The 72,089-nt window shown below is 41.1% G+C and overlaps 1 long non-coding RNA gene across 1 annotated transcript; it reads right to left on the bottom strand.

Moving 5' to 3' along the window:
• Window positions 1-46,091: 46,091 nt before the first annotated feature.
• Window positions 46,092-66,225, bottom strand: LOC140713976 (uncharacterized). Its single transcript, XR_012095792.1, has 4 exons — window positions 66,133-66,225; window positions 65,701-65,840; window positions 56,065-56,207; window positions 46,092-47,019 (listed from the first exon to the last, which is right to left on the bottom strand). It is a non-coding gene; the product is annotated as an uncharacterized lncRNA (long non-coding RNA).
• Window positions 66,226-72,089: the final 5,864 nt, after the last annotated feature.

Below are 72,089 nucleotides of genomic sequence, written 5' to 3'. Positions count from 1 at the left end.
TCACATTTCAGCAGTGTTAGATTAACCTTGAATCAAGAGGACCTCAAACATGGAAATGACCTTCAGCAGAGAGAACAAACCAATATTAGAATTAAAGTCATATAATACAAGGCAGCGGGAGTATGAAAGGACGCAGTAAATGCAAACATAGGCAATGCCATAAGTGTCAATTTAATTTATGTTTTACTAAGTTATAGAAAGTGAGCTAATTAAAGCTGCAGTCTCAATGGGAGTTTGTCTGCAAACAATGATTTATTCCATTTCACTGAGTATTTTCTGTCTTCTCAAAAATATCTGGTAGATCATTAAGCATTGTGACATTTGGCATGATCACCAGCTGACATGCCATATGAAATATTCTTATAAAATACTTTTGATGCTTTCTAAAAAAAAAGGAAGAACTGTACATGGAAAGCCTTGCAAAATCCCTGAAGTATGTTAATAAATGAAAGGAAGAAATGCTGTTCGCTAATGTGATTGAAATCGTTACATCAGTGAATAATCATATATAATTTTACAATAATATAACATTATCACGATGCTGTTTTACTGATTTTGTATTGCTGGGGAAAAGGGAACCAAAAGGTTTAACTCTGGAGTGGAAGTTGGGAAGATGATCTATGGAATTTACACTTTTCATAATAATAAAAGCTGAACAGAAGAGTTAAAAGTTATGAGATATCTCATAAAACAAGTATTTCTCTGGGACAGTGTTTTAAAACTTGTTCATTCTTCTAGGTCAGTTTGCACTTTTCAGACAACAATATCTGAAGCTTTCTAAATCAGCATTAAAAATGAAATATGTTGTTTCTTCATTTCTACATGTGAAATGGTACAACAACTATAAAACAAATGGAGCTATTCAAAGATGTGAAACGTGTAAAGCAAGAGTATAAAGATTACCAGGTTATTAAATAACTAACAGCTAACTCACTTGAAAACTTTAATATAAAACAAAGTAACTTCTTTACAGAAAGTCAACAATTGTTGAAAAGATTAATGTTTAAATCCTGATCTCAGGGAATTTTTGACTTATTACTCAAATTCCTTCACCCAGAACTAACCAATCAAGTTTAAGATGATAAACAAGAGAAAATCTGCAGATGCTGGAAATCTGAGTGACACACACAAAATGCTGGAGGAACTCAGCAGGCCGGGCAGCATCCATGGGAAAAAACACAGCCGACGTTTCAGGCTGAAACCTTTTGGCAGGACTGGCGAAAAAAAGCTGAGGATTAAATTTGAAAGGTGGGGGGAGGGGAGAGAGCAACACCAGGCAATAGGTGAAACTTGGAGGGGGAGGGATGAAGCAAAGAGCTCAGAATTTGATTGGTGAAAGAGACAGAAGGCCTTGGAAGGAAAAAGAAAGGGGGTAGGAGCACCAGAGGGAGGCGTTGGGCAGGCAAGGAGATATTATGAAAGAGGGACAAGGGGATGGGAAACAGTGAGGGGGAGGGACGTGAAAGCATTATCGGAAGTTTGAGGATTTGATGTTCATGCCATCAGGTTGGAGGCTACCTGAACGAAATATAAGGTGTTGTTCCTCCAACCTAAGTGTGGCCTTATCTCGACAGTAGAGGAGGCCATGGATGGATATCCCGGAATGGGAGTGGGAATGGGAAGTGGAATTAAAATGGGTGGCCACTGGGAGATCCTGCTTGTTCTTGCGGACGGAGCGTAAATGCTTGGGGAAACAGTCTTCCAATCTACGTCGGGTCTCACCAAGGCCACTCCAAGAGCACCAAACACAGTATATGACCCCAACAGACTCATCTGGAAGGACTGTCTGGGGCCCTGAATGGTAATGAGGGAGGAGGTGTAGGATCAGGTGAAGCACTTGTTCAGCTTGCAAAGATAAGTGCCGGGGGGAGATCAGTGGGGAGGGACGAATAGACAAGGGAGTTGCATAGGGAGCGGTCCCCACAGAAAGCAGGAAGTGGGGGGAGGGGAGGGAAAGATGTGTTTGGTGGTGGGACCCAGTTGGAAGTGGTGGAAGTTTCGGAGAATTATGAGCTGTATGCAGAGATTGGTGGGGTGGTAGGTGAGGACATGAGGAACCCTATCCCTGGCAGGAGGATGGGGTAAGAGCAGACATTCATGAAATGGAAGGGATGTGGTTGAGGGCAGCGCTGATGGTAGAGAAAGGGAAGCCCCTTTCTTTGAAAAAGGATGACACCTCCTTTGTTCTAGGAAGAAAAGCCTCATCTGAGAGCAGATGTGGTGGAGACAGAGGCATTGAGAGAAGGGGATGGCTTTTTTACAGTAGCTGGGTGGGACGAGGTACAGTCCAGGTAGCTGTGAGAGTCCGTTGGTTTAAAGATGATATTAAGACTCCTCACCTACAACTGATGAGCGATGAAGGGCTATCTGTAAAGTAATATGAGCCCAGAGATTCTTGGATTTAGGATGCCTACAGCATTTTGGAAGTAGGAATTCTTAAACAGCCTCTTTTCACCCCTGTACTTGCCCCTCCTGGCCTCCAGGCATAGATAGTTGAACTGCAGTCTAACAGCTCCAGAGCCTTGGGTTCAACCAGGACCTCTGCTGCTGTCAGAGTCCAGTTCACCCATTCTCCCAGTAACTGTGGAGAGGCTATTCTGGTTTTCTCCATCATCCCAAACCAAACGTGCAGCTTTTAGGTTAACCAGCAATGTAAATTGTCCCAAATGCGTAAATAGCATCTGGGGAGAGCTGAGGGAATGTGCAGAAGATAAAATTGTTTAATGCAGGATTAGTGGCAAAATGGGCACTTGATAGTCAGTGAATATTTGACAGGCCTGCTTCTGAGCTGTATCTCTCTGTAACTATCTGGAGGTTGTAGGTTTAAGATGAAGGGTACAATATTTCAGGGGACTCACAAGGTAAACTTTTTCACTCAGAGGGTGCTGTGAGGGTGGAACAAGCTTTCGTTGGAAGTAGTAGAAGTGGGTTCAATTGTAATATTTATGAGAAGTTTGGAAAGCTACCTGGATAGGAAGGGCTTGGAGAAATTGGTCCAAGTGCAGATAGATGGAACAAGGAACAAAATCAGGACAGACTGGAGGAGATGGGACAAAGAGCCTGCATCTGTTCTGTTGTACTCTATAACTCTAAAATATTAATAGGAAATTTAGAAGAGACAGAGACTTCTAATTTTCAGGACATCCTTTCACGTTTTCACCCTCGATCCAAATTTGGATTTAACTATTGCTGTTAGTACGAGCTTGAATAGAGGATGAAAGTCCTGGAAATTAAAGTGTTTGGCTTTTCTGCAGTTCACATTGATGTGGCCAGGCAAATTAACTCAATGAACACTCCCAGTAAAGGGATCGGGCAGGCAACTGTACTATAAAAGCAGCATTGTACTCTTCACACAGAAAGATAGCACTGCTTGCTATGAGGAACCAAGTGTGCTTTTAAAATGAACTTTGAACGATGGTCATGAGATGAACAAAATGCAGGAGTTATTCCTACAGAGACACGAACACACAACAATCAAGAGAATAAATAGAGTTATCTAAGTACAATGACATATGTTTGTTTAAATTTAACCATCTGTTATCTCCTCTGTACTCCCGTGGTTTGGCAATTCAAGCGATCTACTAATCCACAGAAAATTAGCAACCATGGTTCCACCTAGTTGGAAACTATCCCCAAAGCCTTTGGAAATGTTAATACCCAAATTATTGTAGGAGTGAAATTAAAATGCCAAAAAGCTGAAATATTTAATCAAAACACATTTGCAAGACAATGGCCAAAGTATCAAACTTGCCTTGAAATGATTAACTTACTGATATAGCAATGAGGAGGAATTATTTTATATAACAAATAGTTTTAAACAATTGTTGCTCCCTTGACCCATTAGTACTATCCTAATTGTAATCACTCTTTGTTGGATCAATGTTGTTTATGGTCTCCCTTTTATGGACAAGTGAGGGTATGATGTCCTTACGTGGTAGGTTTCCTACTACCTATTATGACCTATTTGTAATAAGCTGGCCTCCCTGGATTGACAGGACTGACATCTCAGGTACATCACTAAAAGTCTGGATGTGCAATGATTAAATAAGCCTGACCCTGGGATTTCAGACAACATCAAATTAAGGATAAGCTATAAATAGGTTTATTCTTTCTTATGCTTCTGGCTATAAAATAGAGCTTGTAGAAACTTGGGCCCATGCTGTTTACTATTGAATGCAGTTGTTTTTACCGGTCTTTTAATAGTGATATAGATCCAATAGTGGCAGATAACTGCACATTAAAATATCAATGTATTTTCCATTGTGGTTTGTAATCCTTAGCTCCGCTGTCTGGCCAAGAAGCAATTTGTCAAAATCCCTTTGACTGCTTACTGAGTAATAGGTTCAGTAAATGTCAGGGATACTGCATGAACTTACCTTTAAATAACATTTTGATTCCAACCCAGTACAATGTGATTCGAATTGATAAGCATTTTATCTTGTATCTTGAACAGGACACAGCACCGTAACAAGCTCAAATCAGAGATTTAAATAAATGAATTTGTTACTGTACCACACAAAGGAGCAACAGAATCAATGGTTAAAGTTTTTAAGAAGAAAGGGGATGCAGAAATGTGGAAAGCTCCGCAGGAAAAATGCCCAGGGCATTAGACATTGCCTGCTAATGGCTAATGATTCAGGACAGAGTGATTACCATTAGGATATTAGTATTTCATCAGAAAGAACAGCAGTCCCTTAAAACTGTTCCTCATGGATGAAAAGCTATGATTGTGGCTTACTGATCATTCAGCCTTGGCGTAATAACTAGGTTTCATTTTCATTTGGCCATTGTTTAAATATAATGCTTGGCTTTTAATTCATTTTTATCAGTATTTTTATGGAAAAAAAGTGGAAAGTGACAGGAATAAATTATTCCCAATTTCAGCCGCTTGTGGATTCCTGGCCTTCAATTATCTCTATTCTCATGGTCCACCCTTCAGTTAAAAAGATCCAATGCTCTGAATTCATCCTCAAATTAGACAGGAGTAAGACCATAAGACCATGAGATATAGGAGCAGAATTCAAACATTTGGCCCATCAAGTCTGTTTCATCATTTCATCATGGCTGATCCATTTCCCTCTCAGCCCCAATCTCTTGCCTTTTCCCTGTAACCCTTCATACTCTGACTAATCAGGAACCTATCAACCTCTACCTTAAGTATACCCAATGAATTGGCCTCCACAGGCACTGGTGGAAATGAATTCCCCAGATTCACCACTCGAAAGAAAATAAATTCTTCCTCATCTCCATTCTAAATGGCCATCCTTCTATTCTGAGGTCCTAGACTCCCGCACCATAGGAAACATTTTCTCCACATCCACTCTAATAAGGTCCTTCAATATTTGCTAGATTTCAATGAGATTCCCCCCTCATTCTTCTGAATTCCAGTGCGTACAAGCCTACAGCCATCAAAGGTTTGTCATATAAGTCTTTCAATCCCAGAATCATTTTTGTGAACCTCCTTTGAACTCTCTCCAATGTCAGGACATCCTTTCTTAGATAACAGGCTCAAAACTGTTCACAAGACTCAGAGTGAGGTCTCACTAGTGTTTTATAAAGCACTGTCAGGGAAGATTTTCCCTCAATCATTTGTTGGAAATATTGGGAGAATAGATAACAGGAAAAATTAATGGCTGACTTTGGTTGCTCTCGGAGTTGGCAGGCTATGTGCTGAAATGGTCTCCTTCTACTTTGTAAGGGTACATGGACAACTCTCTTCACATTACTATATCTCTTTTCCGCTGCTTCTATAACTATCAGTCTTGATAACTGACCAAATTTTGTTTAATATCTATTGTAAGTGCATTATCTTGGGATATTTTAGTGGGACACAATAATATAAGTCTTTTATAGACAGTATATGTTGAAAACTTTCAGCTGATCATTTTTAAAGAAAGGACCAGTTCTTTGAAATTATACAGATATTTTAAGGTTTACAAAACGTGTTTCATTTCGGCTGGTCACCATGAATTTAGAGAAATTAACCAGCATACTGGATAACCGGTTTCTCATACGTTAGGAACTGGAAATCAATTAATGAATAAATTAGATCATTGCAAATGATCCCTGGGGGAATGCAAATGTTGATAAGGTTCTGTGCAACAACAAGGGAGCTGCATCTCTCTTCAAATAAAATCAAACACCCCAAGGGTTGCTTACACATCTCAAGGGAAGCAGTAAAACGGTTGAGGGGGACAACAGCGCTGACACTGCTGAGTGTGGCAGAGATTTTATAAAGAACTCACTTTGAGCTGATAAACTAACAGATGCTTGGTAGATAGCGCAGGCGACCTCTGAAACTCATTTCCAGGTCCAAGATCGACAGCACCAATCATACAGTTGGAACATGAAATTTAAGCCAGTCATGGATCCATATAACAAAATAAGCAGCTGCCAATTCCTGTCTGGCTATTGATTAAAAGTTCACCGTTTTTGGAATGTGAGTTGTGAGTATCCTTGGCATAACACTGAAGCAGCCTGGAGCTTTTAAACAGAATGCAATTCGGAGGCCATCAAGTCTTGGAAAGATCGTTAAATGACTCTCAGCACTCAGATGGCCAAAAAGCAAAAATCTCTTACCAACATGCCAGCCTTCCATCAGCACTTTTGGTTGGAAGTTTTTGGAATAATTGCAAAGCAAATGAAAAACTTTAATAATGACACCCCACTCACCAGCTTTTAAGCTAACGTTAAAACTTACAACTTTGGTGGGGGTTTTGGACTTGATTCTTCTTTAGTCATCTCTTTGGGCCTAAGATGTTCATGTTCAAGACCTCAGATGGCACCATAAATGAAAATTATTGCTGTCGTTCCTGTTGACTGGACCCATGGCGTTTCCAGAGTGGACAAAGAAGGGTATGCAATCGCTGACGATCATGTATATTGGATGATCAACAGAAGCAAAAAAGGCAGTTTGCAACAAGCCGGCAACTGGGATGAAGATCAGCATGAAAGAAGAAGGGAAAAAGCCTGCTGGATTTGGTGGAAGGAGGGAAATCAAGATGTAGGGCAGAGCAGGGACTAGCAGCAAGCCACCTCAACACAGAGCTAGACAAGCCACCCTGATCCTGTCAGTTCTATTATGAAGTATTTTCTTATCTTTTTTCTTGTAGCACTCTTCTGCATAAATTTGGTTACTTTTTGCTCTTAGAAAAGTGGCCGCTACACATACACGGAGACAAGAAGGAGCTAATTTATCAAAGAAAGGTAAACAACTGATAATGCTCAGAGACTCAAGAAGGCAGAATCCATCAATAAAGGCCTTCACCATACAGGCCTGCCCCCTCCGTGTTATTGCCTTCGGAGAGGTACAAAAACCCGAAGAACCACACTCAATGTCTTAACAAGCTTCTTTTCCTCTGCCGTCAGATTTCTAAACAGTCCGTGAATTAATGATCACATTGTTATTCATCTTTTGCACTGTTTGTTTATTTGTAACAATATAATTTGTATGCCTTGCACTGTTCTGCAGGAACACAACAACAAATTTCACGACGTACTTCAGTGACAATAAACATGGTCCTGAGAACTCTGATTCTGATTCACACAACTGAGGTACCCGGGCACCCGGACCAAAGTGGGAGCTGGCATCCTTTCTAACTGCTAACAGTCTGTAGGTCCCACCAGAAAACAGGTTCACAACAATTCACGTTTACAAAGCCCCTTCAATTTCATTAAAGTCATACAAATGATCTAATCATCTAAAAGCGTCTCATTAAAATTAACTCTATTTCTGCCCTTCTGCAAGTCTGTGTGATGAAAGGTGTTGGAAAATCAAAACTGGTGAATTTCTGAAGGTCTTTGCGATCCCAAGTTGCAATGCTACCACATTGCAACAAACTGGCCCCTTTGGTATCAGTTTCAGGTCCACGAATGCACAAAAAGAATAAGGACTGCACTACATGTGAAGCATGTTGGTTAATGTTTGCATTGAGCTGTGATAATGTGGTAAAATGCTGCTGCTTATAATATGGCTCTCTCAGTGTAATCACAGGATGCAGCAAACATTAGTGTCAAAATGTTTAATGTGAAACTTCATTGAAAATGACCCCCAGAGCAAGTCAAACCACACAAGCAAATAATAAACGCTGGATTGAAACTGGTTATACAGCATGACTTAGGTTGCCAGTCCAATTGTACATATATCATCTTAAAATAAGACTTATTAAAACAGAATTTCAGTTCTTACAACATTAACACACAAGCTTGATTTTGTAAGCCTGTTAAATTGCACTTGAACTCAAGTTTTCCTACAGCTCCCACCAACAGGAAATGGAAAGTACATGCAGGCGCAATATAAAATAAAATGCTAACACATGGACAAAATCAAATGAAGTAAGATAGGAAAGTGAGGAGCGCAGGGGAGTAAGACAATGAGAAGGGGGAGGGAGAAGATGAGAGGGGATGTGTAAAGAAATTGTTTGAGAGAGGAAGATGAAGAGGGGAAGGAGTGAATGGAAGCATGAGTGGATTATGAAGGCAGTCAGTTCTGAGTCTAAAAATGTCATTATCAAATATTTTAATTATGGTGATACAGTATCTAAAAGACATTTCTAATTGTGAATTTGAGGTACTTTTTCTTATATAAACCAGAGATGGATATTTTTACATCAACCTAATGTTTTTCTGAAATCAGAGAATTGTCAAAGCTTATCTTTGTGATAAAGGATCCTAAAAAAGAATCCGGAAATCTCCAGTATGACCTGAATTGAGAATAGAAAATAACCCTTGGTGACTATAAACAAGCACTTTGTGAAAGATACGCAATAATTACAGATACAACCACTATCACATAAATGTCAGCTCGATAAACAAAAGGGCTTAAAATTAGAATGCCAAACCAAGATTTCTAAGTGCAGAATGGAACAGAAAAAGGAAACTAAAAGTGAGAACTGAAAGTCTCTGAGTTGGAGTTTATGTTATGCTGCAATTTAAAAAGCTAACATCAGTTCTATCAGTAACAAATGATGTAGGGCCCATAAGAATAAACTGAGCAATAATAAGAGCAGCAAACGTGAGCGAAGGTAAAGAATACTTCTAGCTGTTGACATATCGTTAGCTAGAGGCAATTGGGTTTCCTACTCTTTGGATGGTTACATCAATGAAAGTTTGAGATTGCAAATTCTTTCATTCATAGTTGCCTCATAAAACTGGTAGATTGGGTTCTGCAGCATTTCCAACATCCATGCAATATCAATCGGGGGAATCATACTGCAATTTAGTGAAAAGAAATCTGGATCGCACAGCTTGGCTCTCTGGTATGTTTAATGTCACTGCTGCTGCCAGCTTGATTGCATACGATGCCCAGTGCATGTGAGCACATTTGAGTAACAAGCTGTTCAGGCTCCCATATTGGTGTGCGCAGATAATGCACACTGGAAGAAATCAGAACGTTCATGGCTTCAATAAGTGCCTTCCTCTCTATGTTATTATCAGAGCCATGTCAGATGAACAATTCACAGACATAATATAACCTTAATAATACTTGGCATTCATGAAATCTGACACCACGCAAAACTAATAAACTTACAAGCAGTACAATTCTCCCCACCTGTCCATCACCTCCCTTTGACTCCCTTATTCCTTTCATTATTCCATAGTTCATTGTCCTCTCCAATTAGCCCATTATATCTTCCACCTATCCCCTCCTAGCTTCTTACACACCTCCCCCCATCATCTTCCCCTTCACCTAATCTTATCACATGCTGACTTGTACTTCTTCCCCTTCTACCCACTCCCCACACAGTCTTATTCTGGCTTCTGTGCACTTCTCTTCTGTCCTGATGAAGGATCGTGGCCTGAATAAAAGTTAATTGTATAATACCCTCCACAGGCGCCTCCAAACTTGCTGAGTTCCTCCAGCACTTTGTGTACATTGAGCAGTACAATTAGATCTGGATGCAAGCAACGATTGTGCTAAAGAGCAGGAAACATAAGGTTAGTGTTCTGCCTCTATCAGAAACAAAAGCCCTGTATTAGTCATGCATCTGTTTCTTCTTGAATTTTTTAGGACACATTTTCATCAGTATATAATTCAGTGAGGAAGAGCATTGTTTTTGCCTATCTACAGAAGATGCATAATACCTTTATTGTCACTTTGCAACAAAGAAAAACATATTAAAAAGTTTTTTAAAAAGAAATCTTAGAATCATTGATAATCAGGCCAGGCGGAACTGCTTTTACACATGACTGAGTGACCAAATCTGCTTTAATTTGTCTACCTTCACAAGAAGTCAACAGCAGATCCATTTTGCTTGATCTTCACTCAGTTCTGGAACAGTTGGGCAATGAAGATACATATGAGAGGATTTTCTTCATTAACCAGAGCTCAACATGCAAAACTATCATTCCCTAAAAACTCATCACTACGTTCCAAGACCTGGGCCTCAGTAGCTCTTTATGCAACTGGATCTTCATTTCCTCACTGGCAGGTACCAGTTAGTATGAATTGGCAACAAAATCTCCTTCACACTCACCATCAGCACAGATGCTCCAAAGGCTGAGTGCTTAGCCCCCCTACTCTACTCACATTTTATTTATGATGTGTGACTAAGTGTAGCTCCAACGTCGTATTTATGTTTGTTGACGGTACCACAATCATTGGCCGAATCAGCCATGGTGACAAATTGACAAATCTGCTGCAGTGGTGCACAACAATAACCTCTCAGCCAACACCAGAAACAGCAAAGTTCTGTTTATAGACTACAGGAGGAAGAAAATGGAGATCCATGAGCCAGTCCTCAAGTCAAGTCACTGCTTATTGTCATTTCGACCATAACTGTTGGTACAGTACACAGTAAAAATGAGACAACATTTTTCAGGATCATGTTGCTACATGAAACAATACAAAAACTACACTGAACTACATAAAACAACACAAAAAACTACACTAGACTACAGACCTACCCAGGACTGCATAAAGTGCACAAAACAGTGCAGGCATTACAATAAATAATAAACAAGACAATAGGCACGGTAGAGGGCAGTAAGATGGTGTCAGTCCAGGCTCTGGGTATTGAGGAGTCTAATGGCTTGGGGGAAGAAACTGTTACAATGTCTGGTCGTGACAGCCCGAATGCTTCGGTGCCTTTTCCCAGATGGCAGGAGGGAGAAGAGTTTGCATGAGGGGTGCAGGGGGGTCCTTCATAATGCTGATTGCTTTGTGGATGCAGCATGCGGTGTAAATGTCTGTAATGGCAGGAAGCGAGACCCCGATGATCTTCTCAGCTGACCTCACTATCCGCTGCAGGGTCTTGCGATCCGAGATGGTGCAATTTCCGAACCAGGCAGTGATGCAGCTGCTCAGGATGCTCTCAATACAACCCCTGTAGAATGTGATGAGGATGGGGGGGTGGGAGATGGACTTTCCTCTGCCTTCACAGAAATTAGAGACGTTGCTGGGCTTTCTTTGCTATGGAGCTGGTGTTGAGGGACCAGGTGAGATTCTCTGCCAGGTGAACACCAAGAAATTTGGTGCTCTTAACGATCTCTACCGAGGAGCCATCGATGTTCAGTGGAGAGTGGTCGCTCAATAGAGGAACAGAGGTGGGGGGGGGGGAGCGGTAGCTATAAATTCAATGGCATTAACATATTAGATTATCTGTCCTGGGACTAGCACAGAGGTGCAATCACAAAGAAGGTACAACAGCACATCTGCATTCTTAGAAGCTTGCATAGATTTGGCATATCACCAGAAACTTCAACAAACATATGTACACTCACAGCAGAATGTTTCTTAACTGGTTGCTTCAAGGCCTGATAGAGAAACACCTGAACTCAGGAATGGAAATTCTATTGTATTTTCTTTTCCCCCATCAATGTCTGCAAAAAATGCATCTTAAGGTAGTATGTGGTATATATTGATAAGTGTGAGGTGCTACATTTTGGTAGGAATAATCCAAATAGGACATACATGGTAAATGATAGGGCACTGAAGAATGCAGTAGATCAGAGTGATCTAGGAATAATGGTGCATAGTTCCCTAAAGGTGGAATCTCATGTGGATAGGGTGGTGAAGAAAGCTTTTGCTATGTTGGTCTTTATAAATCAGAGCATTGAGTATAGGAGTTGGGATGTAATGTTAAAATTGTACAAGGCATTGGTAAGGCCGAATTTGGAGTATTGTGTACAGTTCTGGTCACTGAATTATAGGAAAGATGTCAATAAAATAGAGAGAGTACAGAGAAGATTTACTAGAATGTTACCTGGGTTTCAGCATCTTAGTTACAGGGAAAGGTTGAACAGGTTAGGCCTTTATTCTTTGGAGCGTAGAAGGTTGAGGGGGGACTTGATAGAGGTATTTAAAATTATGAGGGGGATAGATAGAGTTGACATGGATAGGCTTTTTCCATTGAGAGTAGGGAAGATTCAAACAAGAGGACATGAGTTGAGAGTTAGGGGGCAAAAGTTTAAGGGTAACACGAGGGGGAACTTCTTTACTCAGAGAGTGGTAGCTGTGTGGAACGAGCTTCCAGTAGATGTGGTAGAGGCAGGTTTGGTATTGTCATTTAAAGTAAAATTGGATAGGTATATGGACAGGAAAGGAATGGAGGGTTATGGGCTGAGTGCAGGTCAGTGGGACTAGGTGAGAGTAAGTGTTCAGCAGGGACTAGAAGGGCCAAGATGGCCTGTTTCCGTGCTGTAATTGTTATCTGGTTATATGGTGGTAACATATACACATGTTGCTATTAAACTTACTTTGAACTTTAAGCATTAACTCCCACAAAGTTTAACTTGAATTGAATTAAATTGAATTGACTTTATTACTTTTATCCTTCATATACATGAGGAGGAAAAATCTTTACGTTATGTCTCCATCTAAATGTGCAATGTGCAATTTATAGTACTTCGTAATAAATAGTATGTACAACAGGACAGTCAATATAACATAGAAATAAATATAATTATATCAGCGTGAATTAATCAGTCTGATGGGAAGCTGTCCGGAAACCTGTTGGTCCTAGTTTTTATGCTGTGGTACCACTTCCCGGATGGTAGCAGCTGCAACAGTTTGTGGTTGGGGTGACTCGGGTCCCCAATGATCCTTTGGGCTCCTTTTACACATCTGTCTTTGTAAATGTCCTGAATAGTGGGACATTCACAACTACAGGTGAGCTAAGCTGTCCGCACCACCCTCTGCAGAGTCCTGCAATTGAGGGAAGTACAGTTCCCATACCAGGCAGTGATGCAGCCAGTCAGGATGCTCTCGATTGTGCCCCTGTAGGAAGTTCTTAGGATTTGGAAACCCATGCCGAACTTCTTCGACTGTCTGAGGTGAAAGAGGTGCTGTTGTGCCTTTCTCACCACACAGCCAGTGTGTACAGGCCACATGAGATCCTCGGTGATGTTTATGCTGAGGAACTTAAAGCTGTTCACCCTCTCAACCCCAAATCCAATGATGTCAATCGGAGCTAGCCTGTCTCCATTCCTCCTGTAGCTCTTTTGTTTTTGCGACATTGAGGGAGATTGTTTTCTTGACACCCCTGTGTCAGAGAGATGACTTCTTCCCTGTAGTCCACCTCGTTATTGTTTGAGATTAGGCCAATCAATGTAGTGTCACCAGCAAATTTAATAAGCAGTTTAGAGGTGTGGGTGGCTACACAGTCATGGGTATACAGAGAGTAAAGGAGGGGGCTTAAGACACAGCCCTGAGGGGCACCTGTGTTGAGGATCAGAGTGGCAGAGGTGAGAGAGTCCACTCTTACCACCTGCCGGCGATCTCACAGGAAGTCCAGGATCCAGCTGCACAAGGCAGGGTGAAGGCCGAGGTCTCTGAGCTTCTCGTTGAGCCTGGAGGGAATTATAGTGTTGAATGTTGAACTGTAGTCCAAGAACAGCATTCTCATATAAGCGTCCTTCTCCTGCAGATGTGTAAGGACAGTATGTAGAGCTATGGCTATTGTGTCATCTGTCAATCGGTTATGTCAGTAGGCGAATTGTAGGGGTGGCAGCATGCTGAAGATGTAGGCCTTGACCAGCCTCTCAAAGCATTTGCTTATCATTGAGGTGAGTGTGACAGGACGCCGGTCGTTCAGACATGTTACCATGGTCTTTTTAGGTACCAGAACAATGGTGGATGATTTGAAGCAGGAGGGCACTCTACACTGGAAGAGAGAGAAATTAAAAATTTACGTAAACACACCTGCCAGTTGTGCCGCGCACATCCTGAGTTCCCGCCCTGGGATGCCGTCTGGTCCCGCAGCCTTGCGGCTGTCCGCTCGTTGAAAACACCTGCGTACTTCGGCCTCAGTGATGACCAAGCTGCAGGCCACATCAGCGCCTCCCCTCGGAGGCTCAGTGTTGGCAACATCGGATCGAGGGTGGAAAAGATTTAGCTCGTCTGGAAGAGCGGCAGCGATGTTGATAAAGTGTGACAAATGTCAGGAAGACAAAATATCCCACAACAGCTGAAGAACAGAGAGCTTGGAAGTTAAATTTTCACATAATTTCTGTATTGGATAGCTCCTTAAATCTTGCGTGATTTGAGATATCAGTTGTACATCACTCGGTAACACTGTCACCAGTAAGGCAGAAAATTACAAATTGAAACCGCACTCCAGAGGTGAGAGTACGAAACTCTAACTTCAGTTCCCATTCTTTTCTGAAGGAGCATGGTACTAGCAGGTTTCTACATTAGATAAGACAATACAGATTGGGAGATTATTTTACAGTACACTCATGTTTATTGTACAGGAACACCACTGAATTTTCAACTGTATTCCATTTTAATTCTCGATCCCACTCCCAATCTGACCTAATAGTGTGCGACCTCTTACGTGCTTACAACAATCCTCATTGTAAGTTTGAGGAGCAGTGCCTCTTTTGGACACTTGTATGACACTATGGAATTCTCCAGCTTCAGGTAACTCACCCTTTTGTTTCTGTCTGCCATCCATCTGTAATTTTCACTTCATCTTTCCATCTCCTTTGTCTAGCTTACTGAACATGTCACACAGTCTTATTAACACAGACAGAGGAGCATCAGATCTTATTTTCACTGCTGTATTAACACCTTTAGTCTCACCATTTCCAAGCTATGCTCTCCATTCTACCCATCCCTCCCCAGTGTTCCCTGCAATTGAAGGCAAATATGTTTTCTCTCTTTGCAAGTTCTAATGTACCTGAAATGTTATCTCTGCTTCTCTTTACATAGGTGCTGCCTGGCTTCCTGAATGTTTTCTACATCTTCTGTTTTTATTAGAGTGATAAAGAGAAAAAAAACAAACGATGCCTCAGCTGATCTCTCATATGGGCATGGAAAATTCCAGTGCATTATCTTGATAAACAACAGGGTAATTTTCCCCAATGTCACACCCAATAATTATCACTCAACTAATTGATTAAAAAAATCACCTGCTCTTTATAACACTCTGTTATTTGAAAGCTTGCTGTGCCCAAGCTTACTGGTTTGTTTCCCTGATTGCAACAATGGCTCCATTTCAAAAGTTGCTACTTTATTGCAGTGCCTTTTGTAAAGTTCTGAAGTTGTGAAAGACGGTACTTCAAGTTGGCACTTTTTTCTCCTTGGTGAAATGAAGAATGCTTCAGTTAATTAAGTTGGGTATTGTAATAATTCTGGATATAATAATGTAATACTTAACGATACAGGGACATATCCTGGGGAGCGTACCACTGAATCTCTATTGAGTTCCAATACAACCACTGCAGCTGGTGAATTCAAATTCAGGTGATAAAATCTGGAATCAAAAATCTAACTTTTGTCACTGTGACTACAATAGTACCAGATTGTGAAAAATTCATCTGACTACCTAATGCCCTCCAGGGAAAGAAATCTGCCAACATCACTTCCTGCTCAGTATATGATTCCAAACCCACCAACGTGCTTCACTTACAACCATTTCCTGACTTTGGGATTAATTACAGATGAACAATAATACCAGCATTGCCAGCAATGTCTATATCCAGTGCAAAAACAAACAAAAGAGATGCCAAAGAAATATTCAAGGAATGCAAGATGCCAAATGCACTTGTAATGGTCAATAACAAAATGCAAATAATATTTGCTTTGTCAAGAATGTGCACCAAAATGCTAGAAGATATTTTTATGCAATAATGCCAAGAATTCAACATTTTGAAGAGGTAAATATGTTAGTGGATAAATTTGATTTTCTTGGAGCTTTGATATCACTGGAATACTGAGCACATTTTCTAGATGAATTATGCTTGTGAGAATAAAAATAATAATAAATTGCAAATGTCTTAAAACAAGTAATCACTGGAATTCCCAAGAGATCTGATCCAGACTCCAAGTTGCTAATAATGGGGAAGGATATAGAATTTCAGCTTTATTTAGACTGGTAGCATCATCTGTGTTCGGTTGCTTTGCAGCAGAACACTAGGCATGATTTTCATGCCTAATATTTAATCCACGTTTGAAATCTGTATGGAGTATTAATATTCTAAAGATGTACTCTCTTTATTAGTATTTAATATGAAAGTAAAATTCTGCAATTGTTTCTAAAAGAGCAGCATATCAGCAGGTAATTGATTTTCATATGCCTGTTCTGCATTAATCGAACATAACCATTTATTTTTATGAAACCCAATTAACTCAAATTAATTTGTTGCAAAAACAGAAGCAATGTCACTTAAGCATTCAAACAGTTCCAGGGCAAAGGACATAATCTAATTTATATAAAATTAGAAGGAAATATTGGGAGCTGCTTTGCTGTCAGTTCCAACAAATGCCTTGCATATTCTATGGGTTAATCTCTGGTGAGTTGAGGAACTAAAAGTGGGGAGGCAAAATTGTTGCCATGACAACAAAATCGACTGAGCAGATGCGAAGACTCCCCAGAGATGTTTTAAGAAGTACATTGGTTGGAGCAGGTGGCTGAAATGGAGCAGGCTTGTAGCTAGATTGTTGTAAATGATGAATAATAATTGCTTTTGTTTAAACATTCAACATTTAGGTTATTTTAATACAAAAACTTATGAGAAGGGGAAGTGGGTAAATGGATGTAGAACCCAGTGTAATATTTATTGGTTGCTCTGTAAGCAGGCAAATGCATTGTCTTTCATCCAACTACACACTGGAGAAATCAGTTTGACCCTTCCTTATTAATATCCAGTCGAAAGCCACAGAAAATGTGATTAGTGCCTTGTCACAGGGGAACCTCTCTTGAATATTAGCTGCATCTGCATCTCTTAAGCGCCTTTATTGCATTCACTCTTACAGAAAGTAATCAGAATATATGGTGTTAGATTAACATTTGCACATAGACCTGTCAAAAATCGAACAATTTTATAGAATTAAATGTTAGTGCATTGAAGTAGATCAACAATATTGGCTTATTACTTTAAAAGTGGCTCTTATTTCACACAGTATTATTTAAACAACAATTTGTCACACACATTAATAAATTGTGCCAAGTACATAGCTGCTGTTATTTTAAATCAGTGTCAGGTAAAAGAAAATCACTGCTGAACAACGACTTTCAATTGATGGAGCTGGTCAATATTTTGCTTGCAGCTCTATGATTAATCAATATCTTAATGCCAGTCTCTGTGACTCACACAGAAAAATCAATGAAATTATTTCACTTCTAAAATCTGAAAACACTTAGTTCAAATTCTTGTAGTTAAGTGTAAGTTGTTGAATGGGTTTTGGAAATTTTAGAGCCAGAATTGAGGATGTTTGTTACATCAGGTAAGTAAATGGTACACATCCTATTTTCAGCAGCTACAATATAGAAACATTATGACAAGCAGATACCTCTACAAATTTCTATCATCATTAAAAAACCTATCCTCACAACTTTTATATCATATGCATAGCTTTGTGATGGTATCTCCACTACTTTCTCAGCCAAGAATTTGATTTGTTTGTGTTTATGTTGTGAACAGCTTTCAATGTTCTTTGCAGTAAATCCACTATTATTGCTGTTTTTGCACTGCTATTTTTAATTTTATATATATATATATATATACACACACTTACTTATTTTTTTCTTTGTTTATCATGTATTGCATTGTAAGTTAACAAATTTCATGACATATGCCGGAGATATTGGACATAATTCTATTAACAGAATTGTTTACGTTGGTTAAAATAGATTGACACAGACTGAAGAGTAAGTAGTATTACTTTCTTATCCTTGGCACAGAGGTACAGATGGTAGAGCAGTTCAATGATGTGGGTTCAATCCAAATCTCTGGTACCGTCCATGCGAAGTTTGCACCTTCTTCCTGTAACCACGTGATATGGTTTCTTCCCACGTTTCAGTGGATTGTGGGTTGATATGTTAATTAGCCATGGTATCAACTGTACATTGTCCTTCGTGTATAGGTGATTGGTAGATCTGGAGAGGGAAGGGGAAGATTTGATGGAATATGAAGAAAATAGATTGCAAGAATTGAAAGTCCTCCTACAATACCATTAGGAAAGATGACAATCTGGAGAAAAAAATACAAAAGACTGATAGCTATTGGAACTGCCCATAATGACTTAAAATTAGCATGGTTTTTCACCTGGAGTCAATTGCAACTTTTACCTACTCATAGGCAAGAGAAGTCAGAGTGTATACATGTACTTGGAAAGCTGAAGTGCCGGCTCAAGTTTACCAACTTAAGTTTAGATTTCTTTTTAAGTGTAAACATTCATTGTTTCATTTAATCTTGGCTTTAAGTCAAAGGTATACTCTTCACTATACTCTTTAGTGACGGAATTAAATAGCTCTGAAAGTAAAGATCTAAACATCCTTTTTGAAAAACCTTTATTAACAAAACTGAGGAAAGAAAAGATATGATTCAGTAATTAGGAATAAAATACATTTTAGCTGGCTGTAATTATAATCCATAGGAATAAATAGTTCTAGGTGATAACTCTTCACATCACCGGACAGCAAAAGTTTTTGAATGTGTTGATTCCTCAGAATTTCTTTGTGATTATGATAGACTGCTTGAAACTGAACAGAAATATAACTTTGTCATACTTTAATCACATAGGGATTTTGAGAAACAATAAATTAACTTCTATTGAATATAATGCATTTAATTGCATAATAGCTTTGCAATAATTCATCTGAGCTAAAGATGTTTTATTGATGATTTTCATTGGTACTCAGTGTCTGAGGCTTCTCGCTCTAGTGCCCAACAATAATCAGCTTGAATTGATGGATTCCAGTTGCCCTGATTCTGTTTCTCCATGACTGCAAACTCCTGGTGAAACCTTTTCATCACACTCATCAATGACATCGCCAAGATTTGCAGGGAAGAAATCCAAATGAGAATACAGAAAATGAATCTTTACTGACATGGTGCACTTCATGGTTTTTTATGCTTGAAGCATGATGTCAACCAGCCGCATGTAGTTTGATGTTCTGCAGCTGGCAAGAAAATTGTCAACATCATTGTTGAATGCCTTCCATGTGATTTTCTCCAGTCCCACTTGAAGTTCATCAAATTCCCTGTCATTGATGCTGTGCGTGATGCTCTTCTAGCCTTTCTAAAACCTGTCCTGCCATTCAGCACCCGCCCTGCTTAATCATGCCCAGGCATGCCTGGACAAGATGGGAAACTTTTCAGCTACATTCGGCTTACATTTAATTGTCTTGAATTATGACCTGAAATAACAAATATAGATTATTTCAAAGAAATGGTGCTTGATGGGAAAATTTTGCAGTGATTTTCATAATCAACAGCCTGAAATCCAGAAGATACACCAAAAAGTATTCAGGAAGCAATATCTTTTTTGTCTAGAGTAGTTAGCTGTCTTGCTGTCTATAATGGTATTCAAATAATAGAATGTAAGTGTTTATTAAGATATATCACTACTTATGGCACAGAAACAACCCATCTACATTGAAGTGCTTATATACCATACAAACGTACTTCCTTATCTTTTCATCTATCTCTGTCAACATGTCAAATCAAGACTCACACGTGAGATTATCCAGTTTCCTCTTAATGCCATCTGTGCCATTTATCTTAACTTCTCCTTCTGATAGAAGTTCTACATTTCCTTTTGTTAAAGAATGTTCTCTCTCTTCTTCCATTAATTTAGTTATTGTATTCATAGTCTTTGCTTGACCCACTAACAAATACAACCATCTATTGTAACTTTTTAAAGTCATCCCCTTAGTTTCTTCTGACAAACAGAGATCCAATGCACTCAGTCTTTCCTGGAAAGTATCACACAATATCATTTTGTTGAATTCTTTCTGCATGTTCTCCAATATTCTCCTGTCAGTCAAAAAGCTGTCTTCAATGTTGGGGACTTGAGGAAACTTGATAACAAATCTATTGAATGGGGCCAGTAAAGAGTTACTTTCTGTGCAGACCTGGCATGTGGCCTTAAAGGATTGAGAGTGAGTCAAACTTCTAATGTGACCTTTATACACTCGACCTCAGTGCATGTCAGTAATGCTTGCAACACCATAAGGCACTCCGCAATATTTGGTAACACTAACACCTAAAGCAGTAATTTAAGGTTGGGCTGAAGACAGTACAAAGTAGAAGTGACAGAAGTGAGTTATCCATGCATAAGCACTGGAACAGTTGGCTCCAGGCATAACTGCTCAATGAATAGCTGTTAAACTTCCTTGGGATAAAAGCAACCACACACAAAGGCCTATGGGTAATGCTTGGTAGTGTGCACTGGAGATCGTTAGAGTTTTCCTTTGACTGTATAATAATCATTTCTCAAAAAGACAATTGTTGGCAATAAAAAGTGTAATTCTGACCTTTCGGTTCAAATGGCTTAAAGTATACAATGAAAATTAAATAACAAATGTTCACTGATAAATGATTTAATTTTCTGCAATATATCTAATGCTCACTTTAAGAAAATGTTGTATTGAATATTAACAACTTGGTTGATGAAAGTAAGACAGCACCATTTCATGGCATCATTCAGAATAAACACAAAAGGGTTTTTTTGTTGTAAGGTATTGTTTTAACACTTCGCTTCTGATTCTCACACTGACATTGTGTAATGAAATATAATTATTACTGTGAAATCAAGAAGTGATATAATGACAAAAAATATCCTCATAATATGATAGTCCTCATGTCATAAAGAGTTGCAATACAGATACAGGCCCTTCAGCACTTAGAATTTACATGGACCATCAGACATTTAATTTTACATTAATCCTGCCCTAACGTATTTTATTCTCTGCACATTCCCATCAAATATCCCTTAGATTCTACCGGACATCTGCACATTAAGGGCAATATAGAGTGGGCAATTAACTTAGCAACCCACATGTCTTAAGGGTGTTGAAGGAAACAAGGGGTTCTTGTGAAATCCGAAACAACCACAGACAGAATGTGCAACATCCACACAAGCAGCCCCAGAGGTCAGCATTCAACCTGGGTCCCTCAGTCTCTGAGCCAGCAGCTCTACTAACTGATTCACCATGTGTGCTGTTATACTGCATATCTGAATCTTTGTCTAGGATGTTCCCGTGAAATTGCAAGATTTTCCATTTATTAATTTAAAGCAAGTTACATTTTAAAATATAAAAGCATGGTTCAAATTAGATTATGAGATGAGCAAAAGAGAATAAATATTATTATACTTCTATTATCTTGGAACTTCCTGTGTTATGATTTTTATCTGTATTAGTCAGTAAAAATAATTAGTATTAACAGTACATAATGCAACTTCCAGAAATTAATCTGCTATGAGATCATAACTAATAATGCCTCATAACATTGCAATTGCTGAAGAATATTTGAAAAATTGTCCGATAATTCCTGAGCAAGTAACTTAAAGATGCATGGAAGTGCTTTTTGGAATCACCGCAAAGCTGAAATCAGAGTCATATTTAACAGCATTTGTTGTGAAATTTGTTAACTTAGCAGTAGCAGTACAATGAAATACATGCTAAAAATATAGAGAACAAAACTGAGTAACTTTAAGTATATATATATGTCTATTAAATAGTTAAGTTAAAACATGTAGTGTAAAATAACAGAAATAAAAAGTCGTGAGGAAGTGTTCATGGGTTCAATGTCCATTTAGGAATCGGATGGCAGAGGGGAAGCAGCTGTTCCTGAATCACTGAGTGTGTGCCTTCAGGCTTCTGTACTTCCTTCCTGACAGTAACAGTGTGAAGAGGTCATGTCCTGGGTGATGGGGATCCTTAATGCTGGACACTGCCTTCCTAAGCATCTCAGGAATTGCTTGATCGGTAATTTTAACTGTAGAACACAAACAAAAAGGCAGTGTTGTATATCATAGTAATATGGAGTCGCTACTCCAATGCCAGCTGATAACTATGGTTGCTTAAGGTTGTTATTGTTAGGGGTGGCAATGAGTTCAAGCTCTCACTACCTATTAGATGCTCCCACTGGTTTGTGCCTCAGGTAACCTCAGACAACCAAGACCAGCTCCTAGACTTCACGTGTGGCTTAGCTACTAAGCCCAGTGGAACCATTTCTACTGACAGAAGACTGGGAAAAGGAGGATTACTGGCTCCTTAAAACCAGTCGCTTTGGGCAGATGGGGCTTGTCAGTCATGGTTGGCAGCTCATCTAGAAGAAGAAAAACTCTAATCTCAAACCTCTGCTGCCTTGCAGCTATGCTCACTCATGGGAAATTTCCGGGAGTAAACCCCCAGGGAAGCATCGAGAGCTGGAGTCCCTAAGGCAATGCTACGTTGAATTCAGCGCTAACTGGCAGTTCCTGTGATGCAGCTGGTACAAAACTGCATTGGTCTCTGTCGTTCCTTTGGGTTCCTCAGATGCGTGGAGAGAGGGAGCTTGCTACATGGACAACAACTTGCTCTCCGTATTGTACTGCCCGGGTTTGCATACCTAGACAGCTAGGACATTGCATCCATGGTCGACCCTGACCGACAAAGTCCTCACTCACTCTTGATCACTATGACAGTTCATTTTTAAACAAAATTATTCAAGTGCCAAACTCCCCCAAATTTCATGACCAGTAGCTCAAAATTGATCATCAGTGAGATTTTTCACCACTTTTGTCTGAGAATGCTAGGTGTTGTACACTCACAGAAGAATGAGCTTTCAATAACATGGACTGTAATAGTGCCAACAATGCAACCAAACCTTTTGATAGACATTGGCTTTTTCTGAAACTGTTGCATTCTACAACAGAGATCGTTAAGGCAATTTTCAAATCAAGTCAAGTTTATTGTCATTTCGACCATAAACTGCTGGTACAGTACACAGTAAAAACTAAACAACGTTCCTCCAGGACCCTGGTGCTGCATGAAACAACACAAAACTACATGAGACTATGTGAGGCAATACAAGGCTACACTAGACTACGTAAAACAACATAAAAACTGCACTAGACTACAGACCTGCACAGGACTACATAAAGTGCACAAAACAGTGCAGGGCAGTACAATAATTAATAAACAAGACAATAGGCACAGTAGAGGACAAATTACAATATAATAATAAATGATGTAGATGTCAGTCTAGACTCTGAGTATTGAGGAGTCTGATGGCTTGGGGGAAGAAACTGTTGCACAGTCTTGTCATGAGAGCCCAAATGCTTCGGTACCTTTTGCCAGATGGCAGGAGAAAGAATAAGGAATTTTTTTTTAATTGTTCTTTTCAAAATGTTTGATAGTTTTAGAGCCTTTTAAAAAAATCAATAGAGAGACTTGCAATAATGTTTTAAACCCAAAGAGGATGTCACAGATTTTTAATGTAATTTGTCTGGAGAGTGGCTTGCTCTTGCTGCCTTAAAATATCACTGTGTATTGCATGAAAAGCAGAATAAATCCCCTTCAATGTATTCACAAGATTAGCCAAAATCAATAGTGAAACATTCTCAGTGTTTGCATCCATTGCCTTAATCTGACCTGTGCAATTCCTGATGCTATGCAGCAACCAGAAGAGGATATCAGCCCTTAAAGTCACATTTCCCATAGCAGGCAGGGCATCTGGGCACATACGTATTACAGCTGCGGATAGGAGCTAAGGGATTCAGGGGCAAGATAGAGAGCTCACACTTATGTTTAAAGAATCAGAAGTGTCTTGGCCAATATATGCCACAATGAAGGCCCTGTGAATCAGGGAGCCCACCTGGGAGGAGACTGCTACGGTTGTCTCCTCCAGGAGGAAGAATCTGTTCAAATGTTCAAAACAGGTTACATCAGGGTCATCCACTCACTAATGTTTATTCCTGCAAAATGGAGATCCTTACAGGGACATTTATTTGAAACAGATGTCTAGTTTCTTTAAGGAAGATGGCACTCAACAGGCAATACTAATATGTTGTAACAATGCATTTAAATAATTGGGGCAAGGACTTGTGGATTCATGTTGTATAATTAGTAAACAAGATGCAAGGAATTTTACATATCGTCTGGGCTCCCTTGCCTAGTCATTAGCACACTTCGTTGCTACTAGTCATTAGAGTACAGAAGATCACATGGATTGTATTGGGAAGTAGGGTTTTAGGAGACTGTTTTCCTACATCCTTTGTCAACACTGCTTCTCTTCTCTACCTGGGACGTGTGAACATTCCTACACTAGCATTCTTTACCTGCTCATTTCCTCTTGTTGCTGTAGAGAATTTGCTTCATTGCCTCATCTTCTTGCTGCTCTTCCTCTCACATCAGCCATTGTCTTTGCTTTACTAGAATAGCCACCATGCAGCCTGCAACAATGATAATGCATCTGATTGGACAGTTATACAATATGGGCCAGCAGTGACACAAGCAATAAAATCTCAGCATCAATGGACCATTATCATTTTCCACAACAATGCTGATCTCTGTGTGGCTCTTTCTGGATCAAGAGTGTGCTTTCCAGAACCATGCCATTCAACCATGACAAAATTCTTCTCTTAAACCTCAATAAACTGTATACTGAGCAATTTGAAGCCTTTCCTGCTGAGAAAAAAAAACTGTTCTGGTTATTAAAAGGAACCTCCTTGGGGATATGGGTGCAATCAATGACTGAAAGGGGCCGATAATGAGAGATGCTCAAAAAAATGCAAACTAAAAATGTTAAGAAATTGAATTTGAATATTCAGAATGGTTGAAGTTGGATTTTTTTATATGTCTTTGTGAAAGCCATGTCTTCACTAATAGATGTGTATTTTAATCCTTTATCAACATTCCAGACCAAATTCAAGCACTCATCCTTGGTCACAATGATGCCTCCAGTTATGGAATTGTGCCATTGGATCATTACTGAGGTACCCAAGGAAGATTATCTCGGAACCCATACTGGGAAAAAAACCACTTCTCTTAGTTTTAACAAAATCGATTGAGTTTGAAAAGTTTTGAAGCAGCCTGCAGGGAGTTCTGAAGCTGCTCAAATAGTCACTTGATAGCACAATGCATATTCATCAACAGAAGATCTACAATCCACAATCAGCTGTGCTGGATCCATTGTTATTTGTCATCTAGATAAATGACTTAGATCATAATGTGGTAGACTAGATCAGCAAATATGTGGATAATACCAAGATTAGGGACATAGTGACCTGTGAGGAAAGCTGTCAAAACTTACAGCATGATCTTGACCAGTTGGAAAAATAGGCCAAGAAATGACAAATGGAATTTAATGCAGACAAGTGTGAGGTGTTGCTCTGAAGAAGGACAGACCAGGGGAAGACTTACGCCATGAATGGTAGAGCTATGAAGTGTACAGATACATAAATCCTTGAAAGTGGATTCATAGGCAGATAGAATCAAAAAGAGAGCTTTATAGATCAGGGATTTCATTGGGATTTTATGCTGAAGTGGTACAAAACATTACAGAGGCCTAATTTAGATTACTGTGCACAGTTCTGATTACCTACATGCAAGAAAGATATCAATAAGATTGAAAGAGTGCAGGGAAAATTTACAATGAACTTGCCAGAACTTGAGGACCTGAGTAAAAGTGAAATGTTGAATGTGTTTGGATTTTACTCCCTGAAAGGTAAGAGAATGAGAGGAGATCTTACAGAGTTATACAACATTATGAGGCATTTGATACTGGGAATGCATGCAGGCTTTTTCCCTTCAGGTTGGGTGAGACTAGAACTAGAATTCATAGGTTTAGGCTGGAAGGTGAAATATTTAAGAGGAATCTGAGAGCAAACGTCTTCACTCAGAGGGAGGTACAAGTGTCGAATGAGATGCCAGTGAAAATGGTAGATGCAGCTGCGACTGTAACATTTAGGAGAAGTCTAGAGAGGTATATTGATATGAAGGATTTAGAGGGATATGGTATGGTGGAAATAGAAGGGATTAAGATGAAGATCAGGTCATTATGGACTAGATGGACCAAAGAACCTGTTTCTGTGCGGTAGTAGTGAATTTACTCAAATAGAGTAAGACATTCTCCTAAGGGGTTGTCTATTGGTGTGTCCTCAGGTGACAGTAGAGGTGGATTTGGGATCCTCATAGCCTGGTTCAGTGTTGACACAAGTAAGTAGTGGCCTTGGTTAACGGTTGGGTCTGATAGTTGTTCAGTGTCTCCTTTCACATCTGCCACTTGTTCTCTGTGGCACAATGGAGATCTCATGTAGCACAGCTCCTCTTGAACCAATTTCCTCCAGGTGCATCTACTGAGTGCAATGTTCTCCCAGTTTTTAGATGTAATGTTGAACTTCTTCCGGCTGGTTTTGATGTCATCTTTGAAGTGTTTCCTTTGACCACCAAGAGCTTGCTGACCTTCCTTCAAGTGGCAGTAAAGAATCTGTTTGGGTAGTCGTGAGTTAGGTATCAGAATGACATGACCTGGTGGTGTTAGCCCAGGTGGTCTGTCCTGAGAAACATGTTGGTGTGTCCATGTGTTCAGGATGTGTGTCCATCCTTCCAGCTGACCCTCAAATTTTTTTGTAAGTTCAGATCTTCAAAGAAGGTGGTACTGTTTCAGGACTTTCAGATGTCTACTGCAGCGGGTCCATAATTTAGCTCCATATAGAAATGCAGGAAGGGTGACCACTCTACAGATCTAAAGTTTTGTTTGGTCCTGTAGGTCATGGTCTTCAAAGATTATTTTCCTTAAATCTTGCACAGCTTCCACTAGCACCACTCAGGTAGTGGTTTATCTCTGAGTTGATGTCTACTTTTAAGGAGAGAATGCTGCCAAGTTAGGGAAAGTGGTCCACATTTTCAAGGGTGATATTGTCAACATTTATCGAGGCTGCATAAATGGCTGGTTGGGCAGTAGATGATATAGAACCTGCATCATTTTTTTATATTCAAAACAAGACCTAGGACTCTATATGCTGTGGCAAAGGCATTCAGGATACATTAGAGATCTTCTTCAGAGAGTTCTGCGATGACATTGTTGTTCACATACTGAAGCTCCCATGATATTGGTGGTGCTGACCTTGTTCTTTGTGTTGAAACAGTTGAGGTTGAAAAGCTTGCGCTCCATTCTATACATGATTGCGATTCCCTATGGCAGGCGTTGCCCAATGAGGTGAAGGATGGCAGTAATAAAGATGACAAATACGATGGACACAATGATACAATCCTGCTTGACTCGTCTCTGGACAATGAGGGGTTCTGATTCAGCCCTACTGTTGCTGAGTACGGTGGCTGACATACCACCATGCAGTTGCCTCAGTATCCATAGGTACTTGTCAGGGAAGCCATGTCTTGATAACATACACCAGAGAACTTAGTAGTCAACCATATCAAATGCCATTGTCAAGTCTATGAAAGCCCAGTACAAGGGTTGTCTTTGTTGACAGCATTTTTCATGTAATAGGCATGCTGTAAGATTATGTCTGCGGTACCACTACATGAGCAGAAACCACATGTGATTCAGGGAGTACATCTTCAGACAGCAAAAGTAGTCAGTTAACAAGGATACACACAAGTGGTTTGCCTAGAAGAAGGCACGTATGTTGTGTAAGAATGCTGGTCCACCTTCTTTGAAGATCCCTGCTGGGATCCTGTCAGGACCAGTGGCATTTTGTTTTTCAGGCTTCTCAAGACATCATGGACCTCTTTCATACAGCGAGGTTCTCCCATAGCCTCTCTCACAGGTCTCTGGAGGATTTGGTTAGTAACCTTTGGGTCAGCAGTGCTGTCACAGTCAAGAAGTTCTTGAAAGTGTTTTCTCCGTCAATCAATAATATCTCCTGATCCTTTAGAAAGTTCTTCCCATCCTTTTAGTGCAGGGGGTTTAATCCTAGGTAATTAGGACCACAGACTGCTTTGGTGACACTGTAGAAGCCTTTGGCTTCACCACAGTCTGCCAGTCTCTGGATTTGCAGGTCCTCCTCAATCCATCTAGGATTCTTTAGCTTCTTTACTCTATACTGGATCTTTGCCTTGGCTCTGGAGTAAGCTTCTCTGTGGGCCTTGCTGCCAATGTCATTCTGCCAGACATAAAAGGCTTTCCTTTTCTTGGAAATAAGTTGCTCCATCTCCATGTCAGTATCATAAAACTAGTCCTAATGTTTTCTGGACTGGTACCCAAGGATATTTTTTCAGGAATTGAGGATGGTGGATTGAAGCAGATGCCAGTGTTCTTTGATAACCTTCAGATATTCTTGTTGGAAGTTTCCCCAAATGAGGCCTAAAGATACTGTTGGGTGGCAGTGTCAAGCAGACTCTCAAGTTTTAGTCTTGGCCAGATCTGCTTCTTTTTCATGAGACTGATGGAAGAGATGTCACTGTTTAGATTGGACTGTTGCCAAGATGCCTCGGATGTATTTCTTTTGTGGAGGAGAGTGTTTGTGATGGGCTCAGTACATGTAGAGAGAAGTAGCACGCCATATGAGCTGATGCTGCCAATGTCTTCTTTTCCTGGGTTCAAAGGTTGTAGTCCCAGTTGACCCTGGCACTGAAGTCCCCTAAGAAAGTTACCTTATCCTCCTTAGGAATATATGATAGTGTCACATCTAGGCAAGCACAGAAGGCCTCTTTTTGATACTCATGTTAGTCCAGAGTTGGTGCATATACTCATAACAGTTACCCGTGATTGTTGGCAAGCCCCACATGGATCACCATGAGACATTCACTGATTCCCACAGGAAATTCAGAGACTATCTTCTCTGAGGATCATCACCTTTTCATGGTAGATAGGCTTGTGAATTCCTGAGATCTTGAGAGCAATACCATCTGGAGTTCAGCTCTTGGTTTGGTCACCCGTGGGTGATAAGGTCATTGGGGAGGTTCCAGACAAAGAAAAATCCAACCAAGACTTCAATAGTGACAGAAGATGATGAAACATCATAACATCAGGGATGGCAGAGGAAGGCTGCAGCAGTGAAAGATACCTAGTCATCTTGCACTCCAAGCGGCTGGACCCTGACCCTGATCGTATGGTGGCTGCCCGTGCATCAGCCTCCCCACGTTAAACAAAGTCACACACTGGCATCCTCTGTGAGGGGAATCCATAATATCCTGCAGTAAGCCATCTGGTGATCAAAAAGTGATGAAGGGGGCTGAAAGCAGCTATTCACGAGCTGGCAGATAGGGCAATGAGTGTTTAATCCAGTCACTGGGCTCTTGGACTGAGGCAGACAGGGCACTTAGGGAGCTGCCCTGTTCAGAATCCACTCTGCTCAACCTATTTGGGAAAGTTGCTGAAGAATAGCCTGCCTCAACCTGTCTTGACTGGATGACCATGTCAGAGGGATCACTGTATGTGGTCAGAAACAAAGGCACGTAACCACTGGAGCCTGGGACGTGCACATTCTGATAGATAGTGCAAACAGAGATCGACCGGAAAGGAAAACTGCAATCATCACCAGAGAACTGAGGAGATGCCAGACTGACCCAGCTGCTGTTTCTGAAACCAGTCTGGCAGACAAATGGCAATTGAGGGAGGAGAGTTGTGGTTACACTGTCTTCTGGAAAGAGAAAGCAGCTGACCAGCCCAGGATCCACAGTGCTGAGTCTGCAGTAAGCAACCAGCTTGTCAGTTAATTCCCTGAACTTCCCATAGGGATCAATTCTGTGCTGTAGTACAGTAGGACTCTGTAATCCAGCACAACGTGATCGAAATTCTACTGTGGTTTTTCAAGATAGTCACAGACAGAAATTTGAGACACAGTTTATATTGATACAGCAGAAATATGCTTTGGATAATTAATGTTAACTTTTGGTTTGCAAGTAATGAAGGAATAAGTTCAGGTGTGAGAATGGAAATTGACATGGAATGCCTGGACCAGTTTCACAACTGGCATGATTTCTCCCAGAAATGAATGCCAACACAATCGACTCCTGGCTTAAATTAAATTTTGCACAGTAAGCCACGATTATATCTAGTTTTCAGATTATTATTCCTTATTATATGCCTTTTTTCTTCAATACACTTTTTTTTATTCCCCTTCTTCCTTTTACTTCAGTTTATTTTGTTTCTTTGCCCTCTCGTTCCCTTCAGAAACAATCTCACAGTTGCCTACTTAAAGAATTCTGTCCAAGGCCCCTCTTGAATTGATTAAATGGAGAAGGAAAGGGGAGCCCAAAGTCATTGAGTCTCACTTCCTCTCCTCTTGCAATGATATGGGGAAGCCGCCACAGTGGTGCCTGCAGAAATGACATCACATCCTCCCAATGCTTTGGAGCAACATGTCACATTTGTATGTAAGAGCAAATTATCACTATTTGATAAGAGGCACATTAAAATCAATTATGTATCTCCCAGTAGAACACACCATAATGCAGGAAAATTAGTTATATTAGGATTGTAAATGTTTATGGTTCATGTTCTGATTGGCTGTTCAAACGGAATACCCAATCAAAATCTCTCTTTACAAATGCCTCTTATGATGCTGTGATATTGAACAATCTATTGCTCAGCTAATGCAAGTGACTTACCCAATACAAGTAACTCATTCAAACCACACGGGGAGTTTTACCATCTATCTTCACCTCTCTCCTTCATTGGATCTTTTTTTTTAATACATACCAGTTCTTCCTTCTGGAAAGTGCTATTGAGTTGTTGAAACAAAAATTTCATGCCACCTTAAAAGTTTTTTTTCCCCCAAGAAATCTGATTAGCCATTCTAGTTAGCCTCCCCTAGACCTCTCTATCTATAACTCAGTCTCTGCACTGCACTGTGAACACTTTAAACCATTTTTAATAATGCTGTTTACATTGTAAACGCATGCTTGTGTAGGTTTACACAAATAAAACAAAGTGAGGCAATTTATGTTCGATGAAACCCACAGCACATTTATTGAACTCCAAAACCTCCACACAAGAGTACGCTAAAAATCTTTGTGTAAAAACTTCATCGTGTCAGACCAGCCTCTTAAAGCGAAACCCAAACTCAGTGTTTGTGAATTATGTATGTTTCTCCCAATTCCATTACCCTGTACAGGACCCTGCCCCCCCCCCCCCACAGGATTCACTAAAACAGGCATTCTGAGTCTGTCTGGAGCTCAGACCACCAGTCTGGCTCAGGTCCTGTGTTCCATGAGTGGGGGACCAGCAAGTGCCTCTGGCTCATCAACAGGTGTGTAGACACGCTCATATGGTCATGTTGTGATGCCCTGGGTATGGCGGCAGAATACTCCAAATCTTATTGGGCCAGCTTAGTGCGATGGACCAAAATATATTCAGCTTTATCTGTTTTATCTACAACAAAAGTCTTTTCTCCCTATACAAAAACATGGAACAAACCATTACAGGCGGGCCTAAAGAGATATAGGTGTACATCATGGGAGACAAAAACAGACGAGGCAGAATGTAGTTCAACAGGAACCCAAGAGTGCTGTACGCCCTACTGAAAGGCAGGAATGGGTGCAAAGGAACTGAATTTACTGAGGAGGGTGGAATGCTGTTGAGTGGCTGACCAGGCAGCCAGGGCATCAGGAATGAAATTTCCTGGCACTCATAATGCCAACTCCACCACCGACATGTCCTCTTTTGGAGAAGTTCGGAGCCCCAGCAGGACCCACCGGAGACGATTATGCCAACAATCTTCTGTCAGGGAAGCCCTCAGATCAGCCTTAAAGGAGCAGTGAACCCGCTCGCATAGGCCATTGGACTGCATGTGATATGGCGTGATGTGAAGTAGCCTAATGCTGAGGCTCTGGACCATCGCAGCCCAGAGGTTTGAAATGAATTTGGGACCGCAGTCAGAGGAAATATCAGATGGGGTGCCAAACCGAGCAACCCAGGTGTTGATGAATGCCCAGGCCTCATCTTCAGCCATCGTTGATGAAAGAGGGACAAACTCTGGCCACCTGGTGGTATGGTCTACCATGGTAAGAAGATGCGTGAACCCATGGGGGAGGGGGGGGAAGGAGACCAACAGGATCCACGTTGACATGGTCAAACCGTCGCTCAGGGACCTCAAAAAGTGTCAATGGCGCCTGAACATAATGGTCAATTTTTGCCCGCTGGCACTCTACATAGACTACAGTCCAGCCACACACGTCCTTTCTGAGACCATGCTGAACAAACTTTAGTGCAATCAGTTTCAGTAAGGCCTTCTGGGCCAGATGCAAGAGGCTATGTACAGAGTTGAGAACAGTCTGCCTCCAGTTTGTGGGCACGATGGGGCAAGGGTGACTGGTTGAGACATCATAGAGGAGAGAAATCCCAGTTTCCCTGAACTTAATGACTGCCAACCACAGGTCCATGACTCCTATTCAGTTAGCCTGGACCTCTGGCTCAGTAACTTGGTTTGTTGCCATGCCAACATCGTCAACCCCTATATGTCCGGCCTCAGCGGCTGACCGTGAGAGGCAATCAGCCATGACAATAATTTACCCCTTGATATGTCATATATCTGTTGTGAACACAGATATGTAGGTCAGGTGGCGTTACTCCCGTGCAGGTCAAAGGTCTGATATTTTGGCCATCATGAGTACGAGGGGTTTCTAGTCAACAAACGCTGTGAAATGGTGACCCTCTAGAAAAAAATGATAATGGTGGAGAGCTGGAGAGAAACCAGGAAGTTCACGGACAAACGTGCTGTACTTCCCTTCGGGGGGACGGAGCTGCCGGCTGAAGAAGGCAAGCGGCTGCCTCACACGCCCGACCAACAGTCTGTGCACAGCACCTATAGCATAGTCTGAGGCATCAGCAGTAATGGGTATCGGTGCGTTGGGGAGCGGGTGCACCAGTAGGGTCGCGTTAGAAAGAGCTTTTTTTGGTATCATCAAGTGCCCTCGACATGTCTGCTGACCTGTCAAACTCTTGATCAGGAGTACTTCTTTTAAGCGTGCTACAAAGGGGGAGCATAAGTTCAGCAGCTCGCAGAATGAGGCGGTGATAGAAATTCACCATGCCTAAAAACTCCCGTGTTTTCTGTTAGTGCAGGACTGTGTGAAATCCATAATAGCGGCTCACTTTGGTGGGAGGGGTTTTGCACTGGTTGACAACCTGGCATTCAGCAGGGCTAATAATCAACCCGCGTTGGCTTAAGTGCTCAAAAAGTGTGCAGAGATGAGAGATGTGTTCAGATTTGGATGCACTGGTGACAAGTATGTCATCCAGGCAATACAAAAAAGGAAGTCTAAGAAGTCTGCGCTGCATTTTTCAGACCAAACAGCAGGCGCAGAAACTCAGAAAGGCCACACACGGTTATCACAGCTGTTTTGGAAATGCTGTACAACCACACAGGTACTTGATAGTAGCCCCTAAATTTGGAAGAAATTAACTTTCTTGCTAAACATGCCAGAAGTGTGGGATCGGATAACAATCAGGGTGGCGGCCTTGTTAAGGCGTCAGTAATCACCACCATCAGACTTAGGGACCATATGGATGGGTGCAGCCCAGAGGTTATTTGACACTGATATTTATGCACGTTTTGTTCAGGGCTAGACTTTTGACTTTATTTTTATATAATTCTGTATAATTGTAGAATGGTGTTGTTTGTGTTACATGTAGCACCAACACACCACAGCTGTTTGCTGATACATGTAGGTGCATATGGCAAATAAGGGTGATCCTTTTCAGGACCTATGTGCCCTTATAAAGGCCAGTAATTGTTGTCCATCCCTAAATGTCCTTCAGAACATGGTGCTGAGCAATGTTCCTGAACCACATTAGTTGTTTGGTAAAAATACACCTAAGACGGTGTTGGGTCAGGAATTCCAGGATTTAGACCCAGAGGCAGTGAACGGAGGTTGGTAGACTTCCACTAAGGATAATACGTGACTTTGAAAGGAATTTGCATGTGACGTTTTTCCCATGCACCTGACATCCTTTCCTCCTTGCTGGTAGAGTGTACACCACTTGGAGGAGCCCAGTGGAAAACTGCAGTGCCACTTGTCAGGCCACGCCTGACATTTTACTACATTGACAGATTTCCGAGGAGCTACAAGTGGAATGAGCATTGTGCATCAATCAGCTTCTTTAGTTCTGACCATCTATTAGAGGCCGCTGAAGATGGTTTGGCTCAAGACACTATTCTGAGGAAGTCCTGCACAGATGTGTTGGGGCTAGGATGGTTGATATTCAGCCTTTCTTCCTTTATGCATTGTGCAACTCCAGACACTTGGAGTATATTCCCTCGATACCGATTGACTTCATCCAAAATCAGTCAAGTGTTGTAGAGATATATATGGAATATCACCCAACATTCTGAATTCAGCTCTTTACTTCACTTCAGCCATAATGAGGTCTTTAGCTGAGTGGTTCTGACCCAAACTGAAACCTGCTATTGGTAAATAGGTATCACCCAATGACAACTCCCATCCCTTTGTTGATGACTGAGAGTAGCCCGAGTTGGTGGTAATTATTTGGATTGGTTTATGCAAATTTTTTGTAGGCAGGATATAGCTAGTCAATGTTCCACATTGTTAGATAGTTGCCAATGTTATTACTGCACTGGAACAGCAAGGCTGGAAATACAACTGTTCTGGAGAGCAGGTTGCCAGTGCCACAGATGGGATATTGTTTGCCTCATAGCCCTTCCTGCATCCAGTGCTCTCAGCCAGTATTTGGTATCACATAGAGTAAATCGCATTGGCTGAAAACTAGCTTCTGGACTGATGATTTGCTGCAAACACTTCATACTCATTGATTTGTGTAAGTGTATACCTCAGATAAATATTATGTGGAGATTTGTGGCACATATGACTATATGATATATATGTACAATATCTGAAATACATCTTATGGAAATGTTTGTTTGATGATGAACTTCAATAAAAAAATAAATTACGAAAAAAAGGATTGGACTGTCAGATTGGTTAATAGCTTCTCCCTTCAGACTGTGAGACTAATGAATACCCTGCCACCACCGAGGTCTGGTTACTAGGACAGTGAGCTGTTTACTATACTGTTTATTATTTAACTGTGCTATACTTCACTACATGCATTTTGAATTATATTTTATTAACTTACGTTTTGGATTATGTTCTGTGTGTGATATATGTTGTGCGGGTACACTGTGGTCTGGAGGAACGCTGTTTCATTTGGTTGTATATATGTACTGCAAGATGACAATAAACTTGAACTAGGTACCCCTCCACAAAAAAAACTTCAAAATCAATGCATAATCAATAGGTGTAGCATTCAGAGTTCATGGAGCTGTAACTATTACAAAATGCAACCTACCCATTGATTAAATAATGCCTTTCAACATCTGTGATTTGTTTCAGGTATTATTTCCTTAGGAATGCAAACATTGTATACTATTTGCATATTGCTTTACATTTCTTTCATGTTGAATAACATTCAAGCATGCTGATTTATTTTTTCTGGCATGCAATTTTCAGCACATTGACCTAGAGTTCCCATTTGGTTTCCCTTTGCAAATGCCCAGGAAATGGAATAAATGCTTGCATGCACCATATCTTACTAGCAATTGACGCAGTCTGCTAAGTGGTCACCCGCTTAAAATGTCAATTTCTTCTCAGAAAGTTGCATCTCTATAAATCAGAATTGGAATCAGAGTCAAGCTTAATATCACTGTCATATTTCTTAAGATTTGTTAGCTTTGTAGCAACAGTACAATGCAAGACATGATAATATAGAAAACACACTGTGAATTGCAGAATATATATACAGAATAGTTAAATTAAATAAATAGTGGAAAGACATAAATAAAAAAATAGTGAGGTCGTGTTCTTGGGTTCAATATCCATTCAGAAACCAGATGGCAGAGGGAAAGAAGCTGTTCCTGATTCACTGACTGTATGCTTTCAGGCTTCTGTACCTTCAACCTGATGATAACAATGAGAAGAGGGCACATCCTGGATGGTGGGAGTACTTAATGACGGATGGTGCCTTTTTCAGGCATCATTCCTTGAAGATGGCTTGGATACTACAGAGGCTAGTGCCTATGATGGAGCTGACTAATTTTACAACTCTCTGCAGACTACTTCGATCCTGTTTAGTAGCTCCCAGCTCCATTCCAGATAGTGATGCAGCCAGTTAGAATGCTGTCCAAGGTACATCTGTAGAAATTTGTGAGTGTTTTTGATGACAGACCAGATCTCCTCAAATGCCTAATGGAATATAGCAGCTGTCTTCCCCACTTCCTAGCTGCATCGATATGTTGGGACCAGGTCAGATCCTCAGACATATTATCACCAAAGAAGTTGAAATTGTTCACTCTCTCCACATATGATCCATCTATGAGGACTGCTGTGTGTTCCTTCATCTCACCCTTCCTGAAGTCCACAATCAGCTGTTTGTTCTCACTGATGTTGAATGCAAGATTGTTGCTGTGACACCACTCAACTAGCTGGTATATCTCCATCCTGTACACCCTCTCATCACCATCTGAGATTCTGCCAACAATGGTTGTATCATCAGCAAATTTGTTGATGCATTTGGACTATGCCTAGCCACACAGTCATGGGTCTAGAGAGAGTAGAGCAGTGGGCTAAGCACACACCCCTGAAGTGTGCTAGTGTTGATCGTCAGTGAGGTGGAGAAGGAATCCATTTGTGGAGATCGTATCACATTCAAGGCAGATTTGAGAAATTTGAGAGGCAAACAAAAGAAAATCTGCAGATGCTGGAAATTCAAGCAACACATGCAAAATACTGGGGGATCTCAGCGGGCCAAGCAACAACTATGGAAAAGAGTACAGTCCACGTTTTGAGCTGTGACCCTTCAGCCAGGTCCCTGCTGAAGGGTCTCGGCCCAAAACTTCGACTGTACTCTTTTCCATAGATGCGGCCTGACCTGCTGAGCTCCCCTAGCATTTTGTGTTAAGTTGCAAGCACTTAATGGCCCCTTTATTAGGTACAGGAGTAGTCTTCTGCTGCTGTACCCCATCCACTTCAAAGTTCAATGTGCTGTGTGATCAGAGATGCTCTTCTGTCCACCGTTGATGGCTATTTGAGTTCCAAATATTAGTCTGAGAAGGGAAACTTTCTGCAGACAGGTTCTGCGCTGCTAAAACAGAATACCAAACAAAATTTGAACACAATGTTCAAATTAACCACAAAATGTTCAAATACACATACAGTATTTGAGATTCATGTTCAAAAAGCATTATTTTATTAATGGACCATGTAGTTTGCAATATAGAAAAAGGGCTGACTATTGCCCATCCATCATATCCCTATAGCAAGACAGTTGTTACTGGATTTTGACTAGTCTGATTTTGATTGAAGGATTGATATATCTATGAGGAAAACTTTGGATTTTTTTTTGCTTCTGTTAAAATTGCTCACAGGTGTGGGCATCATTATTGAAACTATCTTACATCTCTAAGTGCCCAGAGCTACAAGGATAGAGATGAAAGGATGATTCTGGTGTGGAGGAAGACCAAAAATACAGGACATGAGGGACCATGGAGAAAGTTGAGATACGTGGCACTGAAGAGACACGTCTCTGTGAAGAAAGCAGAAACACAACAGACTTTTTGGGAGGGTGGAGCTGTAGTGTGCTATGGAAACAGAGGACTTGGAGGTCCTTGTGAGGACAAGAGGCAAGGTGGGAAAGAGGGTTGAGGGAAGGATGGTGACCTTGTCACCTATGGGTAAGTTAGAGATGGTGAAGGCTGCTATGAGCTAGTTTCAAACAGTATGTGTGTCACAAAACTGGATCCTCTGCTGAGGCAGTAGTCAACTTAAAAGTACAATTAGTGCATTTTTAGTTGTAATATCATGTTAATGACTGTGCATCCCAGAATTTGTATGCACAGCATCTGATTACTTGTAGATTACTCATTCCCCAATGCTGCTCAATTTATTTCAAAGGGAGTCACATACCATTAATCAGTAATAAATGCTTTGAAGCTGTGATGCATTGGATTGAAATAATCCGGAGCCATTTTGAATAGGAAAATATCACCTTGAACGATAATTCTAAGGGGTACTCTGAGTAAGAATTGAACTATTTGTTTCTCAGATTTTCAGTAGGTGATTAATACATCATATAAAATAACAGAAAGATATCCAGAAAATGTAGCAATTGCTTCTTTTGATTGTTAAATCATGACAGACAGTGCTTCTTGAAGCAATTATCATCTCTTTGACCCAATATTGAAGTTGAAGGATTAACTGTTGTGTGAATGAATACTATACACCAAAATCAATCCTTGATTTACAATGGAAATCAAAAGTGTGTAGAGAGGCAAAACAGCAAAATTATCTTTGTGAACCCATTTACTTAGATTTTTTTTTAAAAATTGTCTAATATAACAAGGCTTCAATATCAAACTTTCATTAAGGCTTTTCAGGTCAAACCCAATATTAGTAATGTTTTAGTAATCAAGTAATTTTACTGTGGTATCCAAAGATGAGATCTGTATAATTACCAGAATGGAGAATTTGAAGAATTTTGGTCATAAGGAATATATTACAGAAAACCATCTGTTGATGTTGCCTCATTCGTAGAAAACAGAAACTCAGTTGAGGTGAGAGATGTGCAAAAAAGCTTGCTGATTAAGCTGAGATCTAATGGCTAAATGTAGGCCCCACTGATGAAATAATGTAAAAAGAAAATGTAACTGGATATGAAGAATCTCCTGAGTTCAAGGTGGGATCTGCTGTCTCTGCACTAGATGGAACAGAAACATCTGACAGGATGGGTAGTTTGTGCAGTGATTCACCTCTCGTGGTTGCCCTGGTTTTCTTTTCATGTGCTCCCAGTAGGGTTCTTTGACAATGTAGCGGTTCTGATATATCTCCTGAATGGGTAGGGAGGGGAGGGGGAGATAAGGGGAGATGATGTTTCCAGCAGTCCTCGTTATTCATGGCAGGGTCTTGCGATCGGATGCATTGCATTTCCCATACCAAATGGTGATGCAGCTGGTCAGGGCCCCCTCAACAGTGGTCCAGTAAAATGGAGTGGGGGAGGGTGCCTCACTTGCCTCAGCCTCCGCTGGTAGAAGAGATGCTGCTTTGCTCCCTTGGCTTAAGAGGCGGTGTTGAGAGACCAGGTGAGATCATCCATAAGGTGCACACCCATAGTCCTGCTGTTCTTGACTCTCTTCATGGAGAAGCCCATGTTGGCTGCCCCTGCCCTAACTCACAGACCAACTCTCATACTGCACTGGTCACGTTTCATCTTTTATTGCTGCTGTTTCACATGTTTAAATGGCTGCTTATTTTACTTTAAATCCAGTAACATTGTACTGTCTTACATAAGCATGCACCTCCCACCTTATGCCAACCTGTCAACCTGACAAGCCACTCAGGGACCTGAGGTAGTATCACTTTGTGGCTTTAAGTGCTGGAGCATAACTATATGTGTTGTGTATTGTGTTTTGCACCTTGGTCCCAGTACAACGATGTGTATGGTTGAACAACAATGAACTTGAAGCTGAATTTGAAACATGGCATCAGAGTTCTCAGTGCCAACCTCTGCAAAGCAAGAGCCTTGCTCTATTACAGTGCCAGAGACTCAGGTCACGTTCCACCCCTGTCTCTGAGAAGTTTGCATGTTCTCCCAATGATCAGGTAGGTTTCCTCCCACATTCCAAAGATGTAAGAGATAATAGGCTAATTGGACACATGGGTGTAATTGGGTGGCACAAGGTTATTGGCCTGTTGCTGTGTTATATCTCTAAATAAAAAAATAAACAAACAGCACACCCACCTGTTTATTATTTATTGTAAATGCCTGCACTCTTTTGTGCACTTTATGCAGTCCTGAGTGGGTCTGTAGTCTAGTGTAGTTGTTGTGTGTGTGTTTTTTTTCTCTCTGTGTTGTTTTTTTTTACGTAGTTCAGTCTAGTTTTTGTACTGTGTCATGTAACACCATGGTCCTGAAAAACGTTGTCTCATTTTTACTGTGTACTGTACCAGCAGTTATGGTCGAAATGACAATAAAAGTGACTTGACTTGACTTGACACCAACAATAAAGGAGAAAACCAAAATATTGTGGACCACTTCCTTTATCTCAGAAACTACCGTATGTCTTTGTGACTACAGATGTCAATTATGAAATTCATTATTTCCTTTAGTGGACAGTACAGATTTGCTCATCTGAAGAAAAGGATTTGTGGAAGTTGTGTAAGGCAAGGATTAAAATAATGTCCAGATAAGAATAGATTGCAAGTAGAGTATAACCAGCCCAGTCTTTGAAGAGTATAGTTTCCTGTTGCACACCAGGAATCTGGAGACGAGATAAACGATCCACAAACAGCAACTAAGAGACAATTGATTTACTAATTTCAAAGTATCATCCGTTGTCAGCTTGTAGTTTCTATTGGCTTTTAATGCCTGTGTTGTGAATGCTGATTGTAACGTCTGGATCTACTTCTTTAGAGCAATGACTCCCCTTAGCACTACGTATGGACTGTTGTCCATGCAAGTGTATTGATCTGTTGGCTACACATACACATTAAGCTCCCTCCCCCTCTCCTTCTCCCTCTCTCACTCACTCTTGCTCTCGCTGCAATGTGAATACACCAGTTAAAGCCATCTCCCGCACTTGAGCGTCTATTTAATTGATATGTAATTGCACAGACACAAAACATTGGCAATCAGTACGAACTTGAATGTCAGAGAATATCTCCAACTACATTGAGAGTTATGGGACAATTACAGGACAAGACTGTCAGAGGAAAGAGTCAAACAGTATGGGGAAAGTCATCATGGATTATAACAAAAGGACGCATGAGTAACTGCATAGTACACAGTGAAAGATCCATTACTAGCAAACTTAAAGTGAAAATAATGTGACAATGGCTTTAGTCAGGAAAGTTGATGAATTCAATAGAGCTAATGAAGGTCATATATCAAGAGAGCTGAACTGTTTTGTAACACAGACAACGTGCAGGAGCAAAAGAAATCCCTTACGCTTCTTAGCTTAATAAGTGCAAGAATGTACAGTCTCTTGAGTATCTTAATAACCCCCGCAAAGCCAGCAAGCAAGACATTTGATGAAATATTTACAATTTTGCAAAATCACTTGAGCCCTAAACTACTGGTAATAGCTGAGAGATTTAGATTTTACAAAAGAAACCAGTCAAAGGGTACAAGCATTTCTGAATACAATGCAGAACTACGCAAACTTTCCCAGTGCCATGACTTTAGAGATGAACTTTCTGATGCATTAAGGGATAGGTTTATTTGTGGCATGCATAGTCAAAGCACTCAGAAGAGGCTACTGTCCAAAGAAGACCTAAGCTTTAAATGGACATTGATCATTGCAATATTATTACAGACTGCAGCAAGGGATGTAGCAAAACTACAGAAAAAGAGGCTAGAAAATGTCTCTGAATGGTACAAAAGCCGAAAATGTTATCTATGTGGCAAATCTTCCCATGATGCAAATAACTGTTGGTTCAAAGAAAAAGTATTCAAAAAGTGTCATAGACGAGATCACATAGAATGTGCAAGGAAGACAAACAAGTGAAAAGTCTTAAACACAAAACTAAAAAAAATTCATACAATGACTGAATGTGAAACAGAATCAGACAGCATAGAGTCTGACAAAGGAGAATTGTCATTGCTAGACTGCATAATATTACAAAAGCAAAGCACAAAATCATATGGATCACAATAAATGTGCCTGCTGTAAAACTGAAAGTGGAGCTGGATACAGGGTGAGCTTTGTCTATAATTTCAGAGCTGCCTTCAACAGATGGTTTTCTAAGCTGCCACTAGAAAAGACCTTTGAGATGATAAAGACCTACACAGGCAAAAATCTTCCTCCCAAGGGCAAATTGAAAGTGAATGTGATGCATGCAGGCCAAACACAGCAGTTAGAGCTTTATGTATTGAAAAGTGGAGGGCCAACACTTTTCAGATGTGAAAGATTGAGAAAAATACAACTAGACGGCCACTCAGTCAAAGCTTTCAATGTGACATCAGCAGGCAATTGCACCCCAGATGTTAGCATTAGACCAAGATTGGAACAGCTGCTTAACGCTAATGAGAAGGTGTTTATGAAAGGTATTGGTTAACTCAAAGGCATGAAGGAACAGAATTGAAATGAATGAAACAGCAACACCAAGATTCCAAAAGGTGCTTCCAGGGCCTTATGCACTACTTCCTAATGTGGATGCTGAACTGCAGAGCTTGGAGGCATCTGGAATTCTCTCCAAAGTTGAGTCGAGTGGTTGGACCACACCATTATCCTGATGATCAAGAAAGGGAAGGTTGGAGCCATTTGCTGATGTGGGGATTTCTAAGTGAGCAACAATCCTGTGCTATGTACTACTCAGTATCTCCTGCCATGAATAGAAGACATTTTTGCATCTTTGAAGGGTGGAGTAAGGCTTTTGAAAATTGATTTGTCACAAGCCTATCTGCAAATAGAGATTGGGGAGTCAAGCAGGAAGCTCCACAAAATCAACACTCACAAGGGACTGCTCTCGTATAATCATCTCATCTTTGGCATTGCAGTAACTCCAGCAATTTGGCACAGAGTAATGGACACAGTGCTCCAAGATATCCCAGGAACACATGTTATCTTGATAACATCATCGTGACTGGCAAGAATGATGAAGTGCACCTCAGAATCTTGGTAAAGTGCTTACCAGGCTGAGTGAGTATGGTCTGTGCACAAAGAGAGTGAAATGCAAGTTTTTCAAGAATGAAACCTCATATTGTGGACATGTCATTGACAAGTATGGCTTACATAAATCATAAGGGAAGACTGAAACAGTGCTACAGGCACCCAAACCAAAAAATGTGTCACAATAGAGGTCATACTTGGGCCTTGTAAACTACTACCGCCGGCTTCTCCCAAACATTGCTACAGAGCTGCACCTATTGAACGCACTGTTACAGACAGGAGCAAAGTGGGATGGTTAGAAACTTGTGAAAGAGCATTCAAGGAAACAAAGAGATGGATAACATCAGATGAACTTCTTACTCATTATAATCCATCTCTGCCCAACAGACTGGTGTGCAATGCATCCTTTATGGCATTGGAGCCATTTTGTCACACACTATGAAGGGTGGATCTAGACGTCTGATTGTATTTGCTTCAATATCACTGACATGCACAGAATGCAACTACGCACAGATCAACTGAGAGGCCCATTGTCTAGTATGGGGAATAAAGAAGGTCCACTACAACCTCTACAACCAAATGTTTATGCTAGTGATAGATCACCAGATCCTTGTGTCCATTTTCAATCCCAGGAAGGGAATCCCAGTGATGACTACTACTCGGTTACAACATTGGGTGCTATTCCTAGGAGCCCACTCTTTATCTTAATTCAAGGGTAACAAACAACACAGCAATGCTGATGGTTTGTCACATCTTCCATTTCTGGCAACTGAAGAAGAAAGGTTTTCATACTGTGACCCAACAGAGCAGAAATGTTCCACGCTACATTGGTGGATCAGCTGCCATTATCAAATTCTGAAATACAAAGGGAATCAAGGAATGACCCGATGAAATCACCATGCAAGGATGGCCAGCTGATGGTAACTCCATGTTTCCAAAGTTCTCAGTGAGATGAGACTAACTGTCAGTATGTCAAAGTACACCAATGTGTGGATCTCATGTTATCATTCCCTGTATACCAGAGTTTTAGAGAATCTGCATGAACGGCACTGGGGTACAGTCAGGATGAAGAGATTTACACGGAGCTACATGTGGTAGCCAGGAATAGATTAAACATATTAAAGACTTGGCCAAAAGCTGCTTGGAATGCCAAAAAATTCAAAGTGCATGACCACAGGCTCCATTAACCCTGTGAGAGAAGCCACCATCACCATGGCAAAGACTACATATTGACTTTGATTGGACTTCCATGGACTCTATGTTTCTGATCGCTGTGGATGCTCATTCGAAGTGGCTGGAGGTTATATCAATGAAATCAACCACCTCGGCCAAAACCACTTCCGCTCTGAGGACTATCTTCTCCAGAAATGGATTACCAAAGCAAATTGTGAGTGAAAATGGACCACAATACACGTCAGAAGAGTTCAGACTACTCATGAGGAAAAGTGGAATCAAGCATTTCAAGACTGCTCTTCAGCACCCAGCAATAAATAGGATAGCTGAAAGGTTTTTCCAAACCTTCAAGAAGTCCATTAAAGCTGTGAACAAGGAGGACATTTCTCTACACAACAAGGTTAATGATCTCCTTTTTATGTACCAGAATTCTGTTATGTGATGACACATCAAACACTTACAATGCTGTTAATTAGCAGGAATCTGAGATCTTGCATAGACCTCCTGAAACTAGATCTATGGAGAGAAATGCAAAATAAACTGTTCAGCCTGTTACCAAGTAAATCAGCAAGGAACTTCAAGGGTGGACAGGAAGTCCAAGTGCGTGACTACTGAGAACGCAAGTTGTGACCAGTAGGATAGTTACAAGAACTGGACCACTGATGTACACAGTGGATGTTGGAGATCAGACATGGAGACGTGATGTGGACCAGCTCAACCGAAGAAAACACCTGAGTCGACTGCATCCAATAAGGCGGACGCATTACAGTCACCAAACTATCCTCTCAATGATGATGTCACTAGCAGCAACTTGACTCCGGCAACTGAGAACATTGTCTTAGACAGGACACCTACCAAACATGGTGCCACTCCAAAGATCTAGAGGCACTATCCAGAAAGAAACAGGGCTCTGCCCGAAAGACTGAATCTTTAGTACAGTATAGTGGTTAGTTATGGGCCATTATTGTGAAAGCATTTGGAAGATGGTTTATGAAAAGAAAATTGAATGTTTTGTACATATACAGTTTTTTTGTTGCATGAATTTAAAGGGGGAGGAAGTGTAATGTATGGATCTATTTCTTTTAGAGCAATGACTCCCCTTAGCACTATTTATGATCTGTTGTCTACGCATGCATATTCTGCTCTCTCTCTCTCTCTCTCTCTCTCTCTCACAGCAATGTGAATACATCAGTTAAAGCCATCTCCCACGTGCGTACTTTTACTTAATTGATATGGAGTTGCACAGACACAACAGTGATTGTTCTTGCAAGTAAGGAATTCAAACATACATAATTTACCAAATGGTCAATATCTGTAATTAATAAACCAATTCTATATGCAAATAGCATTTTTTGTTCAGATTTCAGAACGGTGTGGGTGAAAGGGCCATACAGTTTTCCTTTTGTACAAGTAAAGTTGTACATGTGCATGAGTCATGGGCCCAGTTACTTTATTTAATTATTTTGCTATTGCTGACAACAGATCAAAACCTCAATTCATTTTCTATCGAGCAGCAGTGATCCTGGTTCTCCTTTTCGTCTCTGATACTTGACCAGGTAGATACTGTAAGTTTGACATTGTCATAGTAAAAAATGTATGAAGAAATAACTAAAACGGAGCAAGCATCAAGTTAAAATGTGCAACTAGGCCGGGTGATCCTAACCCTTCCATAATCGATCAGGTATTTCAGATATAGCACACTTCAGTTGATATTGTGAGAAAGATATTTGATTATTTTCCTAAGACGTAAACATATCAGTATTGGACAGGATGCCAGAGTTTGATCAACTGCACAAGGAGAGTAAATGCATACATGTGCCATGTATTCTTACTTCATATTAGTTATGTATATTTATGTATAGAGTTAACCTGCATTAGATGCTGTGGACAAAGTGTTCTACATGAGTGCTCCCTTTTAAAATTTGAAGTTCTGTTAGTGACCAAATAATGACACAAAGCAAATCTGTCCTCTTGAGACCCCAGTACATTTCATCTTGGAGACTATACTTAAACCCTCTCTGCTGGAGGCTGATATGGATGTCAGCTAATATCTTCATAAAAATGACTACAAAATGTGCTGTCCAAACCATGAGGGCTGATCCAACTAAATCATTATTGTTGGTTTGCCGAGGAATTAATAAAATTATTTAATAACATAGCTTTAATAGTAGTTCATGATTTAATGTTCCATAGAAGCATATAAATATCTAATTTCTATGCAATGCAACTTAGTAACTTAACAGCAAAAATAATTTAGCCGGTGATAAATGTTTCATGATGATTATATTTGTCTTCACTTTCTTAGCCTCCCATGCCAAGCAGTTCAGTACAGCTGAGCAAATAAATAGGTCAGTAGCTGTTAATGTCTCTGTCTCGCTTCAGGGTGCCTATCAGTCAAGTGTAAGTCAGTGAGACTATAAGACAGTCAATGTGGCCCTACAGCTATCTAGCACAACAGAACTTAAGTGTATATTTTTCACTGTTTCCTATGTTTTTAACTATATTTTATTGTCTTTGCTACTTTACGAAAAAACGGTTGTCTTAAGGGCAGTCTAGACAAGAATGCATTTGGAAGGCTTTTTTGGTCATCTGTATCAGATGGTAGGACTCTTGGTATTGGCATATTTGAAACTTGTCCACAGAAAATAATTTTTCCGCAAGGGTCAGTTTACCCGAGAGAGTTTGTGGAATCAGCTAACATTGAATTATTGAAATGCAAATTATTTTATCAGTCAGTACAGGCCTTTGTGCCAACAGTGGCTGTCACACTCCTGCTTCCCTTTGGAAGGCATCAGATTTCAGGATATAAAAGCATTTTGACATTCAGAAATGCAAATTAGGTTACTTTTAGCAAGTAACATTTTAGATTGAGTAACGTTAACCATTTTATGGAAATTAATGTGTGCTTCTGAGGAAGTACATTTTGACCAGTTGTTCTCTTTGGAGTCCAAAAGCTTCAGATGCTGGAAATCTGAAATTGGTGCTCTGTCTAAATCTGCCATATGACTTGTTACCATTATCGCTTCCCTGTACAGTCTATTTGTATTTGTCTGCTCAGCATGCTCTTTATATGTCTTGTACTTTGATGAATTTTCAGGCAGCATCTACAGAAAAAGAAATAGATCAATGCTTAAGATCCACAATCTTGCACATGAATTCAAAAGTTCAAAGGTTCAAAGGTCCAATTTAATGTCAGAGAAATGTATACAATATACATCCTGAAATGCTTTTTCTTTGCAAACATAAGAGAAAGGACAGAAACATAAGCTTTGGTCCACTGAATCTATGTTGCCCATCCAATACCCATTTTAACTCTGATTCTATCCCAAAACATTTACCTCATATTCTCCCACATTCTCTCCAACTCCTCCTGGAATCTACCATCCCCTACACTCAGGGCAATTTAGAGACCAATAAACCTGCTAACCTCCAGTTTTTACCTCTTAATGTTCTCCTACAACATCAAATGTTAATAGCCTTGTGGCAGCATTTAATTATAATGACTTATCTTTCCAAAATCATCATTTATGAAGACATAATCAAATCTATTCTAAGACCTCTGGGCTGAATTGTGCAAAGCATCCACATTTAATTATAAAGGCAGCCATTGCTTAACTTACGAAAAATTATCAAATGATTTTTTAAATAAATACATTGCTCTGATTGATGTACTATCAATAACTCTAGGAGACTGGAAGTGAACAAGTGGAGACTGGAGGCTTTTATTAACAGCGAGAAAGGGAGCACGACCATGTCGAAGACTGAGGGAGGAGCAGTGCCTCCAATCGCCTTTATACAGGGGTCTGTGGGAGAAGCCACAGGAGCAGACAGCAGAGGGGTGTGTCCAGACAGGTATACATAGTTTACCACATTGATGTAACATTTACTTTAATTGCTGGATTACTAATTAAGTTTTTTTTAAATCCCAAATGACACTAGACAGCAAATTTTTTCAAAAGTGTTGCTTACTCAGTAATTTTTGTTTATGATTGAAGAATCCAAGTACATTTATTATCAAAAAATGTATAAATTATACACCTAGAGATTCATTTGCTTATAGGCAGCCGCAAAGCAAGAAACCAATTTTAAAAAAGAAAGACCACACCACTGCGCAGAAAAAGAGGGAAACAGATCACATATCATGCATACAATAGAAGCAAATGACAGCGTTCTGTGCCAGACTGAGTCCTTAGATCGAACTAGGCCCAAGGCTCAATCTCAGTCCATCACATCAGCAGGACAAAAACACTGCAAAGCTCCCAGAGACTGCAGCCACTGGTGCCGCAGGGAGAGAAATGAACATTGAAGGAGAGTGAGCGAAGTCAGTCTGACCCTCGCCTCCAGTCCTGACACTTGGGTTTTCTGGTCTATCTGGGCCTGTGTTTAAATTGTCCAAGTGCTAAGGTGCTGCCTCGCTGCAGGACCCGGACCCCAGCGCAGTAACATACCCGGGCCGCACAGCCCAAAGCTATTCTCGATCTTGCCAAATCTGCTCGGCGATTGGAGCAAACCAGCCTTGCACCCGGGATGGGTGGATGGGCATCAAAACTCTTCCACATCGACTCTTCTCCAAATTGTTCACTCCAGCGGTGACAGTGATACCAACGCCATCTGCGACAATGTCTTGAACACGTTGCATTTCGGCTTTGCAACACATCAGTATGACCCATCCTGTGAATCAGCTATGCCTCGGCTTGCGTCTTCATTGTGTGGGGATATGGTTCGGGATTGATTTAGTTGGATGCTGTGTGATTGCCCTGAGCCTTGACCCAGTGGGTTGTGTGTCTGTTGTGCAGTGGCCTGCATCCACGGGGTGACTGGTAACGAATGCATGCATGTTGAGTGGGGTAGATATTCATACTCCTGATTTGACTTCTAAGTACTGTTAAAGCTGTCGGCAAAGTTACAATTGTGGGGCAGAGGTTTGATAAAATGGAGGGCACAGACTTTGTTTTAGTTCAGACTAGCACTGATGTAACGACAGTGGAACTGCCAGGTACTATCGGTGCCCCAGGAGAGGAGGGGCCATGGGCTGTCCATACTTTCTGGGGGTGGAGAGTGTAGCGGAGCAGGCCAAATCAGAAGTCAATCAGAAGCAGGGAGGGGATAGGCAGGAGAGGTGAAGAAGGAATGTAAGGGGAAAGCACTATGGGTAGTAGAAGAAGGCAGAAACATGAGAGAGGTGATAGGCAGCTAGAAGAGGAGGCAGAGTGAAAGTGGGATGGAGGAAGGGAGAAGGAGGGAATTACTGGAAATTGGAGAATTCAATGTTCATACCAAGGGGCCGGAGACTACCCAGACGGTTTCAACACCTCATATACCGTCTCGGTAGTCTCCAGCCTCTTGATATGAACATCGAATTCTCCAATTTCCAGTAATTCCCTCCTACTCCCTTCCTCCATCCCACTTTCACTCTGCCTCCTCTTCTAGCTGCCTATCACCTCTCTCATGATTCTGCCTTCTTCTACTACCCATAGTGCTTTCCCCTTACATCCCTTCTTCACCTCTCCTGCCTATCCCCACCCTGCTCCCCCTCCCCCACCCCTTGATCTTTCCTCTGATTAGTTTTTCACCTGCACCTTCCCCCTCCCCTCACCTTCTTTATAGGGCCCCTGCCCCCTCCTTTTTCAGTCCTGACGAAGGGTTTCGGCCCGAAACATTGACTGCTCATTTCAACGGATGCTGTCCGACTTGCTGAGTTCATCCAGCTTGTTTGTATGTTTTGAACTTGTTGAGGTATTTGTGTATCTGGATGATCTCATAGTGTTCCTCCACCTTGGAGGAACATGAAGTGAGGCTCCTGAAGGTGCTGGGCTGCTTGAAAACTGAAGAGTTAAAACTTTCCCTGGACAAGTGCCAGTCCCGCAAGATGGCTGTCAGCTATGGTGGGCACATAGTCTCATGGGATGGAGTAGCGGTGGATCCGTCTAAGATAGAGGTGGTGACCACGTGGCCAAGGCCCCAGACTGTGGGCACTGTGCGCTCGTTCCTTGGGTTCTGTGGGTACTACTGGAGATACGTGAAGGGCTATGCGAGAATGAGTCACCCTTTAAATCAGCTTCTATGTGGTTACCCTCCCTTGGGGAAGTTACCCACAATGAAGCTATCGGGTACTCGCCATATTATTTGATGTTTGGGCATGAGACGAGGTTGCCCATCGACCTTTGTTTTGGGACTGACGAGGAAGACCTACCACCAAAGACTTATCTGAAGTATGTGTCTGATATGAAAAGGGAGCTGAGAAAAGCTTATGAATTAGCTGAGGTCACAGCTGCCAAGCAGAATCAAGGAAATAAGAGAAGGTATGATCATAAGGTTAGGTTCTCCCAACTCATGCCAGGAGACCGAGTCCTCATAAGGAATCTGGGACTACCTGGGAAGCATAAGTTGGCTGACTGCTGGGTGGAGAGTGAGATGCCAAATATACCAGTTTTCTGTGTGAAACCAGAGGATAAGAATGGGCCTGTCAAGATTCTCCATCAGAACTACCTTCATCAGAGGTGCAGGTTGACCCAGAGCCCGACCTGTAGCCTACACCTAGTAAGAGGACTCTGCAGTGACATGGGGTGACTGAAGGACCAACAGCAGGAGAGATTAGACTAGCCCCTGCCCCTGAATAGGCTACAGGGTGAGGAAATGGGGTTGTAGCATATGCTGCCTTTTGCTAACTCCCCACCGATTGAGGAAGAGATTCCCAACATCTTCTCACACAGAGTCAGGTGAAATCGGGGGGAGGGGGGTCTATCTGTGGACAGCCGGGGGGCCAGTGGGACCCTGCAAGGGATGAAGCAGGGCTCAGCCAATGGATAGAGGGGTCCAAGTTGCAGGAGGACACAAGTGATAGACATGGGGAGGCCTTGCCAGGAAGACCAGAAGTATCGCAAGTAGTGTCAGAACCTGAAGAAGTAGATGAGGGGGTACAGAGTTCTCAAAGATTCAGGAGACCACCGGATAGGCTGGCCTATGTAGCACCGGGGGAACAGATGTGGTATCTACTGCCTTGGGGAGATATGTCACTGCCTTTTACACCTGGGTTGGACTTGGTGCCTTGCATGAAGTGCTGGTAAATTATCTCAATGTCATGAGGACATGTCTAGATTTGGCGGGGGGAGAGTGTAACACCCGGGGAAAGGTTTCACTGCTGATGTAATGGTCTTTCTGTAGCAGCAGTGTTTGGGTTATGGCTAGAGTTAACGGGTGCTTTGGGATGCGAGCCGTCCAATGAGAGGAGTGTGTTTTCGTGCTGTGTACCTGACATCAGGATAATCTGGGTCCTTTGTTCGGCGAGAGATGGAGAGAGAAGTCACCAGAAAGGAGCGGACTTGGAGTGGGGCTGGAAGTTGATGAAGCCTGGGGAAATTGATGGAGTTTTGAAACACTTTAGGTTTCATATGTGAAACAAGGTTGCAAACTCCAAGTAGAAAATGGTTTGGCCGAACGAGTTGTTTTACCATTGTGGCAGGGGCTCACATACACCATACCAATGCAAGCTTAAGGGCAAAACTTGCAGAAAATGCTTCAAGGAAGGACACATACAAAGAGCATGTCAGCCAGAAAAAAATATATGGACTGCACAGGGAAGTGATAATGGTCATATTGCAGACTTTAAAAGAGAGCTAATCTGCATGCTGTTAATGAAAACTCTGATAATGATTAGAGTTACACAGAACTCAGCAGCCTTAAGATTCACAATGTGAAAACTAACAATAGACTAGCAATCTGATTTGCACCAGAAGAGGATGGTAAATTAATTAAAATGGAAGTGGATACCAGCTTGGCTGTTTCAGTCATTCCACAAAATGAGTTTGAACAGCTTTTCAAATATACTAAACTGAAGCCTGCAGATATCCAACGTAAAACTTAATTCCTGTGGGAATGACATATGTAACAGTGAAATACAACAGCCAACAAGTATTTTGGACTTGTTTCCAGTAAAAACAGGAAGGCAAGCATTGTGGGACCATCATTAACTGAGACAATAACAACTTAATTGGAGATTCACCCACCATTTGTGTGTCACATCGCCTGCAAGAGTCAACTGAAAACAAATTCAAAAAGGTACAGGTAATGCCACTGCCGTGTTCATGGATGCCATTAGTAAACTCAAACATGTTTGGGATAAAATAGTGCTAAATGAAAATGTCACACCCATGTTTTCCAAAGCCCGCCCACTTCCTTTTACCATCCATAATAAAGCAGCCAGGCAGCTAGAGTGCATAGATGCTGAAAAGACTCGTTCCAAGACTGAGTGGAGCCCATGAGCAAAGCCAATGGTCCCAGAAGCCAAAAAGAATGGGCCGGTCAGGATTTGAAGTCACCATCAACCCAGTTCTGAAAGCAGATCAATACCCTCTGTCCGGGGTAGAGGATGCCATTGCAAACTTACCACTTCAGCAAAGTGGAATTGCCTGAGGCTTACCTACGGATGGCGATGGGAGAAGAGTCCAAAGTGTTTCTCTACCATAAACACTCACAAAGGGCACTATTGCTATAATAGGCTTATTCTTGGAGTAGCATCTGCACCTGCATTCCAGCAGAAAGCTTTGGACCAGGTGCTGCAAGACTGCCCAGGCACTCAGTATTACCTGGATGACATCATTGTTACCAGTAGCAATGACAAGGAATATCTCTAAAGTGTTAAGACAGTTTTAAAAGGATTGGAGGATTATGGGCTCAGAGCATGACACAACAAATTTGAATTCTTTAAACCAAGCAGCGCTTACTATGGTCACACCATTGATACACAAAGATTACACAGGTGTGCTAAAAAAATTCAAGAAGTGGTGGATACCCCAAGGCCAAAGGGTGGTTTTATTGTTTGTTTATTAATATAACTTTTTAAAAGCTATTATTAATGCTTTTGGAGAGAGTGATTTAGATGCATATCATATTTTTACTGAGTTAAGTATTGTATGTAATTAGTTTTGCTACAACAAGTGTATGGGACATTGGAAAAAATGTTGAATTTCCCCATGGGGATGAATAAAGTTTCTATCTATCTATCTATCTATATATAACAGGTATAGTAGCTGCTAAACCTTGCTACTGTGCTCCACCCCTTGAACGCAGCAACAGAGATTGGGAGGAAATGGCAACGGACAAATGGTGGCATTCCAAAAGATAAAGAAAATGGTGACATCAAACACTGTATCAAACTTTATGATCCATATTGTCCAGTGAATCTTGGCCGTGACGTCTCAACTTATAGTATAGGTGCAATCACATCACATGTTCTGAGTGGTAGAAGTGAACACCTCATCACCTTCTCTTACTCCTGCAGAAAAAGATTATGCATAGATTGACAGAAGGGCCCTGAATCTAGTTTGATGTGTAAAATCTTTCAACCAATACTTGCATGGGAGAGAGTTCACCCTCATTACTGATCATTAAGCACGACTAATCATGGAAATGCTGTTGGATTGTCCCAGTTACAGTTGGAAATGGAAATACCTAAAAAAATTGCAAAAGAGGACACTTCTTATCACATTTTCTCCCTAATGCATATCAAAGGTCACACTATTATGGCAGAGATGATCCAAAGGGAGACCACAAAAGACCACACACTGTCTCTGGTCTCCCAAAATGGCTGGAGTGTGCAGCAGGAATTCAAGTTCCCCCATTTGTACCTGCGCCAGGATGAACTTGCCCTTGATGGTGGTTGTCCTACATGGGGATTGAGAGTAGTTGTACTCTCCACGCTGAAAGGTAAAGTGTTGGAGGAGCTACAAGCAGGTCATCTAGGCGTGCTTAAAATGAAAGCATTAGCTCAATGTTTTGTCTGGTGGTCTGGGACAGAACAGCAGATCGAGCAGGTTTCCATGTACTGTTCAGGATGTCAACACATCCAGAAGATGTTAAGAGCTGTGGCTTCTCCATCACTGACAGAAGATGCATGTGAATTTTGCCAGACCATTCATGGGCACAAATTTCTTGGTAGTAGTGGATGCAGCAACACAGAGGCCAGAAGTGTTCCCCATAGTCTCCACTGCAAACTCGCGCACAGCCTCTTCTCAAGGAATGGTGTTCCAGAACATCTAGTCAATGACAGCAGACCACAGTTTGCAGCACAACAGTTTCGGTCATTCTTAAAAATGAACGGAATAAGATATATCACATCTGCACCGTATTCCCCAGCTACAAATGGTGGAAAGGTTTGCCCAGAGTCTTTCTCTGCAGTGCCAGAGGCAACTCCTACAACCACCATGGAGGAGTCCCCAGAACCTGAGATTGTTGTACAGCCAAGCAGAGTGACCAACTCCACACCCCCTATTGGGTAAGACATTGTCCCACAAGAAATCCTCCACAGTAATTGAATCCTTAGGCCTCAATGAGACAATTTAAAATTTACTATGCTGTGGATGTATATATATCAGTTGTATTATACAGTATATAAATTGAGATGCATCTATATTGATTGGGGTTTATAGTTAATCAGGGAGAAGTGTTATGTATTTAATATTTCAGTAATATTGTGAATATATTATTTGATTAAGTATTTTTCATTTACATTATTCATTATGTAAAAGTACATGAGAGACACACGTCATTACACCATGTTACTTGTACATGCCTCACTTAAAATATCGAAGAGTACGATTATCCCTGTCTCCCCATATTTTTCTTTTAATTAGTTTTATGTTTTAGTCTTACACAAAAATAACAGAAGTATATCCAGAATCTGAGAATGAGTTTCTCGATCATCTTAACTGTATTAATGATTAACTCTTTAAAACCTGGTTTATAAATGTGTCCTTAATGTGTCCAGAATACCAGAAACTTTCTTGCATTAAGTTTGAATATACATCCACTGTTATTGAATGGTTGAACCCTATAGGTCAAGGAGCTGACATCTCCAAATAAAGTGGAGGAGAAGAGGGCAAAATACTGTGCAGCAAAGAAATTGAACTGTTCAATTCCCGCTGCTGTCTGAAAGGAGTTTGTGCATTCTTCTCGTGACTGCTTGAGTTTCCTCAGGGGGCTCCATTTTCCTCACACAGTCCAAAGGCATACAGGCAGGTTGGTAGGTTAATTGGTCACATTGGTGTAATTGGCCAGCACAGGCAAAATATAATGAATAATAAGATAAAAGTAATGAACAGACGTTTGAAGAAGGGTCTCACCCTGAACTGCTGACTGTTTATTCCCCTCCATAGGTGCTGCCTGAACTGCTGAGATCCTCCAGCATTTTATGTGTTGCACAGAAATGCTAAGTTGTCCATTGCTGCAATTTGTCATTTGGGTGGGGATTGCAAGTAGGGAGAACGTCCTCTTTGGTTTGATAGGAGAGGGGTCACAATGCAGATGTGCTGGAAGGGAAAGGGGAGCTGGGAAACTGCAGGGTTGCAGAAGTCCAGTTAAGTTCTCTAGTGCTTTTCTTTCTTTCTCTACTGAGTGATTGACCAACTGGACAGGACACAAAACATGAAAGTGATTAGGGCCATGGACCTTTTGGGCTTATCTCCCATCCTGAGGGTGAAGGGAAACTGGAAATTAATGAAGACTGATACCTTTTGAAAGATTCCTTACTGCCAGGTTCTTGGATAGCTTTTCAGGAATTGGCGCTTCAAGTAACTGTCTTCACCTTCCAAAAAAGAATCACTATCACAATCCAACTTCATACCATCTGTCAATCATAGTACACTTGGTATGCGGAGAGCCACAGATCGGAGTTGCACTGCAAGTTACAGAATTGTGCCAACCTCACACACACAATGCACCTGACCACATTTAGCGATCAGCTTTGAGATAACATTCTTCTATACACTGCATGAAAATATAGCTCCTTGCAAAAGGATTTTTCGGTCAATGATTCTTCCCTCTAGGTGAGGTACTTTGAACAAAGGACATAATTTTGAAACTTAAACTCACTCAATTAAAAGCAACACAAGTCACTGAGAGAAAATGAAATTCACTGGCTTTGAAAGCTGCAGATGCCTGTAATCATGCTTTTTTTGACAGGGTTTCATAGAATTTGAGAATAGACCTAATTTTTGAGCACTTTAATTAGAACTCCTTTAACTATCCTGTTCCATTAAGCTTGGCTTGACATTTTCAAGTCTGGCATCATGTATTTTTCACAGCAGTGCTTGTAGGCTGAAGCTTCATTAAATGAGAGCATGTGTTCTGTTTACTCAGAGTTGGTTTCTTACCTGCACGCTAAACATTCAGGTACCTCCCTGCAATCATTAGCCGGCCAGTGGTGCAATGGCATCCACGCCAGACCTCGAGGTGAGTGGTGCCGGGTTTGAATCTGGCCAGCTCCTCGCGTGCTTTCCATCCATGCTGGGTTGAGCTAGTAAAAAAGAGAGACAAATGTAAAAGAAAAACCAAGACTGCCACTCGATGCACCATAAGCGCGAAGAGGAACAACAACCTTACAATCAAGGATTAAGGTCAGTTGCTCTTTAATATTGCAGCTCCACCTCTACTCTGTGGTCCTCTGGAAATAGAGCTTCAGAGGCTGAGTAGATGTTGCAATATTTTAACAGCTTCGGTTATATACCGTACTTCAGCTGTTCCCTAATTAACTGATCATCACCATTCATATAAAGTCTCTGTACTCGAGTGTGTGTCCCTAAAGGGCAAAAACGTACTCAATGCATCAGGCAAACAGACACTGGCCAGCTGTCGTAGTTGCTTGCTTTGATGATAATTAAACATAATCATTCGCGCTATTGTGTATCTGAAATGTTTCTAACAAGGTACCATGGGTGATCAAGTACATTTGGGTATAAACAAAACCAAGTTATTTTTATCTATAGTTCACTGTTGACAACGACATTTCAAATGTAGATGGGGTAAGAGACAGAGATAGATTGGACACCAGGTCAGAAATGGCTAATAAGAGGGGGCATAACTTTAAGGTGTTGAGAGAAGCTACGGGGGGGAGGTGTCTGATGTAGGATTTTTCACACAGAGTGCTGGGTGTGTGGAACACACTGGTGGGCTGGTAATAGAGGCAGATACATTAGGGATGTTTAAGAGACTTTTAGATAAGCATGTGGATGAAAGAAAAGTGGACGGTGTTGGGGGAGGGAAGGATTAGATTGATCTTAGCCTAGGTTAAAGGCTTGGCACAACATTGTGCATCGAAGGACCTGTACTGTTCTATTTTCTAGCTGTCAGTTTAAATGATCCGAGATCTTGTAGCAGAGGGTAATCGTCATACATAGCAGAGAATGTGCCCAATAATCAAGAACATTCATCTTGTTTTTAATGTAAGACAGTCAATACACTAAATATTCTTAGGCTAAGTGTGAGCATTTAGTCTATCCTTCAAATGGACAGTGAGCTTGTCCATCTATGTGCATTCAGACAATAAATATAAATTCAGGATTTCAATCAATAGCACAAAAAGGAATAAAGGGACTTACTTTAATTAGAAGTATGAGATTCTGCAGATGCTGGAAACCTCGTGCAACACACTATCCTGGGAGAGCTCAGGAAGTTAGGCAACATTTATGATAGGGAATAAAGATTTTAGGCTGAAACCCATCATCTAAACTGGAAAGGCAAGGGACAGAAGCCAGAATAAGAAGATTTTTGGGGAGGTGGGGAAGACATACAAGCCGTCCAGCAATAGGTGAGTCCAGATGAAGGGGAAGATGGGTGGATGGAGGAGGGGTTGATGAAGTAACCTGCTCACATACCTACATAGCGTGGGTGCCATGGTAGCAGAGTAGTTGGTGTGATGCTATTGCACCCTGGGGGCATTCCGGAGTTCTGAGTTCAATTCCCATGTCATCCGTAAAAAAGAGTTTGTACATTCTCCCATGATTGCCTGGGTTTCCTCTGGGTGCTCGGATTCCCTCCCACCGTCCAAAGACATAATGGTTAGTAAGGTAATTGGTCAATGAAAATTGCCCAGTGATTAGGCTAGAGTTAAATAGCTGGTTTGCTGGGCGGTGCATCTCGTTAGGCCAGAAGGACTGTTCTGCACTGCATCTCTAAATACACACGTTTGTAAATTAATTAATTTAATTAAAATAAAAGCAAGAAGCTGAAAACTTACTTTAATTGGCAGCCCATTCCTTTACTTTGAGAAGAGAAGCAATTCTACTGGAGGTCAATGCATTTAGACTGAAATGCATGCATTTTAATATTAACAAGGCAGAAGCAACAACAGAAATTTTCCTACATATAGAAGGAAGATTGAAATAGATTATTATTTCAGAACTCAAATGTAGTTTTGCAGACACCAATCGGTCAATATTGAATATTGTTATTGAGTTCAAAGTTCAAAGTAAATTTATTATCGAAGTACATACAACCCTGAGATTCATTTTCTTGCAGACTTGTACAGTAGATCCAAGAAGCACAACTGAATCAATGAAAGACCACACTCAGCAGGGCAAACAACCAATATACAAGAGACAACAAACTTTGCAAATACAAAAAGAAAGAAAAAAAATAAATGATAATAAATAAATAAGCAATAAATTTTGACAATATGAGGTGAATGAGTCAATAGGTTATTGGAACGGTACCATGATGAGGCGAGTGAAGTTGAGGGAAGGTACTCCAACTGGTTCAAGAGCCTGTTGGTTGAGGGGAAACATCAGCTCATGAACCTGGTGCTGTTTCTCCTGAAGCACCTGTACCTTTTCCCTGATAGCAGAAGCGAGAGGAGGGCATGCCCTAGATGGTGGTGGTCCTTGATAATGGATGCTGCTTTCCTATGAAAGTGCACCTTGTAGATGTGCTCAATGGTGGGGTCGGCTTTCCATGTGATGGATTGGGACATATCCACTACTTCCTGTAGGATTTTCTGTTCAAGGGCGTCAATGTTTTCATACACAGCCATGATGTAACCAATCAATATCCTCTCCACCATCCATCTATAGAAGTTTGTCACAGCTAAAGATATCCTGCCGAATCTTCACAAATTTTAAGGAAGCAGAGGCATTGCCATGCTTCCTTCATAATAGCACTTCGGTGCTGAGCCCAGGCCAGACTGCCTGAAATGATGACACTGAGAAATTTAATGTTGCTTACCGTCTCCACCTCTGATTCCCCAATGAACACTGGCTCATGGACCTCGGGTTCCCTCCCACTGAAATAAATAAGTAGACATTTGGTCTTACTGACATTGAGTGAGAAATTGTTGTTGTGGCACCACTCAGCCAGATTTTCAGACTCCCTCCAATATTTTGATTCATCACCATCTTTGATTCGACCAACAACAGTGGGGTCATCAGCAAACTTAAATATGGCATATTTGCTTAGCTTCACGGTCATAAGTATAAAGCGAGTTGAGCAGGGCGATAAGCACACAGCCTTGCGATGCATCTGTGCATCTGATGGAGATTATGGAGGAGATGTTTTTGCCAATCTGAACTGACTGAGGTCTGCAAGTGAGGAAATCCAGAATTGAATTGCACAAGGAGGTGGTGTAGCCAAGGTCTTGAAACTTACTGGTTACTTTTGAGGGTATGATAGTATTGTATGCTGAGCTGTAGTTGATGAAGAGAATCCTGATGTATGAATCTTCACTGTCCAGATGTTCCAGGGATGAATGAAGAGACAGTGAAATGGCATCTGCTGTGGACATGTTGTGATGGTGGGCAAATTGGACTGGATCCAAATCACTTCTCAGGGATTGTTGATCTGTTTCATCACCAACCACTCAAAGTACTTCATCACAGTGGATGTAAGTGCAACTGGGCGATAGCATTAGGGCAGGTTATCACATTCTTATTAGGCACTGGTATAATTGAAACCTGCTTGAAACAGTTGGTACCAAAGATTGTCAAAGTGAGAGGTTTAAGTGAGCACTCCAGTCAGTTGATCAGCACAAGACTTTAGTACTCAGCCAGGTACCCCATCTAGGCCGGATACTTTCCATGGGTTCACCCTCCTGAAGGATGCTCTCACTGATGCCTCAGAAACTGAGATCACAGGGTCATCAGCAGCTGTGCGAGCTTGTGAAGGTTCTTTCCTGTTTTGACGGTCAAAGTGAGCATAGAAGGCATTCAGATCATCTGGGAGAGAAGTGTCACCTAAGTCACTTGGTTTCATATTGTCAGAGTTAATAGCATTCAAGCCATTCCACAGTTGTCAAGCATCCTTCAGTGATTCAAATTTGGTCCAGAATTGCCACTTTGCATATGAGATGTCTTTCTGGAGACTGTACCTGGACCCCTTGTATCTTACTTAGTCACCAGACTTGAATGCCTCCAATCTGGCCTTCAGCAGATTGCAAATCTTGTGGTTCATCCAGGGCTTCTGGTTGGGGAAGACTGAATGATTTTGTGGGGATACACTTGTCTATGACTGTTCTGAGGCGTCCTTGAAAACAGCCCAGTGTACTAACTCGAAGCAGTCCTGTAGACGCTCCTCTGCCTCTCGTGACCAACTCTTTGTTGTCCTTATCTCTGGAGCCTTGCTCTTTAGCCTCTGCCTGTATGCAGGTTGGATAAGGACAGCCAAGTGATTAGATCTCCCCAAAGTCTAGGGATGGAATGATAAGTACTCCTAATCATAGTAAAGCAATGGTAGAATGTGTTGGAACCCCTGATACTGCAGGTTTTATGCAAATGATAATTGGGCACAAATTTGTTCAAACAAGCATCATTAAAGTTACCAACAATGATTTGAAAGACAACAGGGTAAGCTGTTTATTGTTTGCTGATGAAAGCATTCACTACTTTGAGCGCCTGTTTAACATCTGCCTTTGACGGTATGTAAACTTCAGTCAGGATCACAGAGAAGAACTGTCTCGGTATGTAGAAGAGCTGGAACTTAATCATTAGATGTTCCAGGTCAGGGGAAGAAGCCCACCGTGCTTGTGTGCCACAAAGAGTTTATCATGAAACACAGACCCCTACCTTATCCCGTCTCTGAATCAGCAGTCTGGCCTCTCCTGTGTATCAAGATGTCCTTGGGTCTTACTAATGTATCCAGCATGTCTAGAGTAAGCCATGTCTCCATGAAAAACAGAACACAGCAATTTCTCATTTCCCTCCAATACAGCAAACCTGCCCTTAGATCCTCAATCTTGATCTCCAGCGACTGTACATTTGCTAACAAGTTACAGGTAGAGGAAGTTTTGTTCCCTTGCATTTCAGTCTAGCTTGGAGTCCTCCATGCTTCCCTCTCTCTCCATCATGTTAATGTGCCTCCATCCGCTTAAAGGTGCAGTACCTGCATTCATGAGAGTTAAGTCTACCAAATCCTTCAGAAGATTGTGAAATCACTAGTTTATTAAGTTTGTTCAAAAGTATGTTACTTAAAAGGTAATTACAGGCTGCAGATTGCAGTGGGAGTAGTTCAGAAGTATATTTAGAAGTTTTGGAAGCACATAGCTCTAGTTCACCAGTGCGATCTTGCCGAGTTGATAATCTGGAATCTTATTGCTTAATCTTGCTATTAGTAGGAAATTTTCACAAATAATGTGTAAACAGAAGTTCAAGATGAAACTTTCAGAGAGTGCAGATCCTCTGAAAATCTGTCGCTTGGCCCACTCTTGGTCTCACTGATGTAGATGAGCCCACATTACAAACATTGAATGCAAAGGACTAGGCAAAAGGAGGAGCAGGAGAACCTCAGTTGGTGTGATGGACATTCACTTTCTGGGTCTCAAGTCTGCTCAGCTCACTCTCTAAACACAGCAGCTACCACTTGTTAGATCAAGCAGAAGCAAGTAATCTTCCAACCAATACTTCTTTGTTTAGTTTCTGGTTGCAAACAGGAGTCAGTCTTTAGGTCTTAAAATATAAATGTCAAGCAGCAATCAGTTTGAAGTTAAAAACACAGCTTTGCAAACAAGCTCTGTATATAGCAGCTTCTCTGTCTGTGTTAAGTATGATGTAGTTCATGGCATCTGGTTTAATTTTTGCTGCTCAAGAGTGCAGTAAAGGACAATGGGTTATTTAATTTGGCCTGTTGCTGACTAAGTTCAAAGAAACTTGCAGACCAGATGGAAACACTTAACTTATCAATAACTTATTTGTTTAAAGTTGGGAGCTTTATATCCTCAAGGAATTTAGCTCCAAAAGACTTACAGATCTTTTGTGTAAAAAGAGTATATGCAAAAATATTATATGCATGTGAAGTCACCCAAGTGGAGGAGAAAAGGTTTATAAATGTAGAGAAAAGTTCAGGCTAATTAAGAATGGGGTAAAGAATATCTAGAAACATAGGGGAAACATGGGGTGAATTAAAAACCATTCCTTTGACTTTGACTTCTCTGACAAATGGATAGTTATCTGTGTCGTTGGTATATCTTTTCTATTTGTAGGAATTGTACCTGTTTTGGAAATCACTTACAGTACATAGATAGGGATCCATGTTGCTGATAAAAGGAAGACATTTTGGAAGTCCCAGAGTAGAAAGCTTCATCACATGTACAGCAGCAGTAGAGATGGAGAAAGGGATAGCCTCCTTGCAGGAGGAAGGGTGGCGGCAGGGTAGTCAGGGTAATTTTGGATATGGTGGGTTTATAGAAAATGTCAATGGACATGGAAACAGGTGCGGAAAATGCAGAGAAGAGCCATAGATGGATCCATTAATTTTGAGTGCAGGGTAGAACTTATTGACCCAGGTGAAGAAATTGATTTCAGCAAGAGTCTTTGCAACAAAAAGATTTAGACAATAAGACCATAAGACCAAAAGGTTATTGAGGAGAATTAGGCCACCTGGCCCATCAGGTCTGCTCCGCCATTTCATCATAGAGACATAGAGTCGTAGAACAGTACAGCACTGAAACAGGGCCTTCAGCCCATCTAGTCAATGCCAAACCATTTAAACTGCTTACTCCCATTGACCTGGCACCAGGACCATAGCCCTCCATACCCCTATGTACCTACCCAAACTTCTCTCAAATATTGAAATCGAGCTTGAATGTACTATTTTTGCTGACAGCTCATTCCACTCTCTCATGACCCCCTGAGTGATGAAGTTTCCTCTCATCTTCCCATTAAACTTTTCACCTTTCACCCCTAACTGATAACTTCTGGTTGTAGTCCCAGAGGAAACCTTAGAGGAAAAGGCCTGCTTGCATTCACCTTATCTATACCCCTGATAATTCTGTGTGTACTTCTATTCAATCTCCCCTCAGTCTTCTATGTTCCAAGAAATAAAGTCCTAACCTTTTCAATTTTTCCTTATAACTCAGGTCTTCCATTCTCTGCAACATCCTTGTAAATTTTCTCTGTACTCTTTCAAACTTATTTACATCTTTCCTGTAGGTAGGTACCCAAATACCCAAAGCTGCACACAGAACTCCAAATTAAGCCTTACCATCATCTTATACATAATATCCCATCTTCTGTGCTCAATACTTAGGCTACATCCACACTAGACTGGATAGTTTTGAAAACGCCATTTCATGTAAAAACGATAGGCATCCACACTATGCGTTTTTGAAAATATCTCTGTTCACATTGAAACGGAGATTTCGGCAAATCTCCTCCTACTGGGCATGTGCAAGACCCCATCTACCGATAACAAGCGACATGTTTGGTGTCGAATCTCGCTGTAAAAGTTCACGTTTGCGTAGTTACAGATTAGAAAAACTTAAAACAACGGACAGCTGTTGGCTTTCACGCAGGAGAACAGAAGTAAACAAAAAGCAAATACTGGAGCGTACGGAGGCAACTGACAGATTAACCCAGCTGACGACGTATGTTGAAAAACTGACTAACTCTGTTGCATTAATAAAGCACCTTGTTAAATGTGCATCAGTGTTATCTTGTATTTCCATACAATGTTACAGCAGGCCATTAGACATCTATTGTCAGAGAAGTACTTGCATAAATAGGTAAACCACCTTCATATGAGCAAGGACAGAAAACAGGGCAAAGTGAGTATACTTATTTATTCAGTAAGTTATGGGTCAAAGTATTTGCTAAGTACATTTCTAACTCTTCTGGCATCAGTCTCGTTGCCGTCTGTTCTGAAATTGTTAGGTTGCGTTCAAGAAAACAATGAAATAGCGCGCTGTCATCTGATAGTGTTTTCAGATTTCTCTGGGTACCCTGTCCACACTGATCTGCCCGAGCAGTGTTTTCAAAAATACCCACCCTGAAAGCGTTTCTGAAAAGCTCCGGTTTCGGGGGACGAAAACGCCGTTTTATAGTGGATGGAGGGTAAAAACAAAGAGAAAAATCTTCGGTTATGGATTTATCCGATGTAGTGTGGACGTAACCTTAGATTTACAAAGGCCAGTGTGCAAAAGCTTTCTTTATGACCCTATATACCTGTGACACCACTTTTAATGAATTATGGACCTATATTCCCATATCCCTTTTTTCTACAGAACTCATCCATGCCCTACTGCTTACTGTGTTAGTACTACCCTCATTGGTCCTCCCAAAGTGCACTCCACACTTTTCTGTATTAACTTTCATCTGCCATTTTTCAGCAATTCCAGATCCTGCTGCAAGTTGTAATAACATTCTTTGCTGTCCACTACACCCCCATTCTTGGTGTCATCTGCAAATTTGCTGATCCAGTTAACCATATTACCATCCAGATTGTTAGTATAGATGACAAACCACAACAGACCCAGCACTAACTCGTGTGGCACTCCAGTAGTCACAGCAACCATCTACTATCACTCTCTGGCTTCTCCCACAAAACTAATGTCTAATCCAATTTACTAACTCATCTTGAATGCCAAGTGACTGAACCTTCCTGACCAAACTCCCATGCAAGGTTTTGTCAAATGCCTTAATGAAGTCCTATTAGACAACATCCACTGCCTTGCCTTCATCAACTTTCCTGGTAACTTGCTCGAAAAACTCTATAAGATTACTTAGACATGACCTACCATATACAAAACCATGCTGACTTTCCTGAATCATTCCATGTTTTATCCAAAGACAGGGTGTGAGGGAACACTCTGTCAGGCCATGGGGATTTATCCACCCTAATTTGCCTCAGGACAGCAAACACTTCCTCTGTAATCTGTACGGGGTCCATGAAGTTGATGCCACTTTGCTTCACTTCTACAGACTTTGTGTCTGTCTCCTAAGCAAATACAGAAGCAAGAAATTTATGTAAGATCTTCCCCCCCCCCCCCTATTCTTACCCTCTCTGGTGTGTGGCACAGGCAGTAATCCAGAATTACCCTGCCAGTCCTGTTTTTCAGCTTTCTTCCTCACTCCCTCAAATCTCTCTTCAGAACCTCCTTGCCTTTCCTGCCTATGTTGTTAGTGCCAATATGTACCAAGACTTCTGTTGTTCACCCTTTAGAATGCCAATCCGAGACATCCCTGACCGTGGCACCTGGGAGGCAACATACTCTCTGGGTGTCTCTAGCCCGTCCACAGAACCTCGTCTCTCTTTCCCTATTTCTCAAACTATGAAGTCTGTCACTGAAGCAGTTCTCTTCACCTCTGTTCTCTTCTGAGCCTTAGCACCAGACAGTGTGGTTTCCCCTGGTCAGTCATTCCCCTCAACCATATACAAAACGGGATAGTGAGGAGAATGGTCACTGGGGTACTCTGCACTGGGGTTCCCTTCCTTCTCCTGACATTCACCTAGTTTCCTGCTTCCTGCAACCTAGGGGGTGACTACCTCCCTGTAGCTCCTATCTATCATTTCCTCAGTCTCCTGTACGAGCTGAAGGTCATCAAGCTGCAGCTCCAGTTCCTTAACATGTTCTTGGAAGATCTACAGCTCAGAGCGCATGGTGCAGGTGTGGTTATCCGGACAGCTGGAGGTCTCCCAGAATTCCCACATCCAACACAAAAAACACAGCACAGCCCCTGGAGCCATTCTCTCTGCACTAACTGTGTACTAACAGATGAGGAATGAAGAATAAGGAAAAAGAAGAAACTTACCAGATACTTACTCACCCAAGCCTGAGGAGCAGGAACGAATGCCGAAGTGGGTGGGTTGCCAGAGATGGTGTTGAACATGGACTATTCCAGCGGCAGACGTAGCTCAGACAAATGCGAGTCTTTTGGGCTTCACCTTTGATCTGTAATATGTGGAAGGAATCTAAACAGAAGCTGTTGAAGTTAAGAAGTTCCACAAGTGGATGAGTGTTAGTGGAGGGGAACTGCTTGGGTCTTAGTTCCAGAAAGAAGCAGAGGGCCCAACAGAAGTACATCTGATTAATAAAAATGAGGTGGTTGGGATCAGGGAATTGAAAGCTGTCAAAATGAAGGTGAACATACTGTGGCTCCATTACATTAAACTAAGGCTGAGTGTTCAAGTTAACATTACAGATTCATCTACTTTAGCAAAAATGAAAAATAACCAATACCGACCCTTTCTGCAGGCCTTAGATACAGGATTTGGATCAAGGTCTTAGCATGGACTGTCGAACTAAAACAATTATTGCGAACAGGTGCTTTTAACAATCAACGTTGTGGCTTATTGCATAAGGGGGAAATACTCTTACTTAAAAAGCTGAAGTAGAATGGTAATTATTCATGTCACCTTCGCAGCCTGATTTCCACGCAGATGATTAAACTTTGCTTCAGCAAACAGAGCTCAAGAATTTGTGGTAAGAAGAAGCAAAGATGCAAAATGGTAGCAGCTGCCTTTAATTGTTGCATTTTTAAAAGTTCACATCTTGTGAAATTTGCTAAATGAAAACAACATTGTTAAGAGTTGGATCTGATTCAACTCTTGGAATTTTTTTTATATTTGCATTTTGGCACAGCAGGAATGGATTGTTTAACTATCTGTAACTTGTGTAAACATTAAGTTCTTGTGAACTGTATTGCATGAGGCTATAAATCATAACTTTTGAAAGCCATTGATAAAGCGCACTGGGACTGGAAGGTAATATTACAGAACATGCCCAAAACTGTATGTCTTTCATTGTTTAACTGGGTCATATTGAATTGTTTGTTGTGATTTAAAACATACCCCTTGGATGGACACAGAGCAAATTCAATGAATAGGATGGAGCGATTTCTCCAAAGATATGCCAGTTGCAACGTGCTTGCCTGTGGCAATAGTCACTTCACATGCCCAGGAGATCCTTGCAAAGGCGGAGACCTAAGCTAAAACGGAAGATTGATGGCCTTCCTTGAGAGAATGAGTCTACTCTATAAGTTCTTTTGTCAGAAACCTCCAAGTCAGCTCATCTCTACCTTCACCTGTGTGGATCGCAGAAGAATCCAGTTAGTATTTGGGTCTCATTTGCATACCCGGACAAGGTTTTCTGGTTGGGTCAAAGTTATGGGTTGTCCAGTGGTAGCAAAAGGCCTAACTGCCCAAAGTTTTGGTCCTCTGCTGCTTTCTCCAGCAGATTTCAGACAGGATGAAGAAGGAAAATGCAGCCCACAGTCAAAATATGCTTGCAGCGTAACTATGGTGATCTCAATGCATTAATGAGCCACTTACATCATGTAGCCTTGTTAAATATTGATGCATGAAATTCAGAAGTTAAGTCCCTGAAAGTGCAGAAAAGCAGAAGGTGAGATAACCACTTCCAGGAGGCGGTAAAATGTTGTTCACAAACTGCAGAAAATACAAATGAATGATGGCAATATTCCCAGGTGATTCCCCAAATTACCAACTGCAGCATCTAGGAAGTTTTAAAAGTTTTCACTGCCCTAATTACCCGAGTGCTGAATAATTACAACTGTACATAACAATTCAGTTACATAAATTACATAATTTATCACGCCAGTAGATTGAAGAAATTTTTTAAAGTCACTTCAAACCCATAACTCTGATCTTAGATGCATTGGCATCCAGTTAGGTAACAAATCTGATCGATACTGAAAAATGCTTTTTCATTTTGTGTTTTATATTCTGTGTTTTTGTTCATTTTTTCGTTGCTGTTTGTGCAAATTTTTGCTTGAGGGGAAGGGGGTTTGATATTTTTCTTTGGTTCCATGTTTTTCTTTGTTTTGTGACAATGGGGTAGACAAGTTTTAGGGTTGTATGCTGCACACATACTTCAAACTTTGAAATCTTTCAAATCAAGCTGTAACAGGCTGGAAAGGGAATATTTAATCATATCCATTGAGAGTACTGCTACTACTCCAGTCGCGCCTAGGTTTGAGAAGCACCAGAAGCTGCAGACGGTTGTAAATCTAGTCAGTTCCATCTTGGGTACTAGCCTACAAAGTACCCAGGACATCTTCAGGGAGCGGTGTCTCAGAAAGGCAATGTCCATTATTAAAGACCTCCAGCACCCAGGGCATTCACTTTTCTTGCTGTTGCCATCAGGTAGGAGATACAGAAGCCTGAAGACACATATTCAGCGATTCAGGAACAGCTTCTTCCCCTCTGCCATCCAATTCCTAAATGGACTTTGAAGCTTTAGACACTACCTCACTTTTTTAATACACAGTGTTTCTGTTTTTGCACATTTTTGATAATCTATTCAATATACGTAATTGGTTTACTTGTTTATTTATTATTATGTTTTACTTTATTTATTATCATTGATATTATTTTCTCTCTCTGCTAGATTATGTATTGCATTGAACTGCTGCTGCTAAGTTAACAAATTTCACGTCACATGCCAATGATAATAAACCTGATTCTGATTCTGATTCAAGCTGTCACATTCATGAAGAAAAGGAGCTTGTGCTGAATTCATGCTCAGTTAATATCCTTCATCACTTTAGTGCATCCATTGAATACCATGGAATGGCAAGGTAGTGTAGCAATCAGTGTAACGCTAATGATCGGTGTTCGATTCCCGCTGCTCTCTGTAAGCAGTTTGTAAATACTCCCCGTGACTGCATGGATTCTCTGGGTGCTCTCATTTCTTCCCACATTTCCAAAATGCACGGTTATGTTTCGTGAGTTGTGGACATGCTACTGTGGTGCTGGAAGCTCGGCAACTCCTGCAGACAAACCTCGCTGATTTGATTTGACGCAATCGATACATTTCACTGTATGTTTCAACCTACATGTGGAAAGTAAAGCTGATCTTAATCTTTAATCTAAAACAGTCACGTTATTATAGAATACTTGTGAGATCGAAACCAGCAGCTACATCTGTGCTAACGACTACATTTGAAGATCTGGTTGTGTACTACACATTTGCTGTTACTGGCTTGCCACAGCCACTGAGTTGATGCAGCAAAATGAAAGAAAATTGGCTTCATCTGATCAGACGGTTCCCAATAACATGGAATTCCCAACTTGTCCTTATGCTCTGACTAACAGAATCCACAAAAGGAATGTGTAAAATAAATGAGTGATGTGTGTTTTTATCCTAATTGTCGGCTCTCTCCCACATGTACTTCTACCAACTTTTACTGTTCTTGGGCAGGTTTGACTCCTGTAAAGGATTGAAATGTAAGAATCACATGTCCTACCTCCAAAAGAGACATGCCACTATGATACAAATGAGCTGGAATTCTGATGTGACTGGCTTATGACCCGATTTCTTTCATCATCATCATGAAACTTACATACCTCTTCAGGTTATTAAAGCTGTCATCTCAGCAGTTTAGTTCCCATGTATCCTTCCACTTAGAGCTTCAGACTGCTACACTTCTACAGGTCCCAGTAGGTTAATTGGCTGTCCAAGTCATCTCGTGAGCCAAGCTGCTGAAAGAGTCATGCTCTGAATAATTAATGTCAGATTAATAGGAATGTCAACAGAGAACACCACTGGAGAAAACCCACTCAGAAAATGTCAGGGAAGTGAATAAAGTCTCCGCTTATTCAACGTAGCCCCATGTATTTATTTATTTATTAAAGTCGTTGTATTATTACTAATTACAGAAATAAATTAGTGCCAAATACAGTACTTGTGAGATCCAAGCCACCAGCTACATGCAGAATAGGCCCTTCCAGCCCTTTGAGCCATACCACCCAGCAGTCTCTGGATTTAATCCCAGCCAAATCACAGGACAATTTACGCTGTCCAATTAACCCACCAATCAGTACGTTGTTGGACTGGGGGAGGAAACCAGAGCAGCAGGAGCAAATCCACACAGTCACGGGGAGAACATACAAACTCTCACAGGCAGCGGCGGGAATGGAACGTGGGTCGCTGGTACTGTAAAGCGTTGCGCTAACTGCAATGGTGTCGTGCCTTTTTTTTTCAGTTATCTGCAAATAGGTTTGATGAACCCATTAATAATTTGACAATACCCTGGATAACAATATGTAGTCATAAAGTCAGCAGTAATTTCATCCAACTGTATGATCCCATGTTTACCTTTAACTGGACGATTAGAATTTGTATTCATGTTGCACTATTTGACAAACCATTGGCCAGGATCATTTCTCCATACTTCTTGCAAGTTTTGAACACTTCTTCCTTAAAATGTATCTCATGCAACTGTATCCCTTCCTACTGCCTATTTGCAATTGCTGCATTGTGACTACCTTCTGTAAGATGTTATTATTGCTTCTTTTTTATTTCTCTTCAGTTTCGAGCCCACATGGGGCCCAACATTAATCTGTGTTTCGTGTTTTGCTTAGTAATTAAATCCCACGGTATGTATAAACTTCAGCAGTTTGTTTCTCCTCCTTCAGACATTCTAATGTACTTGCAGAAACTTCTAATTTAGGAATGTACAAACATTATTTTGCCATTGACGAAAGAAACATCAATGTGAAAGTTAAACAAAAACACTTAAACCAGAATCAGAATCAAATTTAATATACCGGCACATGTCGTGAAATTTGTTAACTTAGCGACAGCAGTACAATGCAATACATGACAAAGTAGAGAAAAAATAAATAAGTAAATAAATTACAGTAAGTATATATATGTATATTACACAGCTAGATTAAAAATAGTGCCAAAGCAGTAATAATATTTTTTTAAAGTGAGGTGGTGTTCATGGGTTCAATGTCCATTTAGAAATTGGATGACAAGGGAGAAGGAGCTATTCCTGAGTGTGTGCCTTCAGGCTTCTGTACCTCCTTCCTGATGGTAACAATGAGAAGAGGGCATGTCTTGGCTGATGGGGGTTTGTGATAATGGATGCCACTTTTCTGAGGCACTGTTCTTGAGGATGTCTTTGATACTGTGGAGGCTACTACCCAGGATAGAGCTGACTAGTTTTACAATAGTTTAATCAAAAACCATTTCACTTTCCATTTTCTCTTCAAGACATTATTGTCATTGAATGTAATAAAACCAATTTAATTGAATGCATTCTGAAGTTCATTTCTGGATCTCCTCAGTAGTATTATTGAGCTACTGATACAATTCTAAGAATTAGAACATGGTCTTGTGGGAGAACTGCTGGGGTGGGTAGAATGCACTGGAGAACCACGTGGTCAGGTGGGATGTGCTGTTTCTCAGGTAGGATATGTGATGTGCTACCTGGGCAGGTGGGATCTCTCTAGGTGAGTTGGAAATGAGCTGAGCTGCTTTTCAGTAGCAACATAATGCTGGAGCATTATGTAGAAAGGTGGGATGTCAGTGCAATGTTACCTTGGCATTTAAAGAGACTTAAAGATCAGCTTTATTTGGCAAATGTACATTAAAACACACAGAGAGATGCGTCATTTGTGTCAATAACCAATACAGTCTGAATATGTGCTGGGGACTTCTGGTGCCAACATGGCATGCCCACAACCTACTAACATATTTGGCATCTGGGAGGAAATCAGGGTACTGGGAGGAAACCCGTGTGGTTGCGGGGAGAACGTGCAACTCCTCACAGACAGAAGTGGAATTGAATATGCGTCACTGGTGCTTTAAAGCATTACACTATCTGCTATTGAGTATGTTGCTGTGTTCCTTCACCAGCTGAGGGAGTTGAGATGTCACTTGGCCACCTAAGTTTTGCTAGAGTGTTAAGTGGCAGATGGCGTATGCAGGACGCTGCTTCACTGGGCGAAACATCACCTGGTTGTGGGGAGGTGCTAGAGTAACAGATGTTCTCAGCCGCCACCTGTGTTTTCACGTACCTCAAGTTGACACCAAATCATTTTTAATCTTGGTTAAGGCTGGAGAACAGACTTGCTAATCTTTGAAATAATATTACAGATGTCATTACCCTCTAGTTTTGGACCAGAATAGAGTTCCTTAAACTGGCTTTTTTTTTAGATTTGACGTGAGCAGAAGTAAGCAAAATTGTGTAGATATTTCAAAACTTCTGCAGAACAGGATATCCGAGGGTACATGGTGGATTTTGGACTTTGATCTTGTCAGTTAAGGAGAAAGACCTCTTGCATACTTTTGTGTAGTTCCCATTTCATGAAACTCTTCATCTTAGTAAATGAGAGGTTCAATTTCAGAAGGAACTTTTGCTGTTAGTGTACCATTAACCGCCAGCTGGAT

Source organism: Hemitrygon akajei, chromosome 20, assembly GCF_048418815.1.
Source record: "Hemitrygon akajei chromosome 20, sHemAka1.3, whole genome shotgun sequence".
In the NCBI taxonomy this organism is placed as follows: Eukaryota; Metazoa; Chordata; class Chondrichthyes; order Myliobatiformes; family Dasyatidae; genus Hemitrygon; species Hemitrygon akajei.
This window is presented reverse-complemented; position numbering and strand designations above follow the sequence as displayed.